The 72,089-nt window shown below is 41.6% G+C and overlaps 1 protein-coding gene across 2 annotated transcripts; it reads left to right on the forward strand.

Moving 5' to 3' along the window:
- The first annotated feature begins 1,392 nt into the window (after positions 1-1,392).
- On the forward strand, positions 1,393-26,881 carry LOC148023127 (pyruvate dehydrogenase (acetyl-transferring) kinase, mitochondrial-like). Of its 2 annotated transcripts, XM_087696125.1 has the most exons (7): positions 1,393-1,626; positions 1,730-2,567; positions 3,691-3,949; positions 4,084-4,264; positions 4,439-4,586; positions 22,334-22,541; positions 26,285-26,881. In XM_087696125.1, exons 2-7 carry the CDS (start codon positions 2,319-2,321, stop codon positions 26,341-26,343), a joined length of 1,104 nt encoding a protein of 367 aa, XP_087552251.1. In that variant the 5' UTR covers positions 1,393-1,626; positions 1,730-2,318; the 3' UTR covers positions 26,344-26,881. The 2 variants fall into 2 exon arrangements, with proteins under 2 accessions (XP_087552251.1, XP_087552250.1); XM_087696124.1 differs by having other exon boundaries at positions 1,393-2,567.
- Positions 26,882-72,089: the final 45,208 nt, after the last annotated feature.

Genomic DNA, 72,089 nt, shown 5'->3' on the forward strand with positions numbered 1-72,089 from the left:
TAATATTTTGTATAACTTAGCGTTTTAAACCTTTTGCTTCAAAGTTTGAAATATTTTTTGAAAAATTTGTAATTTTGTGGGTGTCATGACATTTTTGTTAACAATTAAACTTGCCTTTGTTAACACTAGCGCTAGTGTTCATGTTAATGTTTGTGAACACCATGTATAATATGTACAAGTACGTACTTGTGCGACCTTTGGAATGGGATATGGTGATAGATAGTATACAAACATTAATTTATAGATCAGTATACAAACACGAATTTACAAGAAAAATTGAGATGTAAAATGGATTGTAAAAGTCTCAAAAAGACTTGCAAAATTTTCAAAATATGTTTAAAACCTTGAGCTTTATAAAAATTTTCATTATGAAAATGACAAATATGTGTAGCTTAATTAAAAAATCCCTCATAAATTTTGAGTAAAAAATTTGTGTATTCGATATCGAAAACCTTTTTGTGGACAATTATGAATAGTTACGTAGTAAAATAGAGGACATATCTCCACCAAGTAGAAATTTCCAACTAGGTTGTGAACTTTCTGGCGCATCCATTGGTTTGCACGCTCTAGGGTTCACAATTGGATTGTGAACCCCAAATAAAGGTTTGCTCCCAAGCTCTCACATGTGAAACTAAGAAAACTTCGCAGTCATTTTCTTACTGGTCTCCATTGTCTTAGCACAACTTTTCAAGCTGGGAAAAGTTTATCTTAATTGATCGAAAATGGCATACACACACACACAAGTCTCTCTGGGCTCCCAACTAGAGCCCGAAGTGGTTGGGAGCCATTTCCCTAGTGAGAGCAGGATAGTGTTCGCTAAAAACTACGGTTTAATGTGAATTGCAAAATTAAAAAGAAAAACCTAAGAAAAGTTTGAAACTATTAAGTTATATATATTTATCAATTTGTATAACTAGAGAATTCTAAACGTGTGGAAGGAGTTTTGAATCAAAAAATATATAATTAAAATCCTTAGCAAATTGGAACTTTGTGTTATCATCAAAAGTATTATTTATACACACAAAAAGTATCAAAGTATTAAACGTAATCACGTGACACGTCACAGTGACCTACTTTGCGTTTGCGAGACAAGGAAAAGAAATAAATACTAATTTCCATTCGATCGAAGGATTCATGTCGTTCGAGGTTTTTTGTTTTTCGACAAGAAATATACTAATTTGTTAATTGAGGTGTTTTTGACTGTGGGGCCCACAGCCGGCTCCCCTAGAATGCTGGCAGTGGCTTGCCTTTTGCCACGTGGCAGATTCCCAATTCCCGAAGCTCAAAAAATAATTTAGAAAGAATCAATAAATATAGCTCTCTTATTTTTTGCAATTTTATCCATTCGCTGATTCCTGCTTTTCCTGGCTGACCCGCGCCCTCCCCCCCCCCTGTCGACGTCTTCTCTCTCTCTCTCTCGAGCGTTTCTGTGTGTCTTGCGCGAGAGTGGCGCTCGCTGCGAGTTCTTCCTTCGGTCGAAAACACAAGATTCTGTGAGAGTATCAGCCTAATTTCATGTATGTTTTATGCGTACAGGGAATGTCTTCCGGCTGTGACGGGAGCTAAGAGCAAAACAGTCTTGGAAGTCAGGTGTTACTTACTTGCACGGCAACCATGAATCAAAAGGTTGCCAGTCACACTTGAAGAAAGCCTGAATCTGGCTGCAATCAAGCATCGAATGTGACGCTATAAGCTTGAAATGAACCTGAATTTCTTCTGACCGTGGCAGGAGCTAAGGGCACAGGTGTTACTTGCTGCACAGAAACCATGAATAAAAGGGATGCCAGTCGCAGTTGAAGGACGCCTGAATCTGGCCTTTGTGTACAGAGAAACCACTGTCGACTGTGACAGAAGCTAAGGACTTGGAAGCACAGGTGTTAATTACTGCACAGCAATCATGAATCAAAAGGATGCCAATCACACTTGAAGGAAGCCTGAATCTGGCTGCAATCTGGTAGCAAAGGTGGTGCTAATAGCTTGGAAGGAACCTGATACTGTATGCACAAGATACTGGTCCTGCGGAGGAGTATGGGGTACACATACATGATGGGTGTGTTACATGATACGTCACAGTAGTCAGTAAGGCATGTATAACCTTTAGCAGGGTCTCTCTGAAGAATTCTGCCTTCAACGCAGAAGTGCATGCATCCCTAGGCCTTGCAGTCGAGATCTAGATGCTAAATCCCCACAGCAGTTAGTAGGGCTTGCATAACCTGGAGCACGGTGTCTCTGAAGAATTCTGCCTCCATTGCAGAAGTGCATGCATCCATAGAGCTCACAGTCAAGATCCTGAATGCCAGCACCTCAAACTTCTTCCCATGGCTGTCCGGAGGCTGGCGGATACCCTCTCCAGACACTTGGTTCAAGACATCCACAGGTGTAGCTTGAAGAAACAGACTGGAGTCAGCCTTAAATATATGATGGATTTTGGCACCTTCCCTACAAAGAAGAATCTGCTGCTCTCTGCACAGTTCCTACACAAGGAATTACCTGTTCGTCTTGCACATAGAGTGATTGAGCTGGAGAACTTGCCCTACGGGCTTTCATTGAAGCCGCCTGTTCTCAAGGTAAGGCGACATTGTTCTTTGCTTGACAAGCAGCCTTATTAGAGTAATGAATGAAATTTCCAATATGTCCCTGATGGTTCATTTTTTGCATTCAAATCAGATACATCCTCTTGCACATGCATGGTGTTTATTTGCTATGCTTGAAGAGAAGAGTGTAACTCTGGGAAACTTGTTGAAAGCCTTGAAGTCTGTAAGAAATGGCTTGGAAGATGGCACTTGAATAAGTTTCAGGCATGTATGCACACATATATGGTTGTAAAATATGAACTAAGTGCATGCAAGTCTGACAGTAAGAAATGACTTGGAAGATGGCACTAACATAAGTTTAAGGCATGTGCACACACACATATATAATTATAAGATATGAGCTAAGTACATGCACAGCAACTGAAGGCCTTGGTGTAGCAAATCCAAAAAAGTGCCTTTGCTGCAACAGATTGGTCTTACAGTTGACAACAAGGCACATTCCTATCTGCAGTCAAGAAATCCCCCAAATTGGCCTTTGTCTCAAGGGTCACAGGTCAGAAGTGGTTGGGCTGATTTTGTGGTCGGGGTTCAACTAGGCACTGCATTTGCCTGGCAAGTGCAGTGAGCTGATAACAAACTCATGTATTGTTTTGGTACTGCAACTTTTTTTCTAGAGGAAGAAATGTAACTTTATTACTTATGCAAATAATGAGGGTCAGGTTTCTATGTAGTATGTATGTAACTAGCCATCATAGGAACTTTTCATATTAACCCTGAAGTCATAGACTCAATAGCCGTGTCTTTGTCACTGTGGGACAGCTTTTCATGGTATCCAAATGAATCCACATGGTATCCAAATGAATCCACAATTGGTTCCTTTTGGTCAAAAGTATCTATGATGAAAGTACCATTATAATTTCAATATCCTTTCTAAATAAGGCAATGACAAGGAACGACTAACTTCTTGTGAGAAAGGAGTGCCGAGCATTGTGACAGAGACATTAGAAACACCTAAAGGAAAAACATAGCTTCAAATATTTTTTTCATACCACACATTATTGTAATGCTTATCCATGCAGAGGTTTACTTCTGTATGATTATGTGTGGAGTTCTTGAATTTTAAGTATTTTCTGAACTTCCACATTTGTGCTTCTAGGTGCGTGACTGGTATGTAGATTCTTTCCGAGATCTCCGGACGTTTCCAGACATTGTTAGTGATGGTGATGAGCTTAATTTCACTGACTTGATACATCGGATAAAAATGCGTCATAATGATGTCATGCCCACAATGGCAATGGGAATTCAGCAGCTCAAAGAAGATTTGGGTCGCACTGTGGGTCTTAATGAGCTCCCTGAGATCCATCAGTTCCTTGATCGGTTTTACATGTCGAGGATAGGCATACGGATGCTGATAGGTATGTGCTTAAATGCCACATTTGATGTTTACATTGCCAACAGTTTGGTTAGCTGCAGGGATTTTCTGTAATTATGGTGACAGAAATGCTTATGATATTGAAAGAATTAGAGTTGAGACTTTACCGTTATCCAGGGCAACATGTTGCATTACATCGACCAGATCCACCTCCAGGTTTTATAGGCCTTATTTGCACTCGTGTTTCCCCAGTCGAAGTTGCTCAGAATGCCATAGATGATGCTCGATCGGCTTGTATGCGCACATATGGAAGTGCACCAGAGGTTCATGTTTATGGGGACCCAAATTTTGTATTCGCGTAAGTTGCTCTAGGTAGCAAAGTATTGCAGGTTTTATAAGAATGCTCCTTATAGAACTAAATCAGATCATTCTTCTATATGTCTGTCCTAAGGGACATTACTAACCAATCTACAAAATGTATACCTGAAAGCCAGTTGGTTCTCTTACAATAGAACCTTCTTGTAATGTGCAGATATGTGCCAACACATCTACATCAAATGGTGTTTGAATTAGTGAAAAATTCACTCCGTGCAGTTGAGGAACGTTTCATGGATACAGATCAGGATTCACCTCCTATCAGGGTTGTAGTTGCTGATGGTGATGAGGATGTCACGATTAAGGTGATAACTCACAATATTTGTGGTCAGGATTAAAATTTTGATTTGAACAAATATTTAGAGGGTTTGAGTGCAGTACATTTTGTCTAAGCATGTATGTTTAACTCCTCATGTCATGGGATAAGTCTAATTTCTTTCTTTCATCTTTATGAACTTAAGTTTTTGTCATAACCCTTGTTTCATTTATGTGTATCCCTAGTTTATGCATGTATGCCTTTGTGCATGTGTAATATGGACATGCACATGGTGCACTTATAACACACACCTTCACACCCACACACACATACATATGCACGTGCACACTTTTTTTATTGGTAAAATACCAATTTTATGCATCAATGTTCAATGCAAGTGGCCAACATGATAGACTAGTGCAGCCAACAAGGATCAGGAACACTCCTAAAAAATATCTAATGAAGGTTGATCTGATGCTTCTGTAGCTAGACTCTTAGAGAGATTGATGTGCAAAGATCTTTTAAAGTACATGTAGCCATCCACAATGATATGCTTAAATGTCACCAAGTTGTAGAGTTTCCAAATAGTCCATAAAGCTCAAAAGCGAACCCAAAAGAAAAAGATAGCATAGGATTATAATCTGGATGGGAAGGCACAAGGATTATCACACTAGCTGCTTGGAGACATTACAAAACCATTGTGTGTCACACACACACACACACACACACACACACAGGTTTGTACTCATGGCTACACCTTCCCATGAAAGGTCTATATAGGCAATTCCCCTTAGTTGGGTTCTTGCAATAACTAGCAATTCATGAGTTCAGAGAGACAGAGAGAGAGAGAGAGAGAGAGAGAGAGAGAGAGAGAGAGAGAGAGAGAGAGAGAGAGAGAGAGAGAGAGAGAGAGAGAGAGAGAGAGAGAGAGGGAGGGAGGGAGGGAGGGAGGGAGGGAGGGAGGGAGGGAGAATGGCGACGACCCGTCGCCCTGTGCTGTTGAAGACTGACGACCCGTCGCCCTGCCATCGCATCGCCCTGTGCTGCCTCTGACGACTGTCTGGCCGTCGCCTGCCCCGTCGCCTGATTCTGACGCCTCGTCGCCTGTCTCGTCGCCTGCCTCTGACGACTGCCTGTCCCGTCGCCTGCCTCTGACGACTGCCTGCCCCGTCACCTGCACCGTCGTTTGCCTCTGAAGCCCCGTGGGCTCTGCGCTTGTGGTTCGCCTGTGCTTCACCTGCGCTTTGCCCTTTTGCCCTGTGCGTTAGGGTTTCTGCTGACGCTTGGCCCTTGCCCTGTGCCCCCGACTGTCCCCCTCTGCCATCGACTGCCCGCCCTGTGTTCCATCCTCTTGCCCCTGCACTGTTAGGATTGTGCCCTGCCGCACGCCCTCTTGGGACAGGTCACGACTGAGGCGGACAGGGTCGCGTCTCCCGCTCTTCACCGCGCGTTAGTCCTCCTTCGAGATCCAATCATTATACAATATGGCTGGTCTGGATCTGGATTTTATAGACCAAACGGTGGCAGCGCTTGGTCCGGATTCTGATACTGAGGAACCTGAGGATATGGTTCCGTGCACCGAAGAGATGCCCCCTGGTCCTGACATCCAGCTTGCAGGTAAACGTACCAAGCATACTTCGGAAGAGACAATGGATCATCAGGATCGTTTCTATGCTCAGGTTGCTTCGGATTCTGTGGACTCTCAGGATGTTGACTGGGAGCATTTGCTGGAATTTGCCAACACTCTGCTTGGCGATTATGTTTAACATAATTAGGAAGTCTTTTCTGACTCTGCACCTGACGATGTTCTGGAAGCCACTGTGGACCCGAAAACTGTCCTGCGCTCCTTTTCGGTGTTTTATGATCGTGCTGTGATACTCTTCTTCACTGGTAGAATCCCACTGCTTTCCCGTATTCGCCAGTGGCTGCACAGTCTGCTACAAGGGGAATGTGTTGAAGAGATTCTTGTTGGGCCCTGAGGTTTTTTTGAGGTGCTGTTGAAATCTGAGATGCACCGTGCTGCTCTTCTGTCTAAACTGCCTTTGTTTTTTGATCGCCGGTTGGTCCATGTTGTACCATGGCGCCATTTTCAGCGTCTGCCGCAACGTGAATGCCCTGTGTGGGTTGAAGTGGAAAATTGTCCGGCTGTCTATTGGCCACTGTTGAAGGACGCTATGGCCGCTGTGGGCACTGTTCTGGTCCCTCCAAGGGCTGTGAATCGCAACCGGTTGTGTATATTATGGGACACTGCAAGGAAAAGGCCTGCTTGGTTACGTCTCAATTGCTCTGGCATGCATCCGTTACACTTTTGTTTGAAATGGGGCAATTTTGCAGGACATTGCTTTTCCTGTGGACAATTGGGGCATTTTATGGCCGAATGCCTGGAGCAGCAACACACTTCAGATGCTGGCCATGTTGCGCTGCCCATGGAAGATATGGTGTGTGATGCTCCGTCGCTGGATGCTATCCACCCACCTAAAGTTCTGGACAAAGGTGAACAATAGGTTTCGGGTCTGGATTCCCGTGCCACTGACTGGGTTGAAGTACGCGCAAAAAAAGGCAACAGGGTTGTTGCTGGCATGGAGAATACTGTGCCTACTACCTCACAAGATTCCATGCGTACCTATATGCGCAGGAAAGAAATGTTGTCTTCAGAGCGCTCTGTTCCTGCTATGGTTTCCTCTGCCCCTCGTCCTCAGCCCACCAGGAGAATGTTTTCGGATCGTCCAAAGGGTCCACCTGCTAAGCTGGCTTTTGATACCAGAGGCAACGTCATTACCCCGTGGGATCGTCATTATCCCCGTTCCATCCCCAAGCCAGTAGATATGCTGTCTACCTCCAAATCTGGTCCTCAGAACTCTTTTGCTGTGTTGGCGGATTTCTTGGATGAGGGAGTCCTGGACATTCTCGTAGAAAAAGTCAAATCGAGGCAAACTGTGCCTCATACCTGATTTTGTTTTGAATACACATGAAAATAGCCATGTGGAATGTGCGAGGAATTTGTTCTCGCCACAAGCAACATGCCATGTGGACTGTATTGTATGAGAATCAGTGGGATGTCTTGTGTGCTGTTGAGCACAAGAGTCACGGAGAAGCCGGAAAAGTTGTGGATTGCCATGGCTTCCATTTGTTCTATGCAGGGACACAGACCATGCATTATTCGGGTGTGCTCATGATTGTACATGACAAATATCAGCCTGTTCTTATTAAAAATGATGTACATGGCCACTTTCTGGTGATTGAAATTTTATTCGAAGGGGAGATCTTATGGTTACTTGGCCTCTATGCTCCGAATGATCCTTTATATCGCCGGGAGCTTTGGCAGACTTTGCAGGCCTCCTTGTCACTTGGCAGACGGGGCTTCTTGATGGGGGATTTCAATATGTGTGTTGATTCTTCCCAGTCCACATCGGAGCATTCGGTAATGGACGCGCCGGAAAGTCGTATGTGGCATGAGTTGGCTCTTGTTGTTCTTAAGCAAGTTCTCTGGTCCTGGCTATACGCGTCTTCTACAGGGTTTACTTTCCATTCTGCCCAGTATGCAACAACATGGTCGCGGCGGCTGGACCGCATATACATCATGCAGAATGATGATTTTCTTCCTGAGATGCTCGAAATGAAAGTGTTGCAGCAATATGCCTCGTCGGACCATTTCCCTCTGCAGCTTGAGCTGCTTGCACAACCCATTGCACCTTTCAAGCAATTCCTGGAGAGACTCCCTTTGCGTTTCAACTCGTCTTACTTGAAGCATGCAATCTTTTAGGGCTATATGCAGCAATTGATTGATAAATTCTTATTGGACTTCTCCTCTCAAGGCACTGCTTCATTTGAAAGATTGCTCTCTAATGTGCAGCGGGTTGCTCGGCAGTATGGGATTCATCATGCCCTCTTTGTCGGCGGTGTCGACAAGCCGCGGAGGACCTACTGGCTTTGGTTCGTTCTCTGCTGGTGGACACTCCGGATGATGCATTTCTGCTAGCACTGGCAATGCGGGTGGCTGATCTTATTAAAGAGTTTTAGTTGAAATCGTATCAGCAGGCCAAATTGCAACATTTGACGGAGACTTTGCAAGATAGTGCGTGTTAGACTCATAAGTTCTTTCGAGCTCTCCATGCCTCTCCTGCTCGAGAGAATATGACCAGACTCGAGGATGCAGAAGGCCACCTAATCCTTGATCCGTAGACTATTGTGCATATGTGTAGGGATTATTTCCGCGACCTTCTTGGTTCCACTTCTCCACCTTCAGCCCAAGCTACTCAGGCCCGTTCGGTTTTTTATGACCTGGTCCGCAATCAGGTTCCGCAGGACATGCAAGCTACTATGGAGTCAGATATTTGTGAGGCAGAGGTTATGGACGTTTTGTTACACTTGCTCAAGGATAAAAGTCCGGGTTGGGATGGTCTCACCAATGAGTTCTTTGAGGCTTTTGCTACCCAACTGGCGAAACCATTGAAGGCTCTGTTTTAGCAGGTGTGGGAAACGGGGATCATGCCTTCCTCATGGAAAGGACTTATTAAACTGCTTCCAAAGGTTCCTTCGCCGTCTACGTTGAAACATTAACGCCCAATTTCTTTGATGGGTTCTATGTATAAAATCTTTTCCAAAGTAATGGCGAATCGGCTCCATAAGCATCTCCCTGCCATTGTGCACCCTCTCTAGTATGGATTCATTAAGGGCCGAAACATTCTGCACAATGTATTAAATGCGCAATTGGCGATTGATTATGCAAGGCATTCTAATAAGGAGGTCGTACTGATTCAATTGGACCTGGAAAAGGCTTTTGACTATCTGGATTGGTCTTTCGTTTGCTGAACTTATGTCTGCTATGGGCTTTGGTGCTCGGATGTCTCGTCTAATCTACACCATCAGTGCTGCGGTATCTTCGCGAGTCATGCTGAATGGAGGCATTACTGAGCCATTTGTCCTTGCCCGCTCTGTCAGACAGGGGTGCCCTTTGAGCCCTCTCTTCTTTGCCCTTGCGACTCATCCAGTTCTTTCGATGTTATTTCATATGGCAGCTTCTACTCAGTTGGCTGGATTGTCACTTCCTTTTGGACAGCACTTCATTAGTCAATCCTTGGCTGATGACAGCTTTATGATTTTGCGTGCGGACAAGGATAACCTTCGAAAAGCATTGGATGTTTGGGCTCTCTTTGGTCAGGTGTCCGGCCTTCGCATCAATGCGTTCAAATCAGCCATTCTCAGCTGCACGGAGTCGGATTTGCAGTCCTTGGACTGGCAGGGTATGGTTGTTCCTCGTGGCTCCATTGTCAGGCATCTTGGGTACCCTTTGGGTGTTGATGTTCCCCCAAAGCGGCTTTTGTAGTGGATTTCTCAGAAAATGGCGGCTAAGTTTCTGTATTGGAAGTCTCAGGCCTGGCCCTTCCATGTTCGCCTCAAAGTAACCCAGACAATTATGTTGCCAATGCATATTTCTTGCCATTACTGCCCTGGACTACTACGACTCTAAATGCTCTTACTCAGTCTATTCGTTTCATGCTATGGAAGAAGGATTCCTTGCATGTAGGTATTTCCTGGATTTCTTGGTCGCATGCGTGCACCCCCAAACGCATGGGTGGAGGGGCTATTTTACATGCCCAAACTCACATGTTGGCACTCCGTTCGTCTCTTTTCCGCGCCATGTGCCCGGATCATCATCCGTGGGTCGTTATAGCCCGTTATTTCCTTGAGGATCATGGGCTTTTGCATGGCAATACCCAAATCCGGAGTTCTTGGTGGCATGTTCTTAATGCTGATTCGTGGTTCTCCAGTTCTTCTTTATTGTTGCTTACTCATTTGGTATGTTCCTGGAAACTGGTCCTCCAGAAGGCTCAGTGGCATCCAGTGGAGGATCGCTTAGCTACTAATTCTTTTCAATTGGAATTGTTGGCAATCTCGCGGTTACTTTCATGGGAAGGTAAACACGAGCTTAGACTACAATTCAACCGGATGGCACGTTTGGGCTTATCTTCAGTCGCGGATGCCACCCTTGCCAGTCGCAATGTGCTAATATCGTTTCGTACAGCTAGGAGGCTTTTCAGGATCCCTCGTGGATATAGGCATTTATGGGAACAGCTTTTGATGGTGCTCCAGAGCAGATAACCCTTTCTTGCCCTTGCTTCGGATCATCCCTGGCAGGATTGGGACTTCGAAGGCCGGCTGAATTTAAGCAAAGCTTCTGCTAACCAGGTGTATCATCTTCTGATTAAAGATCATCAATGACTGGTTACTAAAGCGAATACTCTATGGGGATTGCGTAAATCCCGGTCATGGTGGAGGGCAACTGTGATGGAGGGCTGGTTGAATAAGACACCCTTCAAATATAAGGTCTTTCTTTGGAGAGTGATGATTGGTGGTCTTCCGCTTGCTTCAGCTCTTTCCAAGCGACGAATCTCCAATGGCAATTGTTTCTTTTGCACCACTACTGTGGAATCTGCCCGGCACCGATTTATTTCTTGCCCCATCGCTAAGAAAGTTTGGTTATTCTTGTCAGCCGTTTGGCGAGCGGTGGTTGGTTTCATACTACGCCCCTTTGATTGGGTTTTTGGGCAGCCCAAATACCCCACTCCAGCACAGCCACATATGAAGCTCATGTATCACTTTCTTCGATATTGGGACTGTTGGCATAACTGGACCATTCGGAATGCTTTTCTTTTTGATTCCCCCTATAATGTTCAGCGGCATATTGCTAGGCTTAAGGGCCTCTTGTATTGGCAGCTAGATCTTCTCCAGCATTCTGACATGCTCTCTAGGGAGGACTTACGTCCCTGGCATATGGCAATTTCCTCCGCGTCTTTGCCATGACTTTGTAACTCGTAGTACTGGAACCTCTTCACATGATGGCTTAGTGTCATCATGTATCTTGTAATCAAGTAATCTTGTATTTTTTTCGTAATTAATACAATTACCTTTTACGGAGAGAGAGAGAGAGAGAGAGAGAGAGAGAGAGAGAGAGAGAGAGAGAGGTCCACGCACCTCGGCTGGCTTCCCGCAATCAGAATAGGTCATGTATGCTTTGGAATACAGGGAAACCCCGCCCGACGAAGATTCGCTTTGAGGTTCCAGGGTTACAAACATTGGTGTATGAGCTGAAATGGGGTACTTTTGCAGGACACTGTTTCCGATGTGGCTAGTTAGGCCATTTCATTTCGGAATGCAACAAAAATATGGAGGTAGGGCAATGCCCCATGGACCCAGATATGGAAATGCAAGACCATCTCCCTCAGGAGATGTTTCAAAATCCCATGGCTTATCATGAGCAGCTTTCCCAACAAGGCCGGGATGATGGCCAGAAGGTCGTTTCCCATGGTGGTGGGGAGCGTGCTTTGCATCTGGATGGGCGGAATTTGCCTCTTTAGGAGGATTTCTGGGTTACTCTGGTTCGTCATAATGCAAGACAAGATTCTCGCCCGATTCCTGCCCATCTTCCGCCGCCCCCTATTGTGCAAACCTTTCAACGTAGAGGAAAGGGATTTTATATGAAACCCTAATCTTCGCGTACTTCGGCAGTAGAAGATAAAAGGCCTTCTGATTTTGCCTTGCGATTCGATTCACGTGTGTAATCGCCCCGAACAACGTAGTATGCTTAACAATTATGATATTCGCTTGTTTCCGAGATTTAATATAAAAGAGAATGAACACTTAAAGCTGAAAATGAAAATTACTCACAAAATTACAGCCATGAAAATGTAAAAGTAATGGAGACAAGATTGAGGGTTGAAGATGGGCAACCCCCCCCGAAGGAATGTATTTCTGCTCAACCCAAGTCCCTTAGGGAAGAGCTCAGTTACAATCAACCTGAGAGTGAGGAGAAGTAATTCTCACTCTCACAAGATCATGCAAAGATGTACAAACACACATGCATTATCTATTATGCAATGATAAGAACCGATTTCTTTACAGTATGAGAGAAGAAAGAGGGGAAATCAGCCTTTCTCCATTGTTGAACAGTAGTACATGGATAGGGCTTGCTTCTTGTTGCTAAAATGGAAGAAAGAGCTTGAGAAGGAGGTGCTGTAATGAATTTACAGGCTTGCTATCCTGTAAAACAACAGTGATAGAAGAGGGAATATGGAGGAATTTGATAATAGAGAAGTGGGGGATGATGATGGGGATGGATGGGGCTAGTTTCTGGCTATCTGTGGGTGCTGTACATGAGTTTACAGCAAAGAAAAATGATGCTGAATGAAGAAAAACGAGCTCTTATTTATAGGAGAGGGAAGAGCTAATACAAAAGGGGAAAGTGGAGTAGCACAAGACAAGTGTCCAGCCACATGTCATGAGATGTGACAAGTGGTGGGACACTTGGAAACTTGTGTGACAAGTGTCTTGACACTTGTCTCTTCTCTGTGGCCTTCCTTTTTGGGCTGAATACTGTCAAGAATAGAAACAACCAAATTTAGTAAGCACAGTCAGAGTACAGAACTTACTATTTTTAGAATGACATCCTTATTTTTTAGGACTAGCATTTTTAGGTTAATTCGAGGCTCCTAAAATTTAGGGACCCCCCCAATATGGGTGTCATATGAAAGCTTTTTCCGTGTACATCGCAAAAACGGTATCAGAATCTTCATGTGACTTTCCTATGCAAAGAAATGTGCATTTCAAGCTTTCAGCCCACACATGCACATTATACAAGCATTTCATGATCATGCCATCTTGTTGATTGTAACTGTCTGTTCTAGTGGATCTAGCCCACACTTCAAGGCATCAATCCTTTCTGTGTGGGAGTCTAACCCTGATATGCGTGAGTTCTAGTCACAGGCGCCCAATCGGGCCATATAGGTGGAAATGTGAACTATCTTTTCTCTAACCCACCGCGTGGGTCCACCATAACCTGTGACCACTCATCAGTGGCCAGCTCCAATGCACTTTTCTTTATATCTAATTAGTGCAAAGGAAATAAATTTAATAAATCATTATATAGACAAATTAATGAAAAAGGATACAAATTCTGTTTCTATAGAGTTGTGACAGCCCTCTGGCTTTTATTCAGCTGTCCTCAGCTGAAAAGCTTCTTGATATGGCTGAAGAATGTTTGGGTAATCCTTCATGAATTTTTCATCTACCCACTGTGCATCTGTTGTGGGTAGATTTTTGAATTTTAGTAAGAATTTTCGTGTCACAAGGCCACTTCTCGTGGTTTGATCCTTGTGAAACAAAATCTGTTCAGGTTCCAAGAGTTGCTCTGTTTCTTCAACTTCTGGGGGATCTTCAGTAATGGGTTCCTTTGGTTCTGGTCCTATGTAAGGTTTTAGCAAACTTACATGAAAAGCATTGTGTATTTTCCAATGAGCAGGAAGCTCAAGTCGATAAGAAACTTCATTTATTTTCTCAATCACTTTGAAGGGTCCAAAGTATCTACTGGAGAGCTTTGGAAAAGATGAATTTTGAACGGAACCTTGTTTGAGCCTACTTTTATCAAACTTTAGCAAGATATATTGACCTTTTTCAAAAGCCAAAGGTCTTCTTCGTTTATCTGCTTGCTTCTTTTGTCGCTCTTGGGCAACTTTGATAGTGGCTCGAACTTGATCCATTGCTGTTTTTAAATCTGAAGCAAACTCATCAGCAGCAAAAATCTTATCTTTAGTGCGAATAATTGGAGGAATCACTTTACCCTGTACTATTTCATTTGGAGCTTTCCCTGTGGATGAGTGCACTGTATTGTTGTAAGCAAACTCTAATAATGGAAGATATTTCTCCCATTGTGACTTATGTTCACTAACATAAGCTTTCAACATATCCAAAAGAGTGAGATTCATCACCTCTGTTTGGCCGTTAGTTTGAGGATGAAAAGCTGAGGAGAACTTTAAAGTGGTTCCCAAATTCTCAAATAAAGCACACCAAAAGTTACTTGTGAATTTGGAGTCTCTATCTTAAATGATCTCAGAAGGCATACCATGTAATCTGAAGATATGTTGAATGAAAAGTCTTGCAGCTTGTGCGGATTTCAATGTTTTATGACATGGAATAAAATGTGATTGTTTGCTGAATCTATCAATTATGACCCAAATCATATCATGACCTTGAGGTGTTCTTGGAATACCTGAGATGAAATCCATTGTGATAGATTCCCATGGATCTTTGGGCACTGGAAGAGGTTGCAACAATCCTGGAATCTTCTGTCTATCATACTTGGATTTTTGGCATACCAGACAAGCCTTAATGAAGTTATGTGTATCTCTTCGTAATGTTGGCCAATAAAAATAGCGCTCAGTTGCACTTAGAGTAGCTGCCCTCCCTCTATGCCCTGCATAAGGGGGTTCATGACTTTCTTTAAGCACCTTTGTCGAACAGGAAGAGTGACACAAAGGCGATTGTTCATGAGAAGGTAACCGTCTTTGATGGAATAATCTGGATGAGAACCTCCTTGCTGTAAATTTGACCAAATTGCTGCAAAATCAGTATCTTCATCATAAGTATTCTTCATCATTTGAAAATCTTCATGATGAGCCACTGTAATAGTTGCAATGCGAGGCACTCTAGAAAGTGCATCAACAACTACATTTTGTTTCCCTGGAGTGTACATAATTTGAAAATGAAACATAGACAAGAAATTTTCCCATCTTGGATGTTTCTCCTGCAAATGCTTTTGAGTCTTGAAATACTTCAAGCTTTGATGATCGGTTTTAATAAGGAATTCATTGCCTAAAAGATAATGTTTCCATATCTTTAAAGCATGAACCACTGCTAAGAGCTCCTTTTCATAAATATCATACCTTTTCTCCACATAATTTAGACGGCGGCTTTCAAAGGCTACGGCATGGCCTTCTTGATTTAGCACTGCACCAATACAATCACCGCAAGCATCTGCTTCCACCACAAATGGTTTTACCAGATCTGGAATGATAAGAACATGTCCAGAAGTAAGAGCTGTTTTCAGCCTTGTGAAGGTTGCCTTCTCTTTTTCCTTCCATTGGAAAGAGATCTTCTTCTTTGTAAGGTCATGAAGTGGAGAAGCCATATGTGCAAAATGCTTGATGAAGCGGCGGTAATAAGAGCATAAGCCAAGAAACGATCGCATCTCATGTACATCATGAAGATGAGGCCATTCTTGGATTATCCTGATCTTTTCAGGATCCATCTGAATCCCTTCAGAAGAGATGACATGCCCAATGTAATTTATTTTATGCATGAAAAATTCACTCTTTTTACCATTTACCAAGAGTTGATTTTGTTGAAGTAATTGTAGAACATTTTCCAAGTGTTGATGATGCTTCTCTTCATTCTTGCTAAAGACAAGAATATCATCAAAGAAAGTACCGACATATTGTCGATGCTCTCTAAAGATGCGCTCCATCATTCGATTAAAGGTGGCTGGTGCATTGGTTAATCTGAAAGGAACCACCAAGAATTCATAAAGACCGTATGAAGTGCGGAAAGCAGTTTTGTGTATATCTTGTGGTATTACCCTAATTTGATGATAACCACTCTTTAGATCAATGCGGCTGAAAACCTTTGAGCCTCCTAGACGATCCAAAATGTCGTCAATTCTGGGAAGGACCAACGGATTCAAGCCTTGAGCGCTTGCGCGCTTCGAATCGAGCATTGGAGTAGGGTTCTCCCTGAACTGGTGCTTGAGGTAGATAGGTAGGAAACAAGGGAGTTTGAAGAGGTGTTGGATCTCCTTAGCAAGTAGGTTTTTGATTTGTTGTTGAATATTAGAGTAGGACCATCCATCTCCATCTCTGGTTTTGATTTTTGTTGCATTAGGTTAAGGTTAGGATAGGAAAAAAGAAGGAAAACAGTAGGGTTTTCTGTTGCTGTATAACAGGCTGAAACAGGGAAATAGGGGCAGAGATTCAGATTCCTGGTTGAAAGAGTATGAGGGATTGACTTATGAGGTCCAGGAGACTGGGATGGGGCAATAAGAGGCCCAGGGAATCAGGAAATACCACATTTGACTTCACAGTGATTTTGTTGAGGGCTCGATAATCAATGTACATCCTGAATGTGCCATCTTTCTTTTGAACAAGAAGAACCGGTGAACAAAATGGTGAGCTACTTGGCCTAATTAGCCCACGGTTGAGTAGGTTTTTGACTTGCTTTTTGATTTCTTCTTGTTGAGGACGGCTCACACGGTATGGTGCTATATTAGGAGGAGAACTGCCCGGGATAATATCAATATGATGGTCTTCTGGCCTTTCTGGGGGAAGCTGATAAGGAAGATCTTCTGAAAAACAATCTTCATACTTTTCCAAGAGCTGAAGTCGCTCTTGGTTTTCAGCATTCATATTATCTTTTACATCAGTGACATAAAGCAAACAACATTGAACACAATCCTTAATTGCTCTAGAGACTTGCATATGGCTTACCATAGGTATGGTGCCTCCAGAAACTCCAGCTTGGATCTCGTACTTCTTGCCTTTGTTGGTGAGTTCTACCTTCTTTTTCTGAGAGAAGATGGTTGAATCTACTCTATGATTCCAGGGCATGCCAAGAATCACATCACAACCATCAAGGTCTCCGATACAGAAGGTATCTTCGTCACTGTAGCCTTGAATTTGAAACTTGAGCTTGCCAATGTAGGGTGTCACAGTCTTCACTGTGTCACCTTCATCAGCATTTAAAGCTTGGCGAACTTCTGCCGGAGTATCCATCTCTTCATTCTTTAATCTAAGTTCTTTAGCTAATTGCAAGGAAATGATATTTTCATTCGCCCCAAGATCTATCAAGAATAGTTCTTGCTTACCTTGCAACTGTCCCCAAGCTTTTAATAATTTGCGCGTCTTTGGAGTGTGAGTTGTGTTTGCAACTACATCACTGATAGCATTGATTTTCACTGGCAACTTAGGCTTGTTGTCAGAAACCTTGCTTTGTCCCTTGTTTCGACATTGCTTCGCTATGTGGCCTGTTTGTCCACATTTAAAGCGCTTCCCTTCTTTCATGAAGCGTTGCTTTTCTTCTTCGGAAAGTTGCTTTGCTTGTGGGTATAGATTGGAGCGAAATTGAGGAGCATTAGGAGGTGCATAGGGCTTCATCTTCTTTTGATTTGATGGCTGCTTTTGCCGCTGTTTTTGTCCTTCATTTGGGGCCGAATACTCCTCATCATCAGCTACTCTCTTCTTATCATTCTTTTGGAATGATTTGTTGCCATTGTGCTTCATTTCCCATGTCTCAGCATGGTCAATGAGTTCCCTAAGACTAGAACAATGATAATGATTAATAGCAGTACGAAGTTTAAAATGCAAACCTCCTTGAAACTTTCTAAGCTTTTCCAAACTGCTGATCTTCTTGAAATGTTGGACCTTCAAAAGTAGCTTCCAAAATCTCTTGGTATAGTCACCAAGTGACTCATTTTTCCTTTGCCAAAGCCGATCCCATTCCATTTTTACATCTCTTTTGAAATGAACAGGAAGAAATTGGCTTTGTATCATGCGAACAAAGGACCGCCATGATTTTGGGGCAGCATGATCATATTCCAAACCCGTCCACCAAGTATGTGCTAAGTCGGTTAAATATAAAACTGCAAACTTAATCTTTTCTTTTTCTTTATACTTGTTACGACCATACAAAATTTGAAATTAACGAATAAACTTCAGAAGAAGATCAGGATTTCGGGAACCATCATACATACTGAACTTTATCTTCTTTTCAAGTTGAGATAGTGACTTAGTCTTCTTCTTCTTCTTATGCCTTCGTCCATGCCCGAATCTTGAGGTTGAAGATGATGAAGTGCTTGATGGGGATGAAGATGGAGACGAGGGTGAAGAATGTCGATGCCTTTGACGATGATGAGGTCTTCCACGAGAAGGGTGTGACTCTTCGTCACTAGAAGAGGGTCCATGAGAGTAGGCGCCAGATGCCTTTGAAAAAGAGGATGAGCTTCGACGCGATCTCTTTCTTTGTCTTGAAGTAGAATGGGACGGCCTCTTAGAAGTAGTTGGACTTCTTGATCGGCTCCTTTCATTGGTATGGCTTTGTCTCCTTGAAGCAGATGGGCTTCTTTCCTTGAATTCTTTGGGATTCTCAACTTTTTCTAGTTTGAGAAGTTGGTTACGAATTTGTTGATTCTCCTCTCTAAGACTTTGAATGGCTTGAAGGATAGCACTCGACTGATCCATTGAGACTCTTAAGAAAAAAAATATGCTCAAGCACTCAATGCAAGGGCTGAAAACAAACAAACTTATAATTGTAAGCACTACCAGTGTTGGGGTGAGGACCGAGCCAAAGCTCTGATACCACTGTAATCGCTCCGAACAACGTAGTATGCTTAACAATTATGATATTCGCTTGTTTCCGAGATTTAATATAAAAGAGAATGAACACTTAAAGCTGAAAATGAAAATTACTCACAAAATTACAGCTATGAAAATGTAAAAGTAATGGAGACAAGATTGAGGGTTGAAGATGGGCAACCCCCCCCGAAGGAATGTATTTCTGCTCAACCCAAGTCCCTTAGGGAAGAGCTCAGTTACAATCAACCTGAGAGTGAGGAGAAGTAATTCTCACTCTCACAAGATCATGCAAAGATGTACAAACACACATGCATTATCTATTATGCAATGATAAGAACTGATTTCTTTACAGTATGAGAGAAGAAAGAGGGGAAATCAGCCTTTCTCCATTGTTGAACAGTAGTACATGGATAGGGCTTGCTTCTTGTTGCTAAAATGGAAGAAAGAGCTTGAGAAGGAGGTGCTGTAATGAATTTACAGGCTTGCTATCCTGTAAAACAACAGTGATAGAAGAGGGAATATGGAGGAATTTGATAATAGAGAAGTGGGGGATGATGATGGGGATGGATGGGGCTAGTTTCTGGCTATCTGTGGGTGCTGTACATGAGTTTACAGCAAAGAAAAATGATGCTGAATGAAGAAAAACGAGCTCTTATTTATAGGAGAGGGAAGAGCTAATACAAAAGGGGAAAGTGGAGTAGCACAAGACAAGTGTCCAGCCACATGTCATGAGATGTGACAAGTGGTGGGACACTTGGAAACTTGTGTGACAAGTGTCTTGACACTTGTCTCTTCTCTGTGGCCTTTCTTTTTGGGCTGAATACTGTCAAGAATAGAAACAACCAAATTTAGTAAGCACAGTCAGAGTACAGAACTTACTATTTTTAGAATGACATCCTTATTTTTTAGGACTAGCATTTTTAGGTTAATTCGAGGCTCCTAAAATTTAGGGACCCCCCCAATATGGGTGTCATATGAAAGCTTTTTCCGTGTACATCGCAAAAACGGTATCAGAATCTTCATGTGACTTTCCTATGCAAAGAAATGTGCATTTCAAGCTTTCAGCCCACACATGCACATTATACAAGCATTTCATGATCATGCCATCTTGTTGATTGTAACTGTCTGTTCTAGTGGATCTAGCCCACACTTCAAGGCATCAATCCTTTCTGTGTGGGAGTCTAACCCTGATATGCGTGAGTTCTAGTCACAGGCGCCCAATCGGGCCATATAGGTGGAAATGTGAACTATCTTTTCTCTAACCCACCGCGTGGGTCCACCATAACCTGTGACCACTCGTCAGTGGCCAGCTCCAATGCACTTTTCTTTATATCTAATTAGTGCAAAGGAAATAAATTTAATAAATCATTATATAGACAAATTAATGAAAAAGGATACAAATTCTGTTTCTGTAGAGTTGTGACAACATGAGAGGCTTGTGCCTCCTCAAGATGGTTTCCGCTCCCAGCACCGACACTTTCCTTCCCGTGCTTCCATTGTCGGTTTGTAGAAGGCAGATCTTGTTGATGTTATTCGAGGTGAAATGGAGAGATTCCAAGCTGCCAAAGCTATTGATGTAAAACGAAAAGGAAAAGTGGCAGTCCAGTAGTTCTTTTCAATTGTGATTCATCATGAAAATTGCTGTGTGGAATGTGAAAGGCATTTCTTCAGGCAGAAAACAATATCGGTTGTGGAAAGTGGTGCTAGTTGAAAAATGGGATGTTTTCTGTGCTGTGGAGCATAAACAACATGCTTTGGCTGGATCTTCGTATGTATATAAGGATTATGCAGTTTTCTTTAGTGGTCGTCCTCTGCACGGATCGGGAGTTATGTTGGCTGTCAAATCCTCCCTACAACCATCGTTGGTCTCTCAAGACCCACGTGGCTGATTTTTGATTCTTGATATAATTTTTGAGGGTGAGGTTTTGTGGATGGTAGGCGTGTATGCTCCTTCTAATGTAAGGGAATATCGTCAACTTTGGGAAGACCTACATAGCCTTGCCATGGCTCGTCCAGGCTTTGTTATGGGGGACTTTAATGCATGTGTTTCTGTAGAGAGCAGTCGACCTCTCTGCATTCGGCTATGGATGGTCCTGAGCGACAGGCTTGGGACGCTCTTGCAGTGGCATCTTTGAAACAGGACATGTGGTCTTGGATGTGTCCATCACAAGCTGGATACACTTATCATTCTTGTGAGCCTCCAAACACTTGGGCCCGACTGGATAGGATATACATCTGTCAAAGTGACTCTTTTCTTCCTGCAATCATCGATATGCGCGTGGAAAAACAAGTTTTGTCAGATCATCACCCTTTGGTCTTGGAAATGAGACATAGACCTGTTCATGCATTTAAGGCTCTCCTTGCCTGCCTCCCTCTTCGGTTTAATCAATCTTTTTTGCAGCACAATCAGTTTTTGGAAGGTGTTCAGCAACTGATAGCCTCTTTTAGCTCCAGGGTCCTCTCTACAGGGATGGAAGCATGGGTGGTTTTTAGGGATAATGTGCGAGTGTTATCCCGACCCACACATGTTCATGAGAGCCTCCTCAAGGGATGTCCTAATCTCTTGTTGATTTGAAGCATTTGCTCTTGTCCAAATAGAGAACGGTCTCGATCACTCTTCCTATCAGTTTAACTGGCATTTGAGATTACAAAACATACCTACAATCATTGAAGTGATACTCCATGATTGAGAGAGTGATGATTTAATGCATTGGGATCTTTGAAAGGGCAATTCTCAACATTTATCCCATTGAGGTTAACTCTTTAAAGATCCTCAATATTCTCTAGCCTTGGAAAGCACAACATGCATAATAACAAGGGATGGCTATTTTCTTGCTTCCTGCTCCTGTACCATTCCAATCCCATCCCCATGTTAGAGCCCCCTCTCATGTTAACAAGGGATGACAATTGCTTGCCCCCATTTCCGTCCCCATCCCTAAAAACCAATGTTACTGTGACAACATGCAAAAGGGTAGTGGCATCTGTAGAAGTCTTTGGCTTTGTCAAAAAATAATTCAAGTTCAAGGTTTAAAAGCAATTTTCCACACCCAGTTGAGGACCTTACATGCTTGGACTCCTACTTGGAGCGTACTACTGCTAGTAGATAGTAAATGCTGTCCATCAGCCCATGTGCCTCCCCTGGCTGCTTCAATTTTTCTCCATCAGTTCTCCTGACAGCTGGGAGTTGTTTACAGAGTTCACATTGGGCTCTTTGGCAGACAACAACCCTCATGCATTTGCAGCATATGCTGCAGCTTAGTTCTCAGTTGTGAAGCTCTTGTGAGGCTTTGACACAAATGCCATTGGGGGACTATTGCCCATATGTGGAACTGTGTAGGTGGTTATTATTTTGCTACTGTCTTGTCAAGTCTGCTCACTTCTGGGTATGTGATAGAAAATGTCGCTGCTTGTTTACATAATTACAGCCTTCATTACATCTAGACAATTTGCATTTACTTCTTTTGAATATGGTAGGGGCAGTATGATAACTGTTCTGGTGTGCATTACTTTTTTGCCCATCCAAGTCATTTTATCGAAATTTTCCATAGATATATATAATTGTATTGTGACAGTATATATTGTGGAAGAATATAATCTCATAAGTCTTTTTTGTTTGCAGATTTCAGATGAAGGTGGTGGTATACCTAGAAGTGGAATCTCGAAGATTTGGACCTATCTTTACAGTACTGCAAAGAGTCCTATTGCGGATGGCAGGGTTCAAGAAATGCCACCAATTATGGCCGGATATGGTTATGGTCTTCCAATCAGTAGACTTTATGCAAGATATTTTGGAGGAGAGTTACAGGTCATGTCCATGGAAGGTTATGGTAAGGACAATACTTGTTTCAAATGTCTCTTCAAGGACTTTCTTGCTTATCTGTGGTAATATAGATCTTGATCTTGTCATCTTTGATAAACCCGTAATTTATTTTGTGTGTCTAATCTTGTCACTCTAGATCATGGTTGGAAAATTTTACCATGTGATGGGTGGATTTGGAAAGTTCAAGGTGCTTCTTTTGGAGGTTTATCATGACTGACAGTTCAAGTTGTTAGAGTTGCATTTCAAGTAATATTATTACTCGTTTGAACAATATGTGCTTGAAAGTCTGTTTACCATGTGTGGCGACTTTTGAACATGAAAATATGTTCTTGAAGGTTTACCATGACTGACAGTTCAAGTTGTTAGAGCTGCATTTCAAGTCTTATTATTACTCATTTGAAGATGAAAATATGTGCTTGAATTTACTATGTGTGGCGACTTTTTTGGTGTCCTCAAGTTATTGGTTGACTTTTTTTCCATAACGTGGCCTTTTCACTGGTTGCTAGAGATCCTTTTGTCCTTGTGATATCTTTTTTTGGATTCTACAAAATACACGAAGGTCTTTTCAGTTTGTTCATCACAGCTTTGTTGCGATTATGCTTACTGCTATACATTTACTCTGAAGGCTAAGCCTACAGAAGACCAGCAGATGTCCTTTTCCTGTAGGTAAGAAAATGAGCAGCTGATTTGTTTACACTGGTCTTTACTCAGGCTAAAAGTTAAAATCTGCTCTGGTACCACTGTTGGGCTTGGTTCCAGCAGTGGCTTAGTCTGAACCATGGAAAAAGGGAGAAATACAGGAAGGAGAGGCAGGGCCAACTTGGGGGGAAGGAAGAAGGAGTGTGTGTGTGTGTGGGGGGGGAGGGAAGGGAGAGAGAGAGAAGAAGGAAGAGATATATTTAATGTCTACCAGTGGCCACATTGGCTTATAAGACATTAGTATACAACAAGTCCATGTCTCAAGTATCATGTAGAAATTAAAAAGAAAGCAATCCTGGCCAAATGTTTCCTACATGCACATATGTGTACACATACACATATGCATGGAGGGAGGCAAGGACAAAAAAGGATGCATGAACATCTACTAGAGTGCAGAACGGTTTATGAGACAAAAGTGTTGACGCATGCAAAATAACTTACAGAAAAACTAAATGTCTTGAGTAGAAAATAATAGCATGAACTGAAGGAAAAAATGACAAACTACAGCAAGTGGCCAAAATGTGAGAATGGCCAAATACAATTGCTAGAGAAATTAAATTGCTATAGGTGTGGAAGTGGAAAAATCTGCAGCAGAGGCATTTGGGCATCATCCCATGATGACTCATATGGGTTGGTCCAATGTAGGTGTAAAAATTACACAACACAATGTACAGAATCTGACTAGGAAATTTGAGCAGGGAATAGAGTACACAACAAATAAAAGGAGCATATAGAATTCTTTAATTCCAAACAAATTGATACAAAGATGGCTTCGTCCACTCGCGCGCTTCCATTGTGAAGCTTAGATGGCAATCTAAATAGATGGTAGGTGATAGGTGAAGAGCTCAATGCTAGTTGGAAGAACTTTGTTTGGGTGAAAGATAGATGGATGTGTTGGTGGGGTTTTCCTTTTATAGTCCATGAAGGTGGTTAGGTCGGCCTGTCCAACCTATCATAAAGGAAATATTTCCTTTATTGTTGGGCTAGGGTGTTGTCCTTGGACCCTTGTCAGGGGGGCCGTTGGTCCCTCAAGATTCCCAACAACTAGAGGCCGCTTTCATGGTCCCCAAACCCCAAAATAGGGTTTCGTGATAACCTTCACACCCTGCAACTCCAAGTTGCTACCAGCTTAACTACTCTTATCTAATCTAAAGGCTAGACCTACAAAGGTCACCTTTTTGCCATGCAGTCACATAGACCTTATTTGACATACAAGTGGGGGCCCAACCAATATCCAGGCTTACACATGGCTTCTCCTCATAATGAGGGCCTTATAACTTAGATTACCATGGATCACTAGTGGCACCTTATGAGGGTAGGGCATTGAGCATATCTAATACCTTCCGTTAATGTCCACTTGCAAGTGGAAATACATTGTTGAGTCTCTAAGGATGAACTCAAAGCAAACCCTTCAAAAGATTTTTGGTGAAGATATTTGCTCCATTCTTTTCCATTGGACAATAGATAGGCTTTATTATCCCATCCTCAGTTAAATCCTGCATAAAGTGATACTTGATCTCAATATGTCTGGTGCGTGCATGAAACACTAGATTTTTGGCAATGGCAATATAATTCTATTTGGCACATCTTAGCACTATTGGATTTTCATCATACACTCCTATATGCCATAGGATCCTCCTTAACCATATTGCTTCACATGCAACAAAACAATTTGTAGTGCTATTTGACATAGGATCCTCAACCATCCTACTTCACTTGCCACAACAAACAAGCTTTCTTATACTATGCTTTGATAGAAGACAATTCCATTTTTGGTTGTTTCTTACTAATCCAAGAGATGAATTTTGAACCCAAAGAAAAACAATAACTAGAAATTGACTTCGTGGAATCATTGTCTTCTCACAGCTCCCCACGAGAAGTTCTAGAACTGTATGTGATACCATAGTCAAGAGTTCCAAATCCCAACTTTCCAATGACTTTGATGAGGTTTATTTGAGAACTTCTCAAAACCCTAGCAACAAATTTGATATCTGGCGTGGTGTTGCATAAATAAAGGAGACTATTGACCAGTCTCCCATACCTCCCAATGTTTGCATGTCCTAATGTATCCTCAATGGATAATGTCGCATTGGCCTCCATAGGTGTAGCAATCGCGTGCACTTGGTCATACCAAAGCTTTTAGGATCTCCCATGTATACTTCTTTAGAGAGAGAACTATTTTTTCTAGCTTTTGCCATACTCCAATCAATAGTGTAGCAAGCCGAAGTTTGTCATTTTAAACTAAGAACTCAAAGCCTTTCTAGTTTGATGGGCCATATCTTCATTATCACATGTAATAAGAAGGTTGTTGTAACCAGCCTTCCTTTCGTGGATGGGTGGCAAATCCTTGATTACAACTTAATTACAGCAACAAACAATTAATGCAAATCTGAAAATACAAATTTATCTACTGATCTTGGACAATGCATACCCGATCGACCCCAAAATTGGCGCCCTTGTTGTGGTCGTACACTTTGTGTGTCTTCAGTGCAAAGCCTAGCAATTTCCTTCACATGGTATCAGAGCCAGTGCTCTCTAGTTCCTATGATGTCTTATTAGGCTTGAGTGTTGAATACTTTATAATCCTCAAGAGTTCTTCGAATTACATTGACCTAACACTCCTGGGGATCAGGTGCAGAAGCAGGCACTTAGTTAAAACTTATTGCATGATGTAAGAGCAGCATGGGGATTGCATCTTATTATGATCATATCCTATGGAGATGTCTTCTTGCATGTTGTCCTATAGAAGTAGCACCTCTCAAGTATGTGTTACAAACTTCACTGATCTAGAGTATCTCAAGAGTATGTTTTACCAACTTCACTCTTTTACAAAATTTACCCTTTTACTTTACTAACCTCAGCATGTTCTCATGACAGCATTCCTGATTTGCATCCTATTCATGCCCTTGATTGGGCTGTGCATTTTAGGAAAAGCATCTGTTTTATACCCTTTTCTTTAATGTGGACTATTAAGACAATAATCTGACAAGATTTGTTGCTTCCATATATTTTCCCATTTCTATTGCTTATTTTGTTCAGTGGTAAATGCAGGTACAGATGCTTATCTACACCTCAACAGGCTAGGCAATGTTCAAGAACCACTTCCATAAGGCAGTTGATAAGGCTCTTCACGTGTAACAACACTTTGCTCTCATGTCAAATTTAAGAAGAAAAATGACCATTACTGAGGAGCCTGGGACCGCTGTACAAATTTTTGATATTCTGAAAGGCTTGCTGTAGTATTCTTGAAAAGTTATTGATTTCATTAAGAAATGTCCAACCATTGTATTAGAATTTGCACTTGCAAGCAAATACAAGTCTCAGTTTTGCTTACAAGTAGTTCTTTGGCAGTATGCCAAGAGTGTCTACCAATTAAACTCAATCTGATCATAAGAGCTGCAAGAGATGGGATCATATTTTGTGTTTTGCAAGGGCATACGATCCAGAGAACAGAAAAGCTGGGTAAAGCATAAAAGCCTTACCTGTGGCATTAAGCTCTTCATCAATAGCTTACAATAGTGGGAGCAGTTTTCATGTTGTTGTTACACAAGCCTTTGGGATCATTGAGCTGGATGTGGGGGACAAGCAAAACACAAGAACTTTATACATCAGGTTTCAAATTAGCTGTCTCCCCCCCCTCTCTCTCTCTCTCTCTCTCTCTCTCTCTCTCAAAACAAAGAAGGTTCAAGTAATGCATCTTGGGATTGTTCCTACCACATCAAAACTACTTTTTGAAAAAATGGGTCTGTCTATGACATCTCCACAAAATTAAAAAAAGAGAGAAGATAGATGTGTAAGCAAGAGGAGACTTTCCACTAGCCAATTTATCATCTTCATGGGGGTAGAATGGCAAGTGGGAGAGTTTCCAAAATTTTCAAGTCTGACTCCATTAGGGTTCAGCACTTTGGATTGCGGAATATGCCTTTTAAGGCATCTTGGGATTGTTCCTACCATGTGAAAACCTTGGGATTGTTCCTACCATGTTGAAAACCTGTGCGCGCGCGTGCGTGTGCACTGACATGACCATTTGAAGATCCGAGCTGTCATCCCTGGCGACTTCTAATGGAGACTCAATGGAACACACATTATTGGGGGATTGAGATTCTTCCATCGTGATGCAATGACAAATGGTAGGAAAGCTTATGTCTCTTGTGTATTAGTGTCTCTTTCGTAGACATGGATGGCATTGTTCTTTCATTGTTTGATTTGGTTTATCTTCCTTGTTATTAGTGAGAAAAACACGATGTGTGTGTGTATAAAGATTGTTATCCTCATGAAAGGACAACCACAACCAATGTCAAGGAATGTAATAGCATCTAATTGCCGTCAATTAGTTAGTAGCAATCCCCGAATAGGTGGTTGTACAAAGCATTGGAAAATGTTAGAACATACGCCATCTTGAAGAAAGTCAATTAAGAAAGTCTCATATAACCTCTATGTAGGCAATTTAAAAGACTTTTATTCCACCTAGTATGTAGTTTCACATATCACACAAGTTTGCTTAACAACATTAGGAAAGGAGAAGGTTGGACAAGATTGATGACTTTTCTAACAATGTGACTAGTTTTGTGATTTTCATTTGCCTTATGAGCAAATTGTACACTATCACCAATAGTGGTGTTAGGATCTAAAATGGGCCTGTCGACATTGGCTCTAGGGCTCTAACTTGGTCTCCTATGCTCACCAAACCACCCTTGGGGCTAAGAGTGTCTAGATTGTATATACTAATCTAAATAAATCATGCATTTACATCGATTTATGGTCCAACTATTTTGTCCATCTCAACTCCAATAGAGGGAGCATCCCACACATACAGGTGACTAGCACTTCGTTGCACACACATATAGAGCATCCCCTAGCCAATCGTTGTGCTCTTATGGCTCTCTTACACTCAAGGGATTGGCCCCAGGATGCGCTGTCTAAAACATAGAACACAGTCGTAACATAGTCCACTCTTTTAATCAGGCATCCTAAAAAATATTTTTGTTTCTTCACATAAGAGTCCCCAAAGATAATCGTACTATCCAACTCGAGAATCTACACATGCTCTCATCGTTGATTTGTCGCTTTAGTAATCAAGTGCCATGCATCTAGGAGATTTTCTCTTAATATCATATTTAAATATAGATATAAGGTATAATGCCATATAGTGCTCAAACCAATTAACCACAAATTAGTCAAAATGTCATGTGTAAAAACATTCTTTCAATGATTTTTTTTCTAACATAGTATTGCATTGCTTAGAAACAATACCAGATGAATCTGTGCTCTTGCCTCTTTTAACAAGCTACATACATACCCCATGAGTATAAGGTTTGACTTCTGGTGGTGTCCATTCATCTGGCAAATTCATATACTTGTCAAAGTCATCAAACATGTTGATTGCAAAAACATGGGACTTATCCAATTTGTAGCCATTAGTTTGTTATCTAGCTATTTGAGCCTCTTGAAAGCATGAAAATTGTATAAATTATAAGTTCAAAGACCAAATGTATGATCGAAACCTAGACTTCTATGTATACCACACAAACAGAAATCAAACAACAATCCACAAATTGGCATTCACATCTGAGAGTCCAAGCTAGACCTAAGGTATTGTGTACTCTATAAAAGCATAGCCTTTAGTCTTTTCAGTTTCTTCATGCTTGAGCATCCAAAGGCCATGCTCTCTAATAACTCCAATTTGACCAAAAATCTTCTGAACCACACCCTTAAGCTTCTTGTACTTTTCTGGAAATATTTGGCATCAAGAAAACTGTAGCCATGTGTATCTCTTGATCCCGAAATCTTCACCGGGGGGTAAGATAATGTCGTCAAGGTTGACTTGGGAGAAATCAATGTAAAGCTGGATGCCATCCTCCTGTAGGTCAGGGGGGAGGCGATGGGGAGCCAGTAATGACTCGGTGAGCTGTACCATAGCCGCGAGCTCGGAGGAACAACACAAAGAGGGGGATGATAGGCCCTCCAACCAATCCTTATACAGACAGAAATTCTAAGGAAGAAGAGTTTGAAGCTTGGCTCTCCGATCATGTTTTAGATTTACACATTCTTTGTGTTCTTTTTTTTTCCCTCCAGATTTTCATCATAGTGAAATTATGTGTGAGGCGGTTTTAGTCATGACACATGGGTAGACCAAATTTCTCGATGCCCGTTCAGACCTTTGCAATGGTATCGGTTAGGATATCTGACCACTTCTCCATGTTTATTAGTAATCTCTAGGTATTCTTAGAGAGCCTTGTTAATTTTCTATTATTATTATTATTATTATTAGAAAGAAGCTTTGGGAGAGAGGACATGTGTCATTCCAAGCCTTCCTTGTGAATGCATTTATGACAGGTCGGCATGCATGCCCAACTGCGAACACCCACATGCAATGGGTGCTTTCTTCTGTTTGTCTCGTGTCACATAGGCACAATCCCACGATTGAGAGACTCTGCAGAGAGTATAAAAGGAGGTATGGGGAACACAAGGCTCAAACCTTTCATAGCCCTATCGCCTCAATGAATGGTAACAATCACTATAAAATCTGATACATGACAAACCTATCATTAAGATGGACTTAAGGTGGACGTACATGAACATGTATGAATATTAGATTAACCTTAATATTGACATATAGATATTACTATTATAATGATGCCTATATAAATTACATCAGTATAAATATAAATTACATATTGATATTATCGTAACATAAGTCTCAACTAAAAATATTGATGTAGATATATTTTACTTTTATAATGATGTTCATAAATTGATGTCTATATATAAATGTATATTTGTGTGTGTGTGTGTGTGTAATGATATTAGATAAACCTATATATAATATATTATTATTATTATTATTATTATTATTATATGATGTGAGTAGTCATCTTCATCTTCATGATTGAGAGTAGTAGTATTAGCAAGATCATCCAGCCCAGATTCTTCATTTGAAGAGGCTAGATATCCTCCATAGATGCCCCTATAGTCATTAGCAAGTTCAAAACAATTCTTTTCAATGCCATCTAGATGCCACATAGTCTCCTCCATAAGGGGATTTTCAATGGCATGCTGGTGAAACCTAGATCTTTCTCATAATGTCTCTTCATCAAGGCCAACATGGGAAACATTTACATCATTTCACTGAAAGTCCTCCATTGACCAAGGATAAAAGGTAGTGTATTAGGGGTATATTTAGGGATGTCCTATGGTAGAGTAGAACTAGAGGCAACATGTTCATTGATGGTTGTAGTAGCATTAATAGCTGGTATAGTTGAGAGGTTGTCTGCTTCTTCTTCCTCGTCCTCATCATCTTCTTTAGATTCGATTTCAAATTCCCAATACATGAGATCACTCATGGTAGGGGAAGAATGAGTTAAAAGGTCTTCAGCTGAAAGGGATTGTGGAGATAGGGTAGGTGGAATTGATTCCCCTTCCCCCATCTTCCCCCCATCCATCCCCTCCCCTTCCCATCCCACACCCCCCCCCCCCCCGCGGAGTTAGTACCCTGTAAAACAAAAGTACTATGTTTACTTATTGAGGCTCATCATACCCTTTTTTTTGTAAACTAATCCGGGTCAGTTTTGTAAAGTAACAATACCCTTGTGTAAAAATCATGTATATGAAATATAAAAACCCTTTTTGTGAATAAATTTATACATCTTAAAATATTTCCTTCTATGAATGTATATATGTAAGCTTATCTTTTTTTATGTTCTCCTTTTTTGAACTCACGTGATACATATTTTTGTACACAGTGATAGCCGCGAGGTTTTAGGTAGAGCTCTATCTTGCTTTGCAACTTTCAAGATGCATGCTTCACAACGATTTAACTAGCTTAAGTTATCGGACCATGTGTACCTTAAACCGTTTGGTTCTAAGAATTGTGTATATGTATGTATGAATACAAGAGTAGGTGTAATGTTGAGTAATGTGTGTGCGCAGAGGGGTGTGTGTGAGTCATGTGTATGAGTATGTAAAGAAGGAGCAAGGATAAGTAGTATGTGACATGTGTCTATGTATCTACTATGTGTATGAGTACATATGCACATGTGGCGACTGTTTCTATATATATATCCCATAACGTATAAATATTGTTGGAGCCCCGAGAGGAACACCAAGGAAAAGGGAATTCTCTTGCAAGAAAATCTATCTTGTAACATCAACAAGCTTGTTTATCATGTTTCATATGATCACAATGAAGAAAAGAACACCAGGCACAACAAATCTTCATGCAGCATCATGTAAATCTCCCACGGTTTTTAATAGAATCAACCATATTCTTCAACATCTTCACAAAATCCATCAATAGAACAAAGAAAGCAAAGAAATACACCATCCTTGAATGGAAATACATCACATAGTATTCATCTTCAATATCTTCATAGTCTTCTCTCTCAATCTCTCATATACAATCACTCTGTTTGAGTAGAATTGGCTATCTCTGACTCTCTCTCTCTCACTCCATCAATAATACATCATATCCTCACTACAATCTCTCAAAATCACTCTCAATAATCACTCTTAGAACGTGGATACCCCTCCCAAGAGGTATGTCTGATATGAAGAGTCACCAGAGCCACTACAGTGTCTCTTCATAGCTCACTACTGTCACTTCACTCTAGTCTTCACTTGAGTCTTCAGCAGCTACTTCTTCCACTTCTTTCAGCTCTTTTGCACTTGTATTCACCTCTTTCCAAGGCTAGAAAACTTTCCCCAAAGTCACACATACATTCCACAGAACACTTACAGAAGCATACAGAACAGTCTACAGAACAGTACCAGAACAGCTACAGTACAGAACAGAACAGAAACAGAAGCTCTACAGAAGACCTACAGAAGGTTACAGAAGGTCATCAAAACTTCATAACTCACTCTCAACCCATTTCAAACTCTCACAAACCATTCACTAAGCTTTCACAATATCTCATTCTTCATCAATCAATACTCCATCCCTCCTTACAGAAGACAATCAGAACAAAACAGACCAAAACAGAACAAAACAGAAGGTATACAGAACCATTCAGAACCTATCAGAACATCACAGAACCATCAACAAACATCATGAACTTCCAAAACACAATCAATAACATCCAAAACACTCTCAATCCACTTCCAAATCAATCAATCATCCCATAAAATCAACCATTCAGTTCTCAAAAACAACAAAAATCAGCCAAAAAACAAGTCATTTCAACACTCAACATATCCCCACACTTAATAAGGAAGCGTCCTCGCGACCCAGGAAAAAGGGAATACAAGTTCATTGAAAAGCTCAACTTTGATCTTCAATATCCTCTTACAAAGAATCCATCCACCACGACCCCATCTCATAACCTGTTTCTGATATAAAAATACAAAGAAAGGAAAACCCTTTATAGATTAACACCTCTTATCAAACTAAAAATCACAACAAATTTGTAAAGGATATAAGAGTTTGCTTCTTCGTCATCTGCATCAGCTTCAACTCTCCAACCACGACCCCATCTCGACAAATCTCCAAAACATAGCTCGTACACGAAATCCAATAGGAAACCACCACGTTCGGTTGACATAAATGAACTCACAACACAAACACTAATACACAACACAACCATCTGAATGACTTCTTCAAAAAGAGAGTTTTGCATTAAAAAGCTTTCACCATACATTGGAAAGGTATCAATGAAGATGATCCCTCTTAAAAGATTGATGTTGTCGGAATCGATCCATAGATAAGGATTCATCTACAAAGTTTTTAGGAGGATTTTGAAAAAATTGGAGACAACACATCCTTTCCAACAGGACCAAGTATCTGCTAGGCAAACAGAGGGCATGAAAATACAGTATCTCCAGCTGTTGGGAATCAATGCTAACATTGACATTCATGCATAGTTTTGGAATAGGCTTTGAATCAGTATGAGAGTGCCTATGCATATACGCCAGGTACCAAGCAAAGTGAGCAGTTAATCTCACTGAGGGATCTGCAGACTGTGAATATTGTTGGGCAAAATGAACATAGTTTTGATAAGCTTGACTTGAAACTGTCCATTCCCCTGGAATTACTGGCCAATTAATCTGCGGTCCTGTAAGGCAATCATCCGAACTCCATCCCCTTCGTCTGGAAATCTGAGTATCAAAACCGTCACAGTCACTAACTAACTGAGGTGGTTGAGATATGGAAGTGTTAGGAGAGGGTAATGGAATAAGGGAAAGTGGATGTAGGGAAGGATAGGAAAAATCATAAAAGGAAGAAAAGGTTAAAGAAGGAGTGGCAGAAATTTGTAAGGAATCACTAAGGAACGGTGTTAACTGATAAATAGGAAATGTGGAGGGTACATTTATGAGGGGTGAAGGACAGGGTGGAGAAGGGGAAAATACCCTATTCTCAATAAAGGAACAGTAAGTGAAAATGGGAATTTGAGGGAAATTGGAAGGTTGGAAAAGAAGGGGTAAAATTACTATGGAATTAGTTTGACAAAGGGAAATATATATAGCATAGCGGTGAGCCAATTGTTGGTAATAGAGGAGGGTAGGAACAGAAGGTCCCAAGAGAGATCGTCTCTGATAGGCATCAAAGAAGGTAGCATCAAATGGATTATGTTTGGAAAGATAGGTTAAGAGATCCATCCTCAGTTGGTTAGTACTCTGGGCAAAGGTAGGAGCTGTGTTTTGTCTTTGATTGAGGACCACCGAATCAATCATGGAATGCCACGAATTATCCTGACAATCAGCCACTTTGGAGGAATAACTCTGAAACATATTAGCTATGCGCAACTCCAAATGATTGACATATAGAACAGCCTGTAAGACCACATCCCCCACATACCATGCCATATCTACCTCATCTGGAATTAACAAATCTCCTCGGAGATACATGTATGACATCAACATGGTGTCTGGCGTGACAGAATCTTCAAAGACCATTCTGACTACCTCTGTCAACAACTCAGCAGACCAAGCCCCACTCCAGCCATCCTCTGGAAAAGGTAAATCCATCGTGGAAAGCTTCATATAGAAGACCAACTTCTGCAAGTGGTAGTGGACAAAGAAAGAATGGTCTGGTAAGACACAGTCCTGAAACTGCTCAAAGGTAGACCATAACAAGTCCATTCGGGACTGCAATCTTTCCACTTTGTCTTGGAATAGAGGGCACAAAGTAGCCTGTCTCTGTAGGGCAGCCAAGTCCTGCTGTGAAAGAGAAGGAATTAATGGAACAGGAGGGCTTGGAGAAACAGAGCGGGACTTTGCAAGCTGATCTTGCAACTGCTGGATTTGGGAGGCTTGGTTGGCCACTGTGTCATTAGCCATCTGTAAAGCTGAAAGCTTGTCATCTAAAAGAACTTGGAATTCTTTCGCTTCACTGGACATCCTCTCCTTCTCTGCTGAAAGGCTAGTAACTTGTGACTGAGCCTCGAATAACTGGGTCTTTAATGAAGAAATCTCATCGCTTTGAGTGGCAACCAGTTGGGTTTGCTGTTCCATTTGCTTAAATAGATCTGCTAGGGTATCCTTAGCAGATGCTAACTCAGATGTTGCCTTATGCAACTGGTCTTTGGACTGCATGAGCTCCTCATAGAAAGATGCGTACAGCTGTTGAACACAGGCTGTCACTGACAACTCAATGGAACTTTGAATATCCTTGCAGAGGAAAGGAATGGCATCTCCTGAGATGAGACTGTTCAGGGAGGGAACTGAGATCTCCAAGGATCCTTCTCTATGTGCTCGGAACAGGTTATTGCAAGTGAGATACCCAGGGAGTTCACTGCCAGAAGTAGCAGGGATAGGCACTGAGGGAAGTACAGCAGGGGCTTTGTCCGCTACCCTCTTCAAGCGTTTGCGCTGTATGACCAGGGGAGGCGGATAATCATCATCCTCAATGTCAATAGGTGCTAACTCTTCTGAAGGTGGAGGAGGAGGTACTGGATCTGATGGAGGAGGTGGAGGCACAGTCTTCTGTAAACCCGAATAGGTCAAGAAGGCAGACAAATATGATCCATAGGTAACATTGGTAACATTACCCCTGGTGACTTTAACAAAATGCTGATCCATTTTAGTAAGGAGGTATGTGCTCCAATCAATAGCAACTCCTTTCAGCACCATCCTGGAAGCTGTGAAAAGCTCTTTGGACAAATAATGGGATGGCGTTTTGGCAGGCATGAACCTGTCTTGAAGGAACTGACACATCGTCTTCCGTACGGGATCAGTAATCATAGAAAACGAAACTCCTAAAGAGTTTATCACTTTCTTAACATCAAGGACTTCCCTTGTCTGCTTCTGCAACAGCTTGAGAATCTCTTCATTAGAGAAGAGCTGATGAGTGGTCACAAAAGGTTCTCCTTTGGAGGGTAAAGATAGAGCCTTCCCTAAGCCTCGAGACGTCAATGTCATAGACATGCCTTGGACTACTCCTGTCTTCTTGTTGTAAGAGTCCAGGAACTCATCACATAAGGACGGATCCTCTGGAAGTAATGGAAAAGGAGTGGCCACAAAAGCAGCAAGTCCTGCCTTTGTGAGGGGCTCAAAAGTAAGTAGGGACGAGTAATCCCTACTAACTAGTGGGACGTACTGGATAGGGGGAGGAGCATGAGAAGGCGCCATTCAGATGGTTACACACACACCACAAACACAGACAATCAAGGAGAATGCCTGCAAAGCAACAGACAAAAAACCAAGGATAAGAGAATTACCAATAAAACGTGACATGACCTACTAACCCCAAGCAAACCACATCCTAGAAAAAATTTGACATGACCTTGAGACAAATGCGACCGAAAGCTTCATGCGATGCATCAGACAAACACCCTAAACTCCGTATCAGGCAATAAAAGAAAAAAAAACTGCATACCGTACCCTTAACCGTAACTAAGACATGAAACCAAAACCATACCATATCCGACACATATCAAAACTACATCTGTGATAAACCAAGACTGGACCATGGAAATAACACTAATGACTGCGTATACCCATCCCACGAGACGCTTCATTAAAAAGGGGAATTAAGTGCAGTGAGGGGGGAATTAATTTAATGAAGGGTTGATTTTAATCAATTATTAAAAATGGGTGAATTTTTATTAGGTGATAAACCTTAATAAGAAAACTGCGGTTCCTTATTATAAATTTAATTACCAATTATTAGGTTAAACGGTGCAGTTATTCGATTCCCGGACTTCGATTCCCGACTGGGTCTCTAAATGCAATTTATTGATTATAAATTAAGGTGATGTGGAGCGCTTTTTTGCCAGCGCGTGCTCATGTGACGGCTGGTTGATTTTAATTTAAAATTTAAAGTGCCTCTTTAGCGCACGTAGCACGTGCTAAGTGAACGGCTGGTTGATTTTAATTTAAAAAAGATGTGTGTGTTTAGCGCGAATGCGCGTGGAAACTGTGGGTGAATTAAAGGATTCATTTTAACAATTAATTTGTGATTAAGGAGGAAAATAAATAAATAAATAAAGCACATAAAATAAATACCTGGAAGGGGTGTGTATGTAATGCAGGAATGCGCACGGAAGAGTTCCAGTAAAGGAAAAGTAAAGAACACTGGTGAAACAACAAGGACAACACCTTAGCAGATGTGTTAATTGGGTTTGTGTTGGTTTTTTTAATTTTATTTTAGTTTTATATATTTTTTTATTTTTTTAAATTTTTAATTGTGATTATTTATGGTTGAATAAATGGAAAATGAGCAAGGGAGGTAAGGGAAATTTTTTAGAATGTTTTTAGAATTTGTTAGAATTTTTTAGAATTTTTAAAATGAATTTTCTACATTTATTGGCAATTTAGGGGTAAATTTAGGAAATGTGGAATTTTTAGAAATTATAGGGTAGGCAATTCCCAGCAGACAAATTTCCAAAAATTGACAAAAGGCAAAAGGAATTTTTAGAAATTTTTCTGAAATTTTGTTATGGAAAAATTAATGTAGTGATTAATTAAGTCACCTAAATCACATTAATCACATAAGTCAATTAAACATAAGTCAATTAAGTCTGGTTAGTAGGATAAGTCAGGTTAGTCTACCTAAGTCTAGTCAGGTAAGTCTAAGTTGCTTAGGTTAGTCTGGGTTAGTCTAGGGTGGACTAAGTCAATTAGGTTAGTCTGGGTTCAGTTCTAACTAACCTAGGTGAGACTAACTAACCTAGGGTTAGTTAGTGGGGGTAGTCAACTAATCATGGTTAAGTTAATAGGGTGTAAACTAACTAGGGGTTAGGTTAGTGGTTAGGGGACTAACCCTAGTTAGGTTAGTGGTTAGGGGACTAACCCTAGTTAGGTTAGTGGTTAGCCTAAGTCGAGTTAAGTTAAATTTTAACCTAATTCTAGTTAAGTTAAATTTAAGCTAGGTTAGGAATTAATCATAGTGAGGTTAGTTTCTAACCTGACAGGTGAGAGGGTGGGAGGAGGTGGCAGAGGGAGAGGAGGCGGTGGAGGAGGTGGTAGAAGGGGAGGTCGCGGGCGGTGGAGGAGGTGGAGTGGCGTTTGGCGCGTTCCACAGGGCGGCCACAGCGGCGGCGGGCGCGGTCGAAGGCGAGGAGGCGCGGCGGCAGGCGCTGTCGAGGGCGGCCCTGGGCGGCGGCGGGGTAGGGAAGCAGACGGGGGGAGTGGGGGGAGAGGCGCTGGGTAGGAGAAGAAGGAGGTGGGGGCGGTGGGAGGAGGTGGAAGGCATGATGGGGGGGAGAGTAGAAGGCGGGGTGGGGGGAGGGAGTAAAAGGCGGGGTGGGGGGGAGGAGTAGAAGGCAGGGTGGGGGGAGGAAGTAAAAGGCGTGGGTGCAGGAGGGAGTAAAAGGCGGGGTGGGGGGAGGGAGTAAAAGGCAGGGGCGCAGGAGGAAGTAGAAGACAGGGTGGGGGGAGGAAGTAAAAGGCGGGGGCGCAGGAGGAAGTAGAAGGCAGGGTGGGGGGAGGAAGTAAAAGGCGGGGGCGCAGGAGGGAGTAAACGCAGGAGGAGAGAGAGAAAGAAGGAGAGAGAGAAAGAAAGAGAGAGAGAAGGGCCGTTGGGGAAGGGATGGGCAGTTGGGGGGAAGAGGGGGGGGGGGGGGGGGGGGGGGGAAAGGGTGGGTGCCCATGGGGGGGGGCCATGGGATGGGCAGGTGAGGTTAAGGGATGGAAGGCCCATGGGGGGGCCATGGGATGGGGACAAAGGCGCGTACCCCCGTCCCGCGCTCGTGCGCGGGGCGGGGTAAAAAAATTTACCGTGACGGGATTGAAATGGCGCGAGGAAGACGGTACGGGTTACGCGGACACGACCGAGGCGCGTGGAGATTCGTAAAATCGAAAAAGGGCGCGTTCACGCGCAAAACGAGCGCGAGAAAAAAAAACGTAAAAAGAAAGAAAAATTAATAACTCCCAATCCGGACGTCAAAACGAAATATCGTAAAAACGAAAAGTGGGCAAGACGACAGGGGGGAAACAAGAAAAATAAGGGACGGGGGTTCCGGGAGGGATAAAGGGCAGTCACGTGCAAAAAACACAAAAAACGAATCAAAAACGCAATTTAGAAATTAATATCGAAAGATCCGTGCTTCGGAATGAAGTGCAGCAAAAAGGAAAACTAGGCAGAAAGATGCGCCCGACAATCCTATAATGTCAAAACATAATTCCGACTAAGGTAAGACGCGTTCACATGGGAAAAACCCAAAAAACAAACTCGAAAATGGGATCGAAAATTAATATCGAACAAACCATTCACCGGAATGACATGCAGTAAGAAGGAAAAATGTCCACAGAAAGGAGTGGCACAGGGTTATCACGTTAAACCGCAGTTCCGGCGGAAATAGGAGGGGTTCACATGTGAAAAACTCTAAAAATACTCCCGAAAACTCATTTAAAAATTAATAAGTAAAAATCCGGAAGTCGAAAAAGGGTGGAGGAAAAAGGAAAAAGGTGGGGGAAGGAATAGGGGACACGGCTGTCAAATCAAATTGGAATTTCGATGCAAATAGGGCAGGTTCACATGGAAAAATGTCAAAAATACGCACGAAAAAGTCTTAAAAACCCGAAAAATTAATAACGGACAAACCATGTAGCGGAATGATGCGGAATAAAAAGGAAAAATGTTAGGGGAAAAGCGGTTGTCAGGGCTATGACGTCAGAGAATGATTCGGAAGCAAGAAAAGCGCGTTCACATGGAAAACCGTCTAAATTGCGTAAAATGCTTCAAAAATTAATAACTCAAAAACCGTGCACCGGAACAAAGGTAGGTCAAAAGGAAAAATGGTCAATTCAAAGGGAGGAACAGGGCTATAAGGTGTGATTGGGACTTTGGTGAACGTAGGACGCATTCACATGGTAGGACCTCAAAATCAAGGAATGAAGGAAAACTGCAAGGAAACAGCCCCAAGGGTGGGTGGAACATAACCGGGTGGGTGGGAGGGAACCCCATTAGGGTAAAAGCAAGGCAAGGCATTCATGCATGAGCAAGATAAGGCATATGCAAATGGGTATGCAATGTAGACGCGTAGGGACGCGTCCCCACACTTAAGACCTTAACGGATAGGGTTAACCGAGCAACAGGGACCTAGGACCACGCCATAGACCATCCACTAATGTCCCCACTCTTAAAACATGACCAGCACTAAGAAACAGAAGTTGTAGGGTTAGAAAAACTTGGCCCGTTTCGTCAAGAATCAAGGTTGAGTGTCGATGGCACGTCCAATGTGGTTGTCGGCGCTGGAGGAACCAAGGCATCTTCTCGGCACACGTCCGTCATGGAAGGGACCACGCGGCAACACCCAGGGAGGTAGCTGATGGAAGGAATCGCAGGAAATTCGTCGATGATGAGGGATATTGCACTCAACTCACAGTCACTCAAATGAAATGAAAGAACAGTCACTCGCCCCATGACTGATATCACTTGAGGAAGAATGATTGAAACCCATATCTCATACCCGGTTTAGGAATCAACAAGGGGGAATGGTGCAGAAGGGGTATGCCAGGGTGCACAGTTGATGGTGCATTAGTGCATCCAACCCATCTGGCATAAGTGCAAGGAGGAAGGCAAGGGAACCTTATGGTGCAATGTACAGAACAGGGTGATGTGTCTTGTGTTGACGGTAAAGACCCATCCCGTGGGTGCATAGGGAAACGGGAACATACCTGACTCCAAGTGTCGTAACGTCCCTCAATCTCACCTCTCGGTAATTGATTGAAGAAACTCCAGTCACACTCAGCCCACCCTCTGTCTCACGCTCTGTTGAGAGATACAAGAGGGCAGCCGTTCCTGAAACCCATTGATGTAATCCTCACAGTCACTTGTGCAAAGGGTGTATGCCTTGTGCGCAGTTGATGGTGCAACAGTGCATCCCACCCTGTGCCGGCATACGGTGCGAGAAGGAAGGCCAGGGAGCCTTATAGTGCAGTGCACAGAACAAATCGTGCTTTGTGCTTTGAGAGGCCCATCCCATGCGTGCAACACTTCATTCACACTTCTCACCTCTCATTCGATTTGAAGGGAAAAGACTGGTCTCTCGCCCCACCCTCTGTCTCACTCGTTGTTGATAGATACAGAGGGCAACCATACTCACTTCCCCATCCGGTTAGGATGAAAGCTCACATCACTCAAGGGGTTGTCGATGAAGATCGCGTCATCAGTTGTTGAAGAGGCGTACCCAGGGAGGTAGCCATCAAATCGAACGTTGTATTGGACAGGAACATGTCGTCTGTAAAAGGACAAGTGGTCACTTTGTAGAGGGACCCAGGACACATCGTACCAAGGGAGGCAGCGTCGGAATTGGATCCTAGGGATATCAATTAATGAATCCACTTTCTGGACTGCTGGGTGTTACCACCTTTTCCATAGCCAGCTTCTCGCCCAAGGGTGTTTACCACCTTTTCTTGGAACGAGGCCCGCTATGACAGGGAATTGCTTCCTTTTCTCTCATAACAGATTTGTTTATCTGTTTGTTTTTTTTTCTTTCTTCTTTGTTTTTTTTTTTTTCTTATTTTCCCCTATTCCCGAGGGTGTTTCCACCTTTTCTTGAAGAATAGGTCGGCATGACAGGGACCTAAGTCCTTTTCTCCCATGACCGATATGTTTTGTGTTTTGTTTTTTTTCTCTTTTTCTCTTTTCTTCAAATTGAACAAGGGAATGGTAGAAAGACCATGTGTCAAGACCAACCTCGCCACTGTCGCTGGTGGAAAATAGAGGTTAAGAGATCAAGGCTGGAAGGGGGGTTTGAGGGGACAGAGGGTTGCGTCCTCTTCATCAGAAGTGATTGAAGAACGGCTATCAAAAGTAGCATCATAAGAAGTACAGTGCCGCGCCAACGAGGGAAAAGATCAAGTGTCCGTAATTGTCAAGATCCCCAAGGAGGGAAGTACTTCTTCAGGCGATATCCATTGATCAGAAAGGGATCATCAGAGGCATCAACGGTCTGCACTTGGACAGAACCATTAGGGTTGACTGCAAGTACCTTATAGGGGCCCATCCACCGCTGTTGGAGCTTGCCAGGAAACTTGCCAAAGCGTGAATCATAGGCTAGGACCAAATCACCTTCTTTGAACTCCTTGTGCTTGATGAAGCTGTCATGGTAAGCCTTACGCCGAGCTTGCGTGGCTTCCATGCACTGTAGAGCCATCCTACGAATTTCGTCCAAACATTCCAAGTGCAGGAGACGGCGTTGCAGTGAATCGTCATCCCCCAAACGCTCTTTGATCGCCACTCTCAAAGAGGGTAGTTCCAATTCAACAGGAAAAACAACTTCTGTACCATACACCAACTGGAAAGGTGTATGTCCCGTTGCTGCTTTATGGGAGGTTCTGTACGCCCAGAGGGCCTCTGTAAGTCGATTGTCCCAATCACGACGATGTGCGGCAATTGTTCTTGTCAGAATCGAGCAGAGGATGCGATTGGTGACTTCGACTTGGCCATTGGCTCTGGGGTAATAAGGAGTGGACTTGCGATGGCGGATCTTATACAACTCTATCAACTCTTCCATGACTTTGTTAAGGAAATGAGTGCCTCTGTCACTTACCAACTCTAAGGGACTGCCAAAACGGGTGATGATATTCTCGTACATGAACAGGGCCACGCTGTTACCATCGTCCCGCTTTAGGGCTTTAGCTTCACACCACTTTGTAACATAATCCGTACATACGAGGATGTATCGGTTCTGTTTCCTTCTGGTAGGAGGATCAATTGGACCTACGAAGTCAATGCCCCACTTCTCAAACGGCTTCAACGGAAGGATAGGTTGCAATGGCATGGCACTTGTCTTGGTGGGTTTCCCCATTCTTTGACAAGCATCACATCTTTTACAGTAATCATAGGAATCTTTGTGAATGGTAGGCCACCAATAACCTGCTAGCAGAGCCTTCTTGGCTGTAGCTTCTCCTGCAAAGTGACCTCCACAGGGCTCGTCATGGCAAGCCTTCAAAACAATCCCAATCTCATCCCCTGCAACACATCTTCTGAGCACTTCATCTTTGCCTTTCTTGTACAATGCACCGCCTAGCAGGGTGTAGGGGGCTGATTCTAGCATGAGCTTCTTCCTTTCCCGACTAGAAATACCAGGAGGGTACTGTTGGGTTGCCAGCAGATTGGCAATGTCTGCATACCAGGGAGTGACAGTTTCTACTAAGAATAAGGAAGCATCAAGGAGGTCTGGATCATCTTGCTCCTCGTCTGCAGTTTGTGGGATACGCGACAGATGATCAGCCAGAACATGGGAACGACCGGGCTTAGTAATCACCTCAAAGTCGAACTCCTGGAATAAAAGGAGCCATCTCATCATTCGTCCTTTCACATCTGCTTTGTTCATTAAGAAGGACATAGCCTCATGATCCACATAAAATTTAAAATGGGTAGATAGGAGGTAATGGCGAAACTTCTCCAGGGCAAACACCATTGCCAAGCACTCCAGCTCTGTCACTGTATAGTTTCGTTCCCTATCAGTGACTTTTCGGCTTGCATAATAGATCGGTTGATCCAACTTCGAGGAGCCCTTTTGGCAGAGGACAGCACCTAAGCCTTCAATCGATGCATCAGTGTGTACATGGAACTCTTTCGTCCAATCAGGAGGTTGCAGAATGGGTGCCTCTATCAGACACTGCTTCAGAGTGTGGAAGGCTTTGTCACATTCTTCCGTCCAAGTAAACTCTGCATCTTTCCTCAGAAGCTTGTGCAAGGAAGTTGCCTTTGTCGCAAAATGGGCTATGAACCTTCTGTAATAACCCACATGGCCTAGGAATCCCCTCAACTGTTTGAGGTTGGTGGGTGCTGCCAGAGCTGCGATCTTTTCGATCTTTGCAGGGTTTGTTGATATCCCTTGTGCAGAGACAATGTGGCCCAACAGAACTCCAGAAGAGACCCCAAAGATGCATTTGTCGGGGTTGAGGGAAATCCCATACTCCCGGCATCGGTCAAAGCATTGTTCCAGATGTTCCCAGTGTTCACGGATCAAGCTATAGACACAGAAGTCATCTAAATATACCTCAATAAAGTCGTGCAGATGATTTTGAAATGCGGCCATCATGACTCGTTGGAAAGTAGCAGGGGCATTGCAGAGCCCAAATGGCATCACTCGGTAAGCGTAGGTCCCCCATTCTGTGGTGAAGGTTGTTTTGGACTGGTCTTCTTCTGCGATCTGCACTTGGTTGTATCCGCTGAATCCATCCAGAAGAGAATAAAGTTCATGTCCTGCCACTGTGTCCAACAGTTGGTCTGTGAAAGGGATTGGAAAGTGATCCTTCTTTGTCTTGGAATTAAGCTTTCAAAAATCTACACATATTCGCAATTTGCCATTCTTCTTGGGTACAACCACGATGGGTGAAACCCATTCACTGTTTGCCACTGGATAGATGAACTCGGCTTCCAGAAGCTTCAGCAGCTCCGCTTTCACTAATGTGGAATAATTCGGATTCATTCGCCTCTGTCGTTGCCGTACTGGCTTGGCATCAGGCTCCAAGTCAATATGATGTTGACATATTGTGGGATCAATCCCCTTTAGGTCTTTGTAAGACCACGCAAACACGTCCAAATTTTCTTTCAACAAGTTGTACAAGGTTGACAACTCCTCTTCTGGGAGACTGCTACCCACCTTCAAGTGGCGTTCAGTGCCTTCTGCATCCACAAAGGTTAACTGCCTTTCACCTTCTACTTCACGGATGAAGGTTCCACGGACTGCTTCTGGATACAGATCCGACTCCTTCAAGGGAGTGATGTCCTCTTCTGATGTCCCACTAGAACCGATTTCTTCTTTTGGTGGAGACTTAGGTTGCTCCTTAAGATGTTGAAATGGAATTAGAGCCGTTCCAGGTTTGGTTTCAAAAGTAATTACCTCTTGGCTTGAAGACTCATCTTCTGATGATACATCCAGGAACGTCACATAACAGGGACCTACTGATGCCTGTTGGGTTTGTGGGACTGGTGTTTGTTGGCACGGTGCATCATCATCATCTTTCTTTGGCAAGGATGGGGTAGGACGGCAGGAGCCACACTTAAAAGACGGCTTGCTCTTCTTAATCCATTTCTTATAAAGGTTTTGCATACGAGAAGATCCATTTACCAGACCAAATGGTACCATCATCATTCTGTCCCATAGCATGAGCTCATCGGCTTCTGATGCTTGTGGAACTTCTTCCTCAAATGTATCCTCTTCAGGTGGGATAGATTCTTCTGGCTCACTTTCATAATCTTCTTCGTCCATATCATATCCATCCTCTTCTGTCTCTGTCTCTGTCTCTGCGTCTGCTTCTGTCTCTGCTTCTGCTTCTGTCTCTGCTTCTGCTTCTGTCTCTGTAGGAGCTCTGTAACAGAAGAATAGATTCTCTGTTTCCTCTCCTGCCTCTGTCTCTGGTTCTGCTTCTGCTGTGACCATGTAACAGGGAGAGCAGTACATCCATGCTTCTATCTCACTGTCAGAAGTGATTTCAGAAGGCATTCTTGATTCAGGCAGGAAGTATTCACCCATTGATAATGGCTTTGCATCTTTTGGAAGTCGGCTTACAGTATCCACTGTTAAAGAATGTGCCACTGTTTTCTTGGGAAGGATCTGTTTGACAGCATCTTCGTCTGCTGATGTTCCATCTGTAGCCTCATTAGGGGAATCAGAAGATAATTCCAAGGAGGTGGATCCATGTCCTTTTTGAGAACCATACAGTTTCAGCACCACTTTGTTGGGTCCTCTGCCCAAGGTCAAGGTTCCTTTGAACCAATCCGTCCTTGCTCTGGCTTCAAAAAGCCATGTCTGCCCAGTAACAGAGGATAGGATGTACCATAAGAGTTTGGCTTCACCACCAAATAGGTCAGCCAATAATCTTTTCCAGCCACTGTAGTCTTCACATATGGAAGAATGCCCAAAGGCTTGATTCTACTCTGATCCGCCAGTCTGATGAGCCATTGGGTTGGTTGCACACCTTGTAGGCCTAGATCCTTCATTGTTACATCCGTCATAATTTTCACTGATGAACCACCATCAATTAGTGCATTTGCGATGAAGCAACCTTCTATCCATACGCCAGTCTCTGGAGTACCCGGATCTAGGAAAGCATTAGCCACATCCACTTCTTTTACAGGCTCTGGAGCCTTGTTGGACTTTGTTACTGTTGAGGGAGCAATCCTTAAGCCACGTATTTTCGTCAGTATACTTTTAAACCGTTTTCGGCAACTGGGAGACAACATCAATAATTGTCGAAATGTGAGGTTTGGTTTAAAGGTATCTAGATCTCTAACCAGATCGTATTCCTTAATAGGATCCACTGGCTTTTCTAACCGATTAGGGAATGGGGCAACACCCATTTTCATTTTTCCTCTTTCTTCCATCAGAGGAATCATGGAAGCTTCTTCTGCCACTTGTGGCACTTCCTCCTCTCCTGTATCCTGGACCTCTGGTCCTGTCTCTGTAACTGTCTCTGTAACTCTCTGTGGCACTGTAGGGCTCTGTACGGCACTGTTAGGCTCTGTTCTGTTCTGTTCTTCTGGTGGAAGATTGAACTTCACTGTTCTGGCAGGAGGGTTATTTTCTTTCTGGATAGGTGGTTCCTTCTGCTTTGCACGAGTGATGGCAGCAACTTCCAATTCCACTAAATTGGAGGTAGGCTCTTGGGCCTTGGACTGACTATCAGTAGCACTGTTTTTCACTAGGGCTGGGCTTGGACAGTCTTTTGCAGTGTGGCCTTCTCCTTTGCATCGACTGCATAAGGGCTTGTAATCCACTGACCTTCGAGGATTTGGACAATTTGGTGAGATGTGTCCCTTTTCCCCGCATCTGTAACACTCCACTTCTGATCTCTGACCACCGCCAGACTGTCTTCCTCTGTAACTTTGAGAAGGAAATCTTCTGGGTCCGAAATTAGGACCAAACTCTCTAGGCTTGGGTCCAATATCTTGTGTTGTCATTTTGGATTCTAGCAAGTTAAATCTTGCGTCTTCTTCCTTTCTTCTCCTATCATGCATCTCCTTCAGAGAGCAAATGTCCTCTGTATGATTCTTCCGCAAACAGTAGGAACAGAAGGCTCCAGGGATGGTTGGTTTCCGTGTACATTCAGTGGCTAAATGGCCTGCTTGATGACACTTACCACACCAAGTATTTGACCGCATCACATCTCTTCCTGCTCCCGCAACATTGGATATGCTTGCGGTATTCACTTTCAACGTCTGTAGTTGTTCTGTAATCACATCCATCAACTCCTTTTTAATGTTTGCAACTGAGTTGGATAAATAATCCTTCAAGCTTTCTCCTCCTGACGTACTGGCAGGAGGGTTTTGAGGAGTCTCTGTAATTACTACATAAACGGGTTGGGCTGGTACAGAGGGGTCTCTGTTCTGGTTCTGATTCAGAGCTCCTGTTTGAACTGTTGGTTGTTGGCTCCAGTTGGTAGGATTCCACTGTTGCTATTGATTTGGCATTGAGGAAATTGGTTGAGACCATGGTTGTTGTAGTGGAACCACCATTTGAGGCATGGATTGTGGCCACTGTGGATTTGGTGCACTGTACTGTGATACCGGGGGCATCTGTTGGTAGGGATAGGGAACAGTCCCTGGGACTGCATTTGGTGGATACATCATTCCTGGCATCAAAGGAGGTAGGACTCCTCTTCCTGAATTCATCGCTAATCGAGCTTCCACTTCATCATACAGTCTTGCACCTTCTGTTGCAGCTTGCAGTGTGGCTGGTCTTTGTAGCTCCACAAACTTACGGACTTCTGGTTGTAATCCTCTGAGAAACACTCCCTTCTGAATGCCATCATCTAGATTATGGTTAGTCCATCTCTTTAGGATGGATTCCATTCGTGAGACATAGGCTTCTACTCTTTCTCCAGAGGACTGACTTAGGTTCATAAATTCCTCTCTCATCCACTCTTCAAAACCTTCACGCCTGAATTTAGTGAGGAAGGCCAACTTCAGGTCGTCCCATGTGCCAAAAGTTCCTGCTGCTTGTCTCTCATACCACTGAAACGCCGCGCCCTTGAAAGTGGCGGGGAATATTGCTAACCAATGCTCAGGGGTTCTGGCATTGTTAGCCACACATGCTACCATAAACTCTGCTACATGAAGATCGGGGTCTTCATTGTACTCTCCCTTAAAAACTGGCAATGGGACTACATTCGTTGGTCTGTCATCAATATTTCCAGGACGGATCTGGCTTGGAAGTGGGCCTCCAGCAGGAGGAGGAAGGGCTTGATGTGCCATTGGGACTTCTGTAAAGAGTTTCGCAAGGGCGTCAAAGGCGGCTTCTGCTGCGAGCTCGCTCTCGGCTCTGATTCTTGCTTTCTCTCTTCTCACGTACCTCTGGACTCGTTCCAACGCTTGCCTTTTTATTGTGTCATTCATCAGGGGGTTGGCTCCACTATGTTGTTAGTGCTCCACAGAGGGTTAACAGAAGGCTTCAGTCTCTTGAGGACTCTCTTGCCAACATTTCTTCTACTTCTTTCTTTTCAACGTCCCTGAATTCTACTTTCATGCCACTACACAGGGGAAGGTATTCGGTTCTGAAGGTGTCAAAATGCATACGTCTGAGCATTGTGGTAGTGCCATCATCATAGTAATGCCAGCTTCTGATGGTTTCAACAGTGTATGTTGTGAAAAACACTCTGTCTACCAACTTCCAGTGGGTTGCTAATTGAACAAACAGAAGATTATCAGTACACCAAGCATCCCATGTATCTTGCTGTTGAGCATCCACGAACAAATTCCAACTCTTTTCCTTCTTGTCCCTGTGAACCTCTACAGACCAAGACTCCTGAAGCTTCTTCACAATCTCCCACTTAATGTTGTCTGGAAACTTCTCAATGAATGCCAAATCTTCCATGGATGTTCATTCTCTCTGTTTCTACTCTTCAGTTTGTTCCCAAACAGTTTGCCACCAAGATGCAAGTTTCTGCTGCTTCAATAGGAAGAGGAAACTGTCCACCACATAGAGCATGCATCATGATGGTGATGTGTTTCCGCCATTGTGGGATGAACTTCTTGTGGAAAGTGGCTTTGATTATGAGGAATTCCAACTCTTCAGTGGAAGAAGGAACTTTACAAACATCCATTGAATTCTTCTCTTCTTGGCAATGCCATTTCCTTCATTTTCAGCCTCTTTTGGTGCTTGTTGATGGCAAGTTTCCCCGGCTGCGCACCAAAAACATGGAGCCCCGAGAGGAACACCAAGGAAAAGGGAATTCTCTTGCAAGAAAATCTATCTTGTAACATCAACAAGCTTGTTTATCATGTTTCATATGATCACAATGAAGAAAAGAACACCAGGCACAACAAATCTTCATGCAGCATCATGTAAATCTCCCACGGTTTTTAATAGAATCAACCATATTCTTCAACATCTTCACAAAATCCATCAATAGAACAAAGAAAGCAAAGAAATACACCATCCTTGAATGGAAATACATCACATAGTATTCATCTTCAATATCTTCATAGTCTTCTCTCTCAATCTCTCATATACAATCACTCTGTTTGAGTAGAATTGGCTATCTCTGACTCTCTCTCTCTCACTCCATCAATAATACATCATATCCTCACTACAATCTCTCAAAATCACTCTCAATAATCACTCTTAGAACGTGGATACCCCTCCCAAGAGGTATGTCTGATATGAAGAGTCACCAGAGCCACTACAGTGTCTCTTCATAGCTCACTACTGTCACTTCACTCTAGTCTTCACTTGAGTCTTCAGCAGCTACTTCTTCCACTTCTTTCAGCTCTTTTGCACTTGTATTCACCTCTTTCCAAGGCTAGAAAACTTTCCCCAAAGTCACACATACATTCCACAGAACACTTACAGAAGCATACAGAACAGTCTACAGAACAGTACCAGAACAGCTACAGTACAGAACAGAACAGAAACAGAAGCTCTACAGAAGACCTACAGAAGGTTACAGAAGGTCATCAAAACTTCATAACTCACTCTCAACCCATTTCAAACTCTCACAAACCATTCACTAAGATTTCACAATATCTCATTCTTCATCAATCAATACTCCATCCCTCCTTACAGAAGACAATCAGAACAAAACAGACCAAAACAGAACAAAACAGAAGGTATATTGAACCATTCAGAACCTATCAGAACATCACAGAACCATCAACAAACATCATGAACTTCCAAAACACAATCAATAACATCCAAAACACTCTCAATCCACTTCCAAATCAATCAATCATCCCATAAAATCAACCATTCAGTTCTCAAAAACAACAAAAATCAGCCAAAAAACAAGTCATTTCAACACTCAACAATTGTGGAAAATTTAATATATTTATTTCAATATTTGTTTCATATGAATGGTGAAATAGCCTTTGAAATCTCGATATACCTTGGAAATGTTGGTGAATAAAAAATTTTGGAGTTATAACTCAACCTACTTGAGTTTCGAATTTTTTTTTCGAAAAAATAAAAGTATAGCTATTTGGCGACATATAGCCACTAAAATCATCTATGTTTTTGTTGATGACTTTAAAGAAAAATTCTTACAACTCCACAAGTATGCTCCCAAAGTGAATGAAGACACCCTAAAAAGCATGTTCATTGAAGGACTAAAGGATGACTTGAAGTATCAAGTCAAGGGATCACGATATACTGATTTTCTTGATGCTATAACAAAGGTAGAGAATTATAAAAAGATGCAGAAATAGAAGAAGAAGGTAGCAAATATCTCTAGTCCAAGGAATATCTCCATGGGCCATCGTCTAGATAGCTCATATTTTGCTACCCCAAAAAATAAGCCAAGCCATAATCCCAACAATAGTAGAGGCTAGAATACTATGCATCACAGAGGGCCTACACAAGGTTCTCAAAAAGCTCCAGTGCAAAATCAAAACATCAACAACAATTAGAAGAAGAGACAACCTCTTCGATGGTAGCAAGATCCGAACTTCCTTGAATGAGCAAGAAGATTGGGATTGTGCTATCGTTGCACGGAGCAAGGTCATCGTACTTTTGAATGTCCAAAGAAGGCAGTGGACACTCCCTTGCAAGCCAAGAAGATTAATAGACATGACAATCGTGGAAGCGAATGAAGAAGGTAAGCACCTAAATTCTTCCATCAGACAGAATGTGTACACATTTCTTTGTGTCCCCTAAACTTCTTAAAAATTAGAACCTAAACTTTGATGAAACAATAAAGCAACCTATGGAGTTGGCTAACAAGGAAATGCATTTTACAAAGGGCTTGATATGAAAATGATCTTTCATGTTAAACAATGAAGTACATAAGGAAGATGTTTATGCACTTGACATGGGGGAAAGAGATGCGATAATTGATGGATTGGTTAATAGAAAATCATGCATTAATTGATTGTGAAGGGAGATATTTAATTTTTGAAGAAAAATATAACAAATTCCATAAAATTCAGGGAAGGAAAAGAGATTGCAAATCCTTAATCATTTTAGCCACACAGAACTTCTGAGGGGAATAAAAAAAGGATGTGAAGGCTTTCCTAATCTTTGCTAGAGAGTTGACGCCTGAGGAGACATAGAGGAATCTTGAATACACAGAGAAGCTACTGGATGAATATAATGATGTTATTCTCAATGATCTGCTAGGTTCGCCTCCTTCTAGATCAATTGATCGTTCTGTAGAGTTGTATCCACAAATAGAACCCTAGTCTAGTGTACCTTATCAATTCACTATAGAAGAGATAAAGGAGCTAGAATTGCAACTCCATGATATCTTGAAAAATGAATTTATCAAACCCAATGTTTCTCCTTGGGGTGCTATTGTATTATTCTAGAAGAAGAATGATGGGACATATAGACTCTATATTGATTATAGAGGTCTCAATAAGAAAACCATAAGGAACAAATATCCCCTTCCACACATTGATGATTTATTGAGCCAACTGAGTGGTGCAAAGATATTTTCAAAGATAGACTTACGATCGAGTTACCACCAAATCCATATTAATTCTAATGATATTTACAGTTCTAGCTCATGGATTAATCAATGCATTGGCCACATTAATGTGTTTGATAAATAATATTTTTCATCTGCATTTTGATGAATTCATTCTTGCATTCTTGGATGATATCTTTGTATATTCTAAAGATCATTAGGAAAATGAGATACATCTTAGAAAAGCTCTTCAAATTTTGAGGGACTCTATGCTAAATGAAGTAAATTTTTCCTTGAGAAAGATAAGATTATTTATCTAAGAAGAGTTATTTCTAAATAGGAAATTCATATAGATCCCGAGAATGTAAATACTATTGTTGATTGGCCTATATCAAAGTGTGTGAAAGATGTAAGAAGCTTCTTAGGATTAGCTCAGTATGAGAGAACTTATATTCAAAAGTTTTCTAAGATAGCTAGTCCTTTGACTAGATTGACTAAGAAAACTAAACCTTTTGTTTGGACACATGCATGTTAGGTAGCATTTGAAATATTAAAACAAAAAGTGACTAAAAATTATACTTTACAAATTCTTGAGATGGGAAAACCTTTCGTATTATTTGGTGATGCTAGTGGGGAGCAATTAAGATGTTTGTTGACACAAGAGAGGAGTGTAGCGGCTTATGAATCTTGGAAATTAAGGAGACATGAGATGAACTATCATGTACATGACTTAAAACTTGCTATTGTAGTTCATGCTCTAAAACATTGAAGGCATTTGTTAGTTGGTGTGAAATTTGAGTTAAGAACTGATCATCAAAGTCTAAAATACATTTTCACTCAACCTTTGTTAAATAATTGATAAGATAGATGGTTGCAATTGCTATGTGAATATAACTTTGATATCAAACATGTATCTAGAAAAGAAAATAAAGTTGTTGATGCTTTAAGCCATAGACCTATGTGTAATAGTATCTATTATACGAACTAACTTTTTGTAATTATTATCCTTTCTTTCTCCACTAAGAAGAGGAACGCATTGACTCTACCAAGTTTCCAAGAAAGGGAGGAGAATACTCTTTGGAGTTGTTACAACCCTTTGAACCTTCAGCATTCGAGTTTTTGAAAATTTTGACCAACACAACAAGTTTCCACACACTTATGTATGACCCTCCTCCTTCCTCAAACAAGAGACAATTTTGATTTTTTCAATCAAGGGAAGGGCCCTTCTCTTCTCTCACATCAGGGTTTATATAGATGTGTCTTACACATTAAAGCTTTAGGCTTTTGTGTTTTCTAAAAAGCTTGAGGTGTCTTTAACGTTTATAGCCTTCTTGAAAAGGAAAAATGCTTTTCAGTTTAATTAAAATGCGCAAAATTTATTGTCCTTGATTGACAAATTCCCACTATCATCGCGAGTAAACACGCCTTGATTATCAAACCTTTGTCTAACTGAAGATTTAATGGCTTTTTTTATATTAAGACTCCATTCAATTCCTTATTCGTCCTCCAACCAAAAAAAAAAACTCGCTTCATCCTCAGTCATAGGGTAGACTTGGTTGCTTCTTTGAATAGCTTTAGCTGTCCCATTAATGCCATACCATTATTATTTTCCTCAAATGGTATATGTTAATCACCATCGGGAGAATCTCTCCAACCCCATTGTCACATTCCATTTTCCTCACCATTATCACTAGACGGCAAGGCTAGCCAATGTCCTTCCTTCCTCTTATCATCATTCTGATCTAAAGGTGAAAATATTCAATATTTCCAAACTATCCTAGAATACAATCAATTCTGTTGTGTTTGTGAATGTATATATTGAAGTTTGAATAATGGGAGTTGTTAAAGCATTGTAGACCTTAGTTTGCCCTGTTTGTTCACCATAATACCCATCTTCGGAAGTAGAGTTTGGATGAATTGTTAGGTTTTGTGATAGCAATCAGTCATAGTAACTATATGGCCACCACTAGGCACCAAAGCTAGTAACATCATTGTAGCTGCATTCATTCATGAAGACATTTGCAAAGTAGCTTCTACTCCCTCCAATGCACTTATTTTCTCCTCAAGAGTATGTGTGTTGAATTTCCATATCGACTTCACTCCTCAAGCTTGGGCCTTGATAATTTGTTAAATCTCCCTCCCTTTTTAGAAACTTAGTCTCCCTTTTAACAATGATACCATCCACAATACTCTTTGTCAACATGTTACTTCTTGTAGCCTACTTATGATAAAAAATAGATGAATCCCCTTAGAATGATGATGGGCTTCAAACTCCTTTTGCACTTCCACCTCCTCCAGGAATTAAGGAAAAGACTATCCACATCAAACCATTGATGAAACTTTTACCTTTGCTTCCCATCCACTTCATGCACCATGCCTTGAACTAGTATTTCAGAGGTCGTAAATTTGATTCCAAGAGATGTCCACTATTGTAATTGTGCATGATCTAGAGCTCAACAACTGTTCTTAATATGAAAAAATAGTTTTTGAACTTCTCTTCCGTAGTGGAAATCATAAGATCTCCAACAAACATTTTCTTTGTCTCTGGTCCCTCGTCTCTTTCATAAATCCATGGCCAATTATGTCACCAACTTCAACTTTTGATAGCCTCAACCAGCTTAGATCAAGCAATTGACTTCATCTCTTCACTCCATCTCCACTCTATGCTTCATGTTTGCCATATCTAGCAACAGCTTGTCTACTTGCAGCTCTTGGATCTCTTGAAATAAGCCATATCACCTCATGATTTCTTTTGTGGACCTTCTCTTTTGCTAAAGGCACTCCCTCATATCACCTAAAACCTAGACATGAATTACCATTTAGCTCAACATTTCACAAATTTGTGGTCGCTGCTTGATTTGCGTTGTCAGCGTGTCGTGAGGTTGATGTTGTGCGAACAGTTTGCCATTTACCCTATGACCATAGGGCAATCAAAGCCCACTACATAGGCTACCTTCCACTTGAATCTTAGCTTGAATGGTCCACTCTATGTGATGCATGCAAGAAAAACTAGACGGCTTGCTAAACCCTAATCTCAGACTCCATAGCTTTTGAGCTCAAAGCTCATAAACCTCTCCACTTTCTCATTTCCCTGAGCTCAAACTTGCTACTCCCTCTTTGATTTACTGTAGTACTCTACTTCCAGCAATGAAATCAGTGACGGGAAGTTTCAAGCTCAACAATAAGATTTGACATCAGTTCTTCATTTTCATAGTATCTCTTGATACTCATTTTAATGATTCATAATACTTGTGGTCAACTCATTTGCTGGTCTGTTCTAAGATTGTTGGTACTGATTTGTTGGTGTCCCCTACCACCTAGAATGGGTAAAGATTCACCATCATGCTACTTCAAGTGAGTCGGCTTTCACACTTGGCAAACAAGGATCATGTTAATCCTGATGAAGAAGGGCTTATGGAAAATCACTAGTGGTGAAGAGAAGAAGCCCTAAGATGCTTCTCTTGTAGTAGCTTGGTAGAAGAGCGATGAAAAAGCTCAAGCCATCATAAAGCTTGAGTTGGATGATAGCTACATTGTTAATCCAGTGCAAAGAAAGTAAAAGGAAAATTAAAAAGACACAAGGCCAAGCGGAAAAAGGTGGTTCGACTAAAGAAATATGAGGAAAGAAGGCCAAAAGCACAAGGACAATCTTAAACGTTCAGGGCAAGTATAAAAGAGGAAAGGTGTACCCTAAATTTTTGTAAGTGAGCATCGGGCTCCCTCCTTTGCAATTTGTAAATGTAGATGGGCATGGGTGAAGGCATAATGTAAATATGAAGGGAATTGGAAAAGAGGACCTAGGCTAAAATGGCTGGTCATGTAAAAAAGAGATGGGTACCCAAAGGGAATTAGGGCTTGTATAAAAGGCAAAAAAGTGAATAAAGAAGCTCATTCTTGTGTGTGGCCAAAACTAGCTCTCCTCATCTTCTTCTTATTCTTGTTTTTTCTTGCTTGTGTTTCTATATGAGAGAGGGATTGTGAGGGAGTGAGTGTCTTAGGGTGAGGAACCATGGTGGAGAAGCTCTCCATCTTCTCCTCTCTTTTTCTTCTCTTCTCTTCTCTTCTTTTGTCTCTCACGTGGCAATGGAGCATGGAGCTTGGAGCTTCAGGATCAAGCTTGCTTGAGCTTTCACCTTGGATCATGGAGCTACCAAAGTGCTTAAGGGAGGAGGCAACTTGATCGAGCATGAAGGTAAGCTCACTACACTTGTAGGTGTGAGAGTGCACACAGCTATATGAGAGGTAGCCATTGCACTTGGCTTGAAACACTTGGAACAATAAGTTATTTGTGGGTCTTTGCGATTGAGTGTGAGCTCTCACATTTTGGTGCTTTTGTACTCTGAATCGAGCATTGAAGTAGGGTTTTGCCCCAAACCGGTGCTTGAGATAGGTAGGAAGTGAGGAAGTTGAAGAGGTATTGGATCTCCTTTGCAAGTAAATTTTTTGGTTTTTTGGATTTAGGTAAGTAGGTTAGATTAGTGTACGTGGTTGCTCGTAATTTGGATGCATTTAGGTAAGGAAAAAAGAGAAACACACAGTAGGGTTTCTATTGTAATAGCAAGCCCAAAATAGGAAAAAGCAGGAAAAAGAGAGCTTTAAGGCATTAAGACAACAAAGAGATAGAAGGGGGAGGTAAAAAACTGAGCAAAGAGGGTTTAGGAAGCCAAGAGGGCAGGGGGAGTGCTCATTTGTCATTTCGAGCACTACAAGGCTGGAAACCATTTCGTGCTTGGTAATCTTCACCACCGTGCCTTCAAGCCCTGCAGGTAAGCTCTGAGTGTGCCTTTGTGTTGGATAATTACTTCCAAGATCATAGTTGAGATTGATCAAGGCGCATTTGAGATTCATCATGATTTTTGTCATTCTGGAACTTTCGGTGCCACGTGCAAACGGATTTACAGTCGTCTAAGTCGTCCCGCTACAACTCGGACAATCCAAGTCCTTAATCCACTCGGACCAACCATACTAGTACGAGTCCTAAACTCGTGGACTTGGACAATGACACTCGGCCTCAGATGGTGGCCACTCGGCCTCGGATGGCTAACCTTGGCCTCGGATGGCCAAATTCAGACTCCGAAAATAGTCCACTCGGACCACGTGCAAATATTCGGCCTTAGACGATTGAGCGCCCATTCACTTGGACCGCTTGAGGAGAGGGGGTAAAGGGACAAGGTCGAAAAAAATACACGACTTGAACCTTAAACTAAATTTTAAAAGCAAAAAGGACGGATAAAAGTCAATTTGTACTTAAGGAAAAGTGAGGCAAGGAGAAGAGACTCACAAAGTAGAAGTTGAGTTGAGTCCTGAAATGGTGGAAAGAGCTCTAGGGCTGGTCAAGCAAGCCCATGAGGTGGCCCAAGAGAGATGTTTATGGTCTGCTAGGGATGGACAAGGCCCAAGTATACATGAATGATGGAGTCATCTTAGCCATCATCCCCGACCTTGGCATCAAGCTGTAGGAAAAGATAGTCCATGCTCTATTCTCTAGTCAAAGGTACAATGCCTCGATGAGCAAGAGTAGAGTGCCACTACTTGAGAACCTCGCAACTAAGTCTCTGGATGAAATCAACTGGAATGGCTATGTGCGTAAGACTATTGAATCTTCAACGAAAGCACTAGCTAGAGGAGCTAGAGCAGCAAGTGGGGAGTCTTTGGATTCCATAGTGGAGACGGCAAGGAAAAGAAGTCAGCAGAGCCAAGGCCTCCAACATAGGGTTTGGAGGTGTGCTCACCACCACCATGTAGTAGGGAGACTTAGAAAGACAAGAAGTGGTGGAAGAAACCCCCAAGCACTCATCAAACCATGAATCACCTATGCAGTCACCCATAAAGATGAGCAGCCCAATCTCTTTCTTCGCTAGAAACTTGGGGGATGAAGAGGTTACGAGAGTGCAAAATGAAGAAGTGGAGCAAGCCATAAAAAAGAAGGAAGCTCTACTCCAAGCCTAGCAGCAACAAGAGGTTTCAAGTGAGAGAACTGTTAGTGGGGAAGGGAAGGAGGGCTCAATCCCATCGAGCCAAGGAGAAGAAGGAAAAATCAAGTTGAACATTCCAAGGAAGAAGAAGAAAACCACACAGAAGGACACAAAGAATTAGAAGCCGCATAGAAGGAGTTGAAAGAGCTAGAAGATGAACGGAAAAAGAAGCAGGAAGAAGAAGAGGAGAGACTAAGAAAGGTGGAAGAGGAGTCCAAAAGGTGGAAGAGAAACAAAAAATGAATCAAATAGAGGATGAGGAAAGGCTGAAAAGAGAACATGATGAGGAATGGCCCTAGCCTTGAGGTTGTCAGTAGAGCAAGCCTCTCGTCTTGAAGAGTTGATAAGGACAAGCCCAGATGATGAACTAGGCTCCAACGTTGTAGTAGAGAAAAGAGCTCAAGGGCCCATGGTGCCAGGCAAAGGAAAGGCCCCCATGTACCCATCACCACTAGCCTTGATTGTTGCCATTCTTGCCACCACCCAGGAGACCTCAGAAGTGGGAGTGGACTAAAGCAATGTGGTGTCATGGGTGTAGTACGTGCTAAACTCATCGAAGTAGGTTGGTTGTTGTGGTGGACGTAGAATCCACAAAAGGCCCAAGGAAGTCCAAGGTCGAAGCATTGACAACATCCATGCCATTAGCCATACTAGGCAACAACCAGTTACGATGAATATGTAGAGGAGCTCCTAGACAAACTTGAAAAGATAAAGGAAGATAGGAAGGCTGCTATGGTAGAGTTAGAGATTGAGAAGGATGCGCTCGTTGCCTACCAGCTAGAGAAGATAAAGCAGATAACTGACTATCAGAGGCAGGTACATGATCTAAAGAAGGAACTAGAAGCAAGGAAGAAAGTGGAGATGGAGAAGGAAGAACAGAGAGTACAAAGAAACTCCAAGTGGAGAAGGTAGAGGGCGAAATGGGGCTAGAAATGGACTTTTTGAGCCTCAATATACAGGGGCAAAAGGACATGGAAGAGCACCTTGAAAAACTGGAGAAAATTGGAGATGAGCTTGCCAGGAGCTTAAAAGGGTGAAGACATAGGCCCATGCAGAGCTCCATAAGGAGAGACAAAAAAAGGAATGGCTACTGAAGGAACTGCAAGAGGCTAGGGCATAGAAAGACGAGGTGTCAACTAAAAGGCTGCAAGAGGCAAAAAATTGACTCCTTGGGACCCTCCAAGAGCAAGAACGACTAAAAGATGAACTGAACCATCACAAATAAGACAAGGAGAAGATGTAATTAGAAACTTGGAGAGAACAAGAGGAAGCGGTAACAATGTTATTAGAAGAGTTGAGCTAGAGGCAAGGAAAGATGAAAGAGAAGGCCAAGGCTTGGGAAGAGAGGACTCTTGGAAGGTTTAGAGATGTAGCCAAACACCTTGCCCTAGCAGAGAGTAGGAGAATCATGGCAGAAGAAAGGGCCAAAGCAGTGGAGACATGGCTAGAAGTCAATGTAAGAATTAACCAAAAGAGCTACATACAAAGCCATGCATTCCTTAGCAAATCTCTTAGGCCATCTTGAAATGTAGCTACTAAAGAGCATCAAGATGATGTCTAGCGTGCTCTCTCCTAATGTATCTCAAAGAAAAAGAAAAAGAACAAGAAAAAGAAAAAGAAAAAGAAAAAAGAAAACAAAGAAAAGACACACATGAAGCAAAAGGAAAGGAACAAAGAGCTTTCTCATGTAACATCAGAGTGCCACAAACACTGCACCTAGGGGTTCTCAAGCTAGGTGTCTCCAGTGGCCTCGGTTGGCGGGCTTTGTGCCTAGGCCCCTAGCCCTCCCGATCCCCCCACTTCACACTTAGGGCACATCAAGGATAGGACACACCTAGGGAGTTTTTGCTCACCTATGGTTAGATCTGTCTCTCTCAGTCACACCCACATCACCTTCCCTTGTACACAAACTAGATCCTCAAGTGTGGGACAACACCACAGGCTTCCTTGAGGTTCGACCCAACTCCCAGTTCTCACTACCACGAACACTCCGCACTGCACAATGAGGTAGTGCACTTCCTCTTCCTTTTCAGGTACATTTGAATCCGCGTGACTGACCACTGACTTCGGAGGCCCCATCACCAACTTAATCTACTCTTGGTATCCACAACCTCACATGCATTTTGTGATGCTTCTTCTCCACGTCCAATCTCCATGAAGCCCCATCATCGACCCATATGACAACCCTTCAACCACCCGAGCCCTCATCAATAAGTGCTAGCAAGTGCCATGGGACTGGAACACAGCTAAGAGGGGGATAATGTTAACCCTAGTGCAAAGAGAGCAAAAAGAAAATTAAAAAGACATAGGGCAAAGCGACGGAAGAAATAGGAGGAAAAAAGACCAAAAGCACAAGGACAACCTTAAAAGTTTAGGACAAGTGCAAAAGAGGAAAGGTGCATTTTAAATGCAAAGGCGTACCCTAAATTTTTGTAAGAGAGCGCTAGGCTCCTTCCTATGAACTTTGTAAATGTAGACGGGTATGGGTGGACACACAATATTGTAAATAGAAAGGGAATAGAAAAATAGGACCTAGGCTAAAATGGTCAGTCATGTAAGAAAGGGATGGGTGCCCAAAGGGGATTAGGGCTTGCATTAAAAGGCAAAAAGTGAATGAAGAAGCTTATTCTTATGCGTGGCCAAAACTAGCTCTTCTCTTATTCTTATTCTTGTTTTTGATTGCTTATGCTTGTGTGTGAGAGAGGGAGTGTGACGGAGTGAGTGTGTGAGGGTGATGGACTGTGGTGGAGAAGCTCTCCATCTTCTCCTCTCTTCTTCTTCTCTTCTCTTCTCTAACCTTGTCTTGCGTGCAACAATGGAGCATGGAGCTTGGAGCTTGAGGATTGAGCTTGCTTGAGCTTGCACCTTGGATCGTGGAGCTACCGGAGTGCTTGAGGGAGGAGGCAACTTAATCGAGCATGAAGGTAAGATCACTACACTTGTAGGTGTGAGAGTGCACATAGCTATGTGAGATGTAGCCATTGCACTTGGCTTGATCCAAATCCTCTAAACATGAGCTCTTAATTGAATTCTTTAGACTTGATATGAAGAGCACTACCTCTCCGACAACTCACTTAAATTACATGGAAAGTCTTTTAACTCAGCTTGGAGGAATTAAAATAAGGATGGATGAGGATGTATGCATTGGTGTTTTGCTGAGAAGTCTTCCTCTTGAATATGGTAATGTGTCTACTACGTTAATTAATATGCAAAACCCTAAATTGGTTGACATTAAGGCCTCTCTATTAGAAGAAGAAAAAAAGATTAAAAGCAAAAAAGAGCAAAGTACTTCAAAAGATGAACAAGTGATGTATGTAAACAACAAGTATTATGGAAAGAAAGACCACTTGGTTTTGACTTCTGCAAAAGAATCGGACACACTGAGAAGTTCTCTCATGCCCAGAAAAGGTCTTAGAAGGCCTACCTTGTAGCTGTGAAGGAAGAAGAAGACCATGGAAACGAAGAAGAAGAAGAAAAAGACCATCAAGAGAAGGACAAGCCTCACCAGTCCTTCTATTTCAACTACTCTAATCGACTCTTTTAAGTATTGTATGAACTTGCCTTAGTGCTCCTTTCATAAGTTTTGTAAAACTCCTCATGTAACTTTTGGCACTACAGCCTCTGTACACTTTGTGAAGCCCCTATTATAGCCTCTAGATGTCCACCATGTTTTTGGTGTCCACACTTAGTATTGTTTGCAACAGCATCTGGTCCATCACCATGTTTGTGATGTGTCCACACGTTGAAGGTGGTTATTCACTAAAGCCTCCACACATTGTGCTCTCTTGGTTGTGATTGAGGAGGGGTGTTGAGAGTTAGATAATCACACCCATTTTTATACCTCTTTGTATGGAGCATCTAGGTAAGGGAAATGTAAGCAACTAGGAAAAGGTGCTTGAATCCCATAGGCACAATGAGGAAGAGTGCTACCATCACGGAACCATAAAGCTATGCACTTGACTATCATTTCAATACAATGCTATTATGTTTTGTCCTTTCAATCATTGTCATGTTCTACTCAAGATTGTGTTTATGAGTCCAAGCACTTAATCTTGGAACCTAGTTCACTTGAGTAACAGTCATTGTCTCTTGTCTATGCAATCATGTTTCTAGTCCAAGCTTTCCGACCTCCATAGCCAACCATGCTCAAGATCAATGGGTCTCAACAGGCTTTCTCCCATGGATGAAGAAGGCATAATTCTCAATGCATTCTAGAGGTGGTTATTGGACAAAGAGAAAAGAAGCTTCATTCTAGATCCATCATGGAATATTTGATCAAGTCAAAGGGTTTACCACTTGAGGAAGCTTCATGGAGGCTAGCTTCAATTGTGAAAGAGTTCCCTCATCTTTTAGAAGCTAATTTGGCTAAAGTTTAGCTAATGGTGCCTGTTACTCGTTAAGAGCTCCGTTTCTATGTATCAAACACCTCCATCGAAGTTCTATATAAAAAGTTATCCCAAATTTACTACAACAGGGTCATGTAGTAGTAGATTGTACTCTACATACAACCATCATTTTCTTAGAGAATATTGGTCAAGTTTTTGAATTTTATCATTCCGCAATCATACCCATATCTTATATTTGATCAATGACCCTTTATACATTCACAAATACTTCTCATTCCATCAAATAACCGCTTGTAATAATTGTAGTAGAGTAGTACTTTGGTCTACTTCTATCTTGCTCCAACTTGTTTTTTAGGGCAAAAATCTTCAGGTAGGGATAGAGTGTAAGAGAGGGAAATAAAATAAAGGGGATAAAATATTAGCTACACTAACCGGTATAAAAGATGTAAGGGACTCGAATTTTTCAATCATTATTGTAATACAAGTCTCCATCTCTCTCTCTCTCTCTCTCTCTCTCTCTCTCGGCTTTCATGGCTATTTTCTGTCTCTTTCTATCTTTCTCTCTCCTTGTCTTTCTCTTTCTCTCTCTTCTACATCTCTTATTCTCTCTCTTCTGCAATCTTCTCTCTCCTCTTATTCTCTCTCAAGTCCTCTCTTTAATATAGCTAAACCTTCTTTGAGGATGCATTGTTGGCCTTTGATAACTTTATGACTGGTTGCACATGAAAATACATTGTTGTTTCCTATTTTACTACAAGCTACATTAGTAAACTTATTATGAGAGAAATGAGACAAAGCTTTAAGTTCTTGAGTTTGTTTACACTTTTCTCATTCTTATTGAAAGGGGATGGAGAGAGCTTTTGGGATTGATGATCCAAGGGTTAAAGAGGCCTAAAAGACATCCATTCCACATTCAAAAAGTCATGATGATTCCTGCCGCTCCCCTCCCCTCCACACCTCCTTCTCCCCCCCTCCCCCATGCAAGCTCATTTAGAATACATACAAGACCCCTCATCTTCTTCCATTTCAATCATAATCAACATGCCAAAGCCCTCAAAGCTCTCTATCACTTTGAGTGATGGTTTCATGTATTTTGCATGGAAGTTCTTATCTATTTTTGTATTTATTTGCAGCACTTTTCTTCTTACTTATTGTCTTTAAAAGCAAGAGGAGGAAGAGGGGCATGCATTTAGTGTGTGGCTATGGGGGCCAATCTAGGCATACTCCATTGGCAATTTAAAAATATAGGTTTTGGGGGAGGAATTTAGGAACATTCACGTTGTGGAGCATCAACCAATGGAGGTGAGATATCTACGGAACGACATCATTTGAGAACAAAGAATAGAAAGTTGAAAGAGGAGGTGGACTTCGCATGTTTGTTTTAATAGTTTGATTTTTTATTCTTTGAGGGGTCTTCTTGCACACTTGCTATGGAAAACACAAGTTCCTCAAGAGATAGGAGATAGGGTAGTGTAGTATGGGTTAGGACTTAATTTGAGCTAAGTCGTGGGAATGGTCTTGATCCTACAAAATAGGTCCTGATTGTAGATGTTGTGCCTGAGGGTTATTATACTACACATGAATGCATGTTCTCATGTACATGGGGTAATCCTTCGTTAGTGGTTATATACAAATTAGGGTATTATAGGGATTATATAGTGTATCAATCATATAAAAACTTATTTTTGACTAGTGGATACAACTTATATTTGACTAATGCAAGCATATAAATACAACCTGGTTGTAGATGTCGATTTTAGGTTATGATAGATTGTAGCCTCTCAATAGTAAATAGAATCGTGAACGTTAGCATGTTTAGAAGAATTATGGCCATCATATTTACATTATCTATGTACTTGCGTGCCCTAGTTGTAGTATGAAAGACCAGGCGATGATCACTATGTCAGGCATTGCAGGCCATATGCTGCTTTTGCATATGATGATACAGATCAAGAGGTATTCCATTGTTGTGATGTTTGGCGCTTCGAATGACATCCTTACAACCTCTCATTGGCTTTCGACTTAAATTAAGAGCGCCGTATTGTATGATACGATTGGTATATCTTGGTTCCCCACTAGGGAAAAGGGCACTCTTCTTATATAAATTAGATAGGAATTTTTTCACTGCATATGCATTTTTTTCTTATGTCTAGAAAAAATTCATGGATGGTTATTATTTTCCTATATAGGCTTTTATTTCCTATGTTGAGAAAAAGCTCTTAGATAGATAATATTTTCCTATATAGGGATTTCACCATATAGATATATATCACTATATAGATAATATACTTTTCCTATATGGAATTTTTTTTGCTATATGGAGATTTCACTATATAGATGCAAATTTTCAATATTGACAAAATCTTACTAGAAAGGTAAATGAGTGTGCATTATAGTAAGATTTAATCTTGTTTTATAAAACATCTAACTTTCAATAAATATATCACATACACTATAATAAATTTATCGTAAGCTCAACGGCATGCCGATTTCGATAAATAATACAAATCACTTTTTTATTTAGAACTCAAAAATACTAAAAATGCAAGAGTAAATGAAGATAAAAATTATCGATTAGCATAAATTGTAATCTGCTGTAATTGTAACAAATCACTCAAGTATATTGACATCATGAAGTGTGAGATCTAAGCTTCCGATTTTTTTCACACATACTTTATTTATAGTTAGCAAAAAATCAGCAAAGTCCTCTCTAAATGTATTCATGTTAGTTTCAATGCCTTTTTGACAAAAAGCACCCTTCTCCTTCCTCAAACCAACATATTGCAACTTCAACTATCTGTACATCTCTGATACTGTATGGATTTTGAAGAATTTCATACAAATGATTTCTTGATCATGTTCATTGAATACCTAAAAACACAACCAAATCATGCTATCAACTATTTGGATTATTAGAATATTAAAAGAATAAACTTATAAAAAAAAGCTTACTTTTGCATAGGAGTGAGAGCCTTTTCACCACCTTCCTGACATATATCATCAAGAGCCTTTTTAAAAAGTAAAAGTCAATATATTCATGAAGTCATTTGTTTTTATTTAAAAATATAATAATGATTACTATTTTAATTAAAAAAATTCAAAGCATACCTTGAACTTCTTTACTTTTTGATTTGTAGAAGTCAATTATAGGAAATATTGTTGCAACTTTACAGTCATTTGAAACGTCTTTTGTCATATTATGCATATCAAATATATTTTACTATAAATATAAAAAATGAGACACTTACTTTGCGTGGTTACTTGCCTTTTTTAGACTCATCATCTATATTGACTCCAATATTTGAGGTTGCATAAACCTAAGATACAAAATAATATTATGTATGAAAATTTTTAAACTAAACAAAATTAATGTATTGCTATAAAATAAAAAATAAACTTACATTTGAATAATGTGTATTTGTCTTATGAAGACAATTCGAAAGCACCTTACTATTTTTTCCAACCTTTAAAATATATCAAATCATCATCTTAAGCGTATTAAATATTTTACTTGATAAGGCCACCTTAAGATGCATGTATTGATATAAACTTGATAAAAAATGCTTACATTGAATTCTATTATGTTATTTTCACTCTTTGATAGGCTTTCCCTTACAAAATTGCATACATTGTGTATGTCCTAAAGTTAAGCATTTGCAACACAAGTAAATCAAGTGCGATGAATATTAGATGCTAAATAAATATTATTATTTCTAAAAAATCCAAATACAAAAAAGAGAGATGAAGATAACTCTCCACATAGAGAATATAAATAGTTATTCTCCTTTGATGGATGAAGTAGGTGAGGCTGATGCGTATTTGTGGATGTCCCCATGCATAACCTATAACACTCTGCTTGAACCATGCCAAGACTACTAATTTAATTGGTCCCAATTTTCTAGGACCTTGATTCCCAAGAAATACACATCTAGGCAGCTGTACTACTAGGAGCTTTGCAAGACAAGTCTTCTTCTCATTACTCTTTCAATTCCCAATACAACTAAAGAGACTTAATAACATATTTTCTTGTACCTTTATTGAGACATTTTGTTCATCCCACCGTGCATGTAGTTCAATTATACTCTCCATGATTTGTTTTTCTAACGTTTCTTCCGAAGCTCCATCAAAAGTGTTATTGGGAAAATTTACATCTTCATGCATTTTGTATTATCCATGGGGACATCATCCACCTCTATACTATTGAATACTATGTCTTCATCCCTGTGTTCTATATGCACATAACATGAATTGGCTTCTACACTTTCAGCTTGCAAGTTTTCTTCATCTCCATCTATAACATTGAGACTAAGAGAAATAGCAAGATTCTCGAATTTCTCTTTTAACTTATTATGTATATAAAAGGTTCACGTAGCTACATATCGCCCCCTTGACAAAAAGATGTACAATCACACCACATTTTATTTTCTTCGCAAGGGCTCCTAGTTGTAGGAGGACAAGCATGCGATACCACCATAGGTGCAGTCCTTGGCACACATGAAGGATGAATCTCATTCCTCAAGTCATGTTGGTAGTGTTCTCATAGTAAGCACTTTGGCTAACCATTTGTCAACCCTCCAAAGTACATGAACACCTATAATTGCATGTGCACTTTCTTAAAGTTGATCTTCCTCCCTTGTCCATTTCCTATAAGTTTAAAAGTAAAACATATCAGCTAGGATTTCCTAAGACATCACACTTCTAAATTTAGTAGAACCTTCTTTGATGATTGACTAACTTAGAGATGCATAAATATAATTGTGTGTCTCAATACTTAGAGATGCCAAACCAAATGCAGATAGGAAGGTCATGTCTCTGGGACTTAGTAGTGCATCACAACTATTATTCATTTTGAGTGTGGCTTAACATCTCCTCGTATGATGCCCTCACTTGATTTTCTAAGCACTCATATATTAATCATGTAACCATTATTACATATTAAACTTCTTATGTTTGTAAAAGGTTCAGGTAACATTAATTACACAACCACGGTTACATCCTGAACCACAGATTCAATAAAGTGCATTGCAAAATAACATATAAATACATAGTCATTATTGAAACCATTACAGCTTTAAATAATACAATATCTATGGTGTTTATTGTTTATTTTCACATATCCAATATATTAATATTGAAGTATCTATACTATTGGTTAAGGAAAGGTGAGGGACGGGTGCCACGTGACAGCCCCCCACCTCCCCCACAAGAAGAAAAAAAGAACATGCGGGCGGGTGCCATGCATCCAGCACCCGCCCTCCGGGCGAGTCTAGGCGCGGAGTGCCTAGTGTTCATTTATAAGAATGTGAGAGTTGACAAGGCAAGGTTTCCAAATTGGATTATACACCATCAGATCCGGCTCACGTTAAATCTCGGCCTGCCTGGTGACGTGGCATTCGGTCACAGCCGGTGATAGTGCAAAGCCCTCTGTTTGGACCAAAAGGGTACGATTTGATGATACTAGGAGTTGAACCCGCGCCACCCACCTGATAAACAATCACCTTACTATCTCACCTATGCGCGCGCTGTTGACATCCAATAGATTTCTTAAATTTATATATCGTAAAAAAATATGTGACCCCTAAAAAGTGCCGGGTCACCGACACGTGGCCTGTCTACGAGCGATAGCCCATAGCAGGCCGATATATAACGTCAGCCGCCGTCGGATCCCACCTCTACCTTAGTAGCCTCACTGTACCCCCACCTTCCTCATCGCGCTGCGCTCGCCAAATAACTCCTGTACTCCTGCAACACCATCCCCCATATCTCACTCGATGCAGGGTTCCGTAACAGCCTGCTTATCAAGGCAAAGTTGTGGTCTGCCGACGAGGGGAACACAAGCCTCATCTTCAACCAGAATGAGGGGATCAGAAAGTCACATGTATATGTCTTCATAGAAGAAATGGGAATCCTCTGCACTTTGCAAGTATCTAAGGTAGAGATTCACAACACGGGAGGTGTAGTTTTTCTGCACCAGAGGGCCTAGCTTAGGGCTCTTCTCTTCTACTTCTTTGTATGGGAAATCATTAGGAAGCAGCGAGCTTTGACCACCCTAGGAATGGCTCACATAAGAGAAGGTTCAATCTCCTCCTTGTATCAATGAGAAGGACCCTGCATATGACCAAGTTGATGCCAAAGACATCAACCTACCTCCTAGGCCTTTAGTTCCATCTAAATATAGCGCATACTTGCATCCATCTTTGCCATTTTTTGGCATATTGGTATGCAGAAGTGCATCTTTTGTGAACAAGTGGGTCCAATTCTTTCCCTCTGAACATCTATTGTGCAAGTCCACATATCTCTTCAATTCCTTTTGTAGCTCAAGAGGCACTTGCAGCAGCAATCGTGAGGGATCCCGCAATCTCAGCTGCTATGTTCTACTCAAACACATAGGATCATCTTGTTGCAGATCCCCTTCTCCAATATCGTGCAATCCAGGATTTGTTTTTCTGATACCATGTATATGCAATGCAGTGCAAAGGTGAATGCCCTTAAGTACACAAACATGTAAACTTATAAATCAAACAGTGTGGATCGTGTGCAAGCAATTATTTTCATGATTTCACCCTAATATGATGCGTCTTTGCTAGGGTAGCACCAAAGTAATATGCTACTACCCTTCCTTAAAAGACTTAAAATAAGAAAATCCTATATGTTAAGATATGCATAAAATCATATTTCAATGGATTCTTAATTCCTCACAACCCATTTCCCCTATTGTTTAACAAAGCTAAGCCATGCTCACCATGGCTCTGATACCATGTTGAGACCCACTAATCTTGAGCATGGTTGGCTATGGAGATTGGAAAGTTTGGACTAGAAACGTGATTGCATAAACATGAGACAATGAGTGTAACTCAAGTAAATTAGATTCCAAGATTAAGTGCCTAGACTCATGAACACAATCTTGAGTAGCACATGACAATGATTGAAATGACAAAGTACAATTGCATTGCATTGAAATGATAGTTAAGTATATAGCTTTATAGTTCCATGATGGTAGCACTCTTCCTCATTGTGCCTATGGGATTCAAACACCTTTTCCTAGTTGCTTGCATTTCCCTTGCCCAGATGCTCCATACAAAGAGGCATAAAAATAGGTGTGATTGCCTAACTCTCAGCAAAGCTCGTTTATGTAATCCATTGATGATCCAATAAAGGGCTTCAGCTAACTCACCTAAAAGACATTGTGAATCCTAGTAGAGGAAAGCAATTCCAATCGGTATGGCAAGTCATCCACTCTCTTCATAATCATGTATGGCCCATAAAATCAGTGAGCTAATTTGTTGTTAGATCCATCTTTGAGAGTGGCATGCCTAGACTTAGGCACCTTCAATAATACCAAATCCCCTTCCTGCTAAAACTCAATGTCCCTTCTCTTCTCATAAGCATAAAGCTTCATTTGATTTTAAAATTTCTTTCAATTCATTTTACATTGTTGAAGTAAGGCTTGCATTCGGTCCAAGTCTTCTTTACTTTGAGAATTTATCTTATCATTGAAAGTGACCGTTGGAAGAGGGACCTTGTATCCATATAAAACCTCAAAAGGTGAAACTCCAATGCTAGAATGATTGGAATTATTGGAGATAAACTCAGCCAAATGTAGCCATGAGTCCCAAGCATGTCAAACATCATGGAAAAAATGCCTCAAGTAAGTTTCCAACCACTTAGTAACCCTCTTTGTTTGATCATTAGTCTGCGGGGGATAGGATGTAGAGGGAGCCAATTGAGTGCGGGGGATAGGATGTAGAGGGAGCCACTTGAGTGCCCATTGAGTTGAATACCACTTGCCAAAAGTTGCTCATGAACTTGGCATCCCAATCATATACTATGGCATGCAATGATCCATGCAATTTAAACACATACTTCATGAATTGGTTGGCTACTTGAGATGCAGTATACTAGACCTTCGTGGGAATAAAATGAACTATCTTAGTAAGTCTATCCACTACTACATAAATGTTGTTCCACCCTTTCTTAGTGAGAGGAAAGCCTGTGATAAAGTCCATGGTGATGTGCCTTCAGGAATAGGCAATGGCTGTAGAAATCCATCAAGCTTTAATGTGATGTCCTTATTTTACTGACATGGCACACAAATCGAGACGAATTCCTTGACATCTCTCCAAAGGCCTTTCCAATGAAAACTTTCGGCAATTTTATCATAGGTTTTAAACACCTCCAAGTGGCCATCTGTAGAGGTGATGAATGCATCTCGTGGATGATTGTTTTCTTGAATGGGGATGTAAATGGTGTTGAGATTTACAATCACACCCACTGTGGCCTCTTTGTATGAGACAGTTCTAGGGTTAGGACATGTAGACAGACTGAATCCCATAGGCATAGAAAGGGAAACTGCTACCCATCCAACAACTATAAAACATTGTACTTGACTACCACTTTGGAATATATGATGAATGCAATATCATGATGATTTACCATTTCAGTTAGTGTCTTGGTCATTGTCAGTCTTATATTCAAGATTGTGTTTATGAGTCCAAGCTTCCATCTTGGAACCTAATTCACTTGAGTAACAGTTGGCCTCTTCATTCTATGTCATCATGAACATTCTCTTTGTGTTCCATCTGCCATAACCATGCTCTAGATCCCACATCTTTTCACATGGTATCAGAGCGCAATTGAGCATGGTTTAGCATGTGTTAGCTCCATTTCACTCTCAGCTCAGCTCAGTTTGAGTACTAAACCCCATCTCCAACTTCATTTGCATTCCTACCTTCAATGAAGCTTCCATGGCAGCCATAGCTAGTAGTACCCTGTCAGCTTGAAGCTTTCATATCTCTCTCCACAGGTCAAATATATCTAAACTTCCTTTTGGAGAAGTGTTTCTCTGCTTGCACACCTCCTTGTTGACACCTCAATCATTGACATTGGGCAAGTATAGCTTCAGCATTGCCTCTTTTTAGAGTCGCCATCATACTTGTGTCTGTGGTGGACAGTAGCACCTACCCAACTTGGAGGAGCTGGATCTCTAGATACAAAGCATATCTCTCTAAGAGTCCTTCTATGACCATAATCCCTAGCTCAAGATGCCCCTGGCCAGCACAACAAACCATCAGATTAGTGCTCCACAAGCCTAGCATTGTCAATTTTGCAGGTCACTATTCCAAACTGTGCCTGTTTCACTCGTGCTGCTGCTGCGTCTCCCACAGGGCGCGATTCCATCCATCTACATAGGGCAATGATAGCCCACATAGTAGGCTTCTATTAGCTACAAGGGCTCGCAAAAATTCCCTTCTTGATGATCACACAGAGCAAAAGAACAGCCGCCTCTCAGAAACCCTAATCTTTTCACCATAGCCAAAGTTGACTAAGCTTCATTTCTCACCTCATTTGCTTATCTTTGCTAGTTGGAAGGCTCACAGGACCCCCTACAACTCTCATCTCTTGAATGCCACTGATTAATCAACAAGGAGGAGGACAAGTCTTTGAGGATTTTTGAAGATTTCAAGATCTCGAGCTCCTTTTCAACCTCACTCTTTCCACTCTTATCATTGGAGACCTTGCATCTCTCACTCTGAACTAATTTACCAACAAGATTTTACCAGCAAGGAGGGGACTCAAGCATTGAAGGGTTCACATCAAATCATCAAGCAAGAAGAATCAACATCAACACCAAGCTCATCAAGATAGTATCTCTTGATACTAAGTTAGTGCTTCTTGGCACTTGTGCTCTTTAGCACATTCAAGATCAAATCTTTGCTAGTCATTTGGAGCTGATATCTATCATGGGAATGAAAAATACGAATTTTTTTTATATGGCTACTTCCAACGAAGAGTAACATTACTCTTGTTGCTCATTTCAAGCACATAGAAGATGTGCTTGTCTTACTTGCACGGAATGATGGAGTTGTGAGCATTCAAGTGCTATCACTATTTGAAGAAATACCTCCTACCTTGGAGAAAGTGCAAGAGTTTGAAGTCATTTCCACTGCCTCAAAGATGATACCTTTGCTTGAGGGGGACATGGACATGAAGACTAATGCAACTAATGCAAGCAAAGTCAATAAAGAAGATGACTAGGAGAACCTAGAAGAAGAGGATCAAAAGATCAAAGCGGTGGACACTGAAGCTGCAAGCAAAGTGAAGAACAAGTACAAGATCAAAAAGAGCAAGTTGGACTACACCGATAAGAAGACCTACAATAAATTGAAGATCTATGCGAAAAGAAATGTTGAAAACTGCAAGGGCCTGCCGGTCCTTGACCCAATTTTAACTATAATTTTTTAGCCTTGTAATGCCTAGCCCTAATGCTTCTGACATAAGCTTGTAAACTCATCATGTAGC

The sequence above is a fragment of the Lygodium microphyllum genome, chromosome 16, assembly GCF_053477565.2.
Source record: "Lygodium microphyllum isolate KBCC chromosome 16, Lygodium_microphyllum_v1.1.10, whole genome shotgun sequence".
In the NCBI taxonomy this organism is placed as follows: domain Eukaryota; kingdom Viridiplantae; phylum Streptophyta; class Polypodiopsida; order Schizaeales; family Lygodiaceae; genus Lygodium; species Lygodium microphyllum.

Coding starts and splice junctions, on each gene's coding strand:
- LOC148023127 (XM_087696124.1), top strand. CDS start 2,319: ATGGCTGTCCGGAGGCTGGCGGATACCCTCTCCAGACACTTGGTTCAA. Junction 4,265..4,438: donor GACCCAAATTTTGTATTCGC/GTAAGTTGCTCT, acceptor TGTAATGTGCAG/ATATGTGCCAACACATCTAC. Junction 22,542..26,284: donor CATGTCCATGGAAGGTTATG/GTAAGGACAATA, acceptor TGGTAAATGCAG/GTACAGATGCTTATCTACAC.